Source organism: Sciurus carolinensis, chromosome 12, assembly GCF_902686445.1.
Source record: "Sciurus carolinensis chromosome 12, mSciCar1.2, whole genome shotgun sequence".
NCBI classification, from domain to species: Eukaryota; Metazoa; Chordata; class Mammalia; order Rodentia; family Sciuridae; genus Sciurus; species Sciurus carolinensis.
In genome coordinates, this window is record NC_062224.1 from 107,216,947 (window position 1) to 107,287,243 (window position 70,297).

The following is a 70,297-nucleotide window of genomic DNA, read 5'->3' on the forward strand; positions in this document are numbered from 1 at the left end:
CTAAAAGTCCCTAAGTTTTCTTTTTAAAATTTCTAATCCTGATACCCCTTTTTTGGTCAATTATTAACCTGCTGTTATGATTATTTAAAAAGTCAATACAATATTTACGTTCTTCTTGGAGTTTTCATTTAGGTACCCAAAGAGCTATTTGTGGTTTCTTTCTGTAATTTCAAGTAGTGTCCTCTTTAATTCAGACCTTCTCAATATGGTGGTCAGATCATGTTTCTAGCCTTGGGAGCTACATACTAAATCATTCCGTTGGGAAACTGTGGCTGAAGCAGAAAGGTTCTGTGTGGCTGACGTGGCATCACTACTTACAGTGTCTGCCAGCTGTGAGTAATAGCAGGCTGTCATGAGGGGATGTAGCAGAAGCAGCAGCAGCAACTCCTGATTTAGTGGCAAAAGATGTAAGTACTTATTTTCACCATTAACCAATTAACCCAGACCGAACCCAAATGAAGAATGCTAAGAGGGAATACAATTCCCACTAGAGACCCTTGTAACAGATTTCTTTGAGAAGCATTTGGTCTTAACCAGAGGAGAAAGGCATTAAGCCAGCACATGGCTTCAGCAAAACGAAGAATTTAACAGGGTCTTGTTTATAAAAACTAACTTCAGCCAGGCTCTTGCCGCCTTCAAACCCTAACCAACTTTGTATAGCATCCGCATACCCCGGCAGGGCTGTCCCCTGTGGGATGGAATGCATGGCTAATGTGCATAAAGTCACATAAAAATTTAGGCAAGTTTGATTATGGTAAGGCGAAAGGAAACTTAGCAATTACAGTGTTTGGGGAGAGGAGAGGGCCTGTTAAATATTTTAAGAAGGACTCAAACTGGTTAAAGCTGACTTAGAAGCAATGTGGAAACTTCTGTTCTGAAGCTATATAGATGACTAGGGGCCTGGTGCCTGCCAACTCCATGACAAATGAAACCCTGGCAGAGATCCCATTAGCCAGAGGTGGTTCTATGGCTGCCGTTCCCAAGACTTCCACTCTGGAAGTCATGTCCAGAGTTCCTGGTATTTTCAGAGTTCATAAACCACGTGTTTATGGGTTGGTGATTTTTTTTCTTTCTGGTGAAACTCTTTCATGTTTGGTGCTGTGTGAAATCTTACAAATGACCACCAGTGATCCACCCCAAGTACAGTTAACTTATTGACCAACAGATATTTCTGATTGTCACCTCGATGCTGGGCCTACCTAAGTGAATAAGATGAGGAGGTGGCTGCTCCTGGAGAGTTTGTGTCCCAGCAGGAAGAACAGGTGTTATGAGAGGAGGAATGAGTACAAGGCTGCTAGACTGCAGACCTGGATTCGGGTCCTGGCATCGATGCCATGAACCATATGGCATTCTGGCTTCAGTTGGTGTGCTGGAAGATGGATGCGTTGGGATGGATAACTTCTTCAGTATCGGTTCGTCCCCTCGTGTGAGTTTCCCCTTGAGGAACAACTTCCACACAGCATTGTATTTTCTCCACATCCAGTTTTGGAAGGGGTGATTTACTTTCTCAGTGGGTCTCACCTGTCACCAAACAGGCCTCATCAGATTGTGATATTCTGTGACAGAAACTGGAAGAATCCTCCTAGAAGGACCCACTTACAATAAGATATTCATAGGAGAAAGGATTGCTTTTGAGAAAGATCCTTAAAGGAGCTATCCACACCAAATCATCTTACATACCTGGCATCTATTTTCAACTGGTTAGTGATTGGAACAAGTATCTCTACTGCTGCTGAATTTTAAGAAGATAAGGAAGGCCGACACCAAGGAAAATGAAATTGCTTAAAATAGGCATGACGGACAGGCTTATGTTTGAAAGAAATTTAATTGAGTCAAAAAATAAGGCAGGCTGAGATTCAAATAGGATAGAATATACCCACCATGTGACTGTGTGGTGCAGCTTGGCTTTTTGAGACTCATCACCATCAGCTCAGTCATTTTTGATGTGGAGATTGTGGGAGTTTCATGTTTTAATAGAATGATAGATGAAATAGATTTCTTTAATATAGTTATTGTATGTACTGTTTCCCCATCACCCTTGCTTAGCCTAGCTCACAAAATTATCTACAAGGCCACTCTTAAACCTCTTGCTGCATTCCTCCCTTCTCAAAGGCAGACTTTGGGGTACTTCCTGACTTGGGTCACATCCCTTCTCTTGACCATCCAGCCCCATCAGCCCCTTAGGGAGCACCAAACTCATTGCTCAGTTCTCCCTCTTGCATCTCAGCCTCTCCTATATCTTGGTCTTCCACCTTGTGTAAAAACACATTCAGGAGTCTCCCATTTTATACCTGCCAACCAAGCAAGCAAGCAACCTGCAATCCTGTCAGTGAACAAACACAATTCCTTCTCACTGTTCTCTCCCTTTCCTGACCCTTCACCATCCCTCCGGATTCCTGTGGACGCTTTCACCTTCTCATGTGACTTGGTCTCTAACTAAATCTGTTCTTTTCCTCTTTCTCTTTCCTGACACTCCCTCCTCCTTGGCTGCCTGATGCAGTTCTGACTCCATTCTTGGTCTTTGTATATGTCTCTTTCTCTGCTTTTTACCTTAAGATGTTCTTTTCTTATTTTGAAGTCTGTGCTCATCCTGATAACCTAATTCATCGCCAGGATTTTAATTATGACATGTGCTGACGGTACCTCCATGAAGCACATACAGCTCTTCAGGACGGAGGCAACGGGTCAAGAGATGAACACCACCCACCCCAAGTGGGTCTCCTCGGACTTCTTCCTGGAGCTCCTGACTCCCTGTCACTGCCTCACCACCTGTTGTCCTGCAGGCAACTCAACTTACTGTGGCCCAACCTGAAATTACATCCACAGTCACCAGTCCAGAGCTGTATAAGTCCAATAACTTCTACATCCTTTTTATTCTTCCTGCTTGCTCTCTCTCCCACTGCCGGCTCCCCTTCCTCTCCACTGGATTTGAACAGCTCTAACACTTATCACAGTTTGTTAGAGACATTATTTTATTTGCCTCCCAGTTTAGGGTGAACTTATGAAACAGAATTGTTTTTCATTTCCGTATTCCTAATGCTTACAGTATGAGGCACATACTAGCCAATTATTTAACTGTCATTGAATGAACAAATAGGGGCGCCGGTGGCTGCCTGTAGCTCCAGGATGACATTCCGTTATCTCAGTTGATCAATGGCAAGCGTTCTTCTTCCCCAGTAGTTCAGGCTAAGTTCTGACTGTGAGTCTCTTGGACACATGCAGACTGCTGAACTAATCACAGGGCCAGGGAGATGCAAGAATCTTAGTCCTCCAGTCTGAATTTTTGTGCCTGTTCTTAGAGTAAAAAGTAGGGCTGATTCCACCATGATAGATAGAGAGCGGGCAGGAAAGTTCATCAAAGAGAAAATTGACGATTTATTGTCAGAAGCCAGAGGTCTGGATGCTGGGCAGGCAGAGGTAGCAGATATTCATAAGTGTGTGCAAACAACCCCGGTACTGGGGAGAGCTGGGCTGTGCTCCTCCCTTCCTGGCTGGGCGAGGCACTAGGAGGGGTTCTTTGGTCTCAAGGCTGCCCTTTGTGTTCTAAGCTCAAAGGGCAGCACAGAAAAGCTGCTGCTGACGCTGTGAACACTCGCGGCCTTCGCCGCCCCTGCGCCCTTACCGCTTCCATCCTGTACGGCGCTCACCTTCCCCTCTCGCCAGGACGGTGCACTCTGACCTTCAGGCTCAGTTGGCCCTCACTGTCCTTCTGCAGGGAAGCCTCCTCAGACTTGGCCTGACACTTTGTGATGCATCACAGCTGCTGCTTCCTGTCATCCTTTCCTGGCACATAGCGTTGGAATTGCCTGTTACCTTGTCTGTGTCCCTGTTAGGCCGTGAACTCCAGGAAGACAAGGAACAATTCACTTTATTCATTTCCCGGGGCTGCAACACCTAAAACAACGCTCAGCACATAGTAGGCACTTAATAAATGCACAGTGAATGAAGTACTCAGTTTCCCTCTCATTTCTTGGTTAGTAAATAGCTCATGAGCTGTTTGGGGCTGGTGGCCTTACTATAGGAGCTACGGAGAGTTGGTTCATATGGGAGAAAAATCATTTTATTATAATGAATAAATGAATACATATTTGTCTAAATATTATTTGTTGAATGAAGGAGGTATTGTTTTTTCATCTCCCAGGGTCGAGGTCATACCTCAGTTGGATTAGTTAGTGACATCGTTCATTCAATGACAGACATCTGGACCGACACTAGGTCATGATGCTGTGGTGTCATTAAGTCACAGGGCCGAGGAGGCGTCTTCTGAGTGTGAAAGGGAGAGGTGTAGCCAGCTTGTACAGAAACCACATCGCAGGAGCAGTGTCAGGCAGGGCGGTGGGTCCTCAGCACACCCAGAACCTGCAACATCCTTTAGCGATGCTCCCAGGAAACAGTGAGCTTTGGCAGTCTCCTCCGTGAAGACTGCAGACATGGATGCCTGGAAAAGAAACTTCTTCATCATCTTGTCGTGCCCTTAAATGTCCTCCAGAAACTGAAGTTTGAACTTTGTTTTTTGGCATCATAAATGGTTCCTATGGAAATTTCCCTGATGTGCTAAATTCAGCATTAGAACAGCACCCCGGGGGGCATTGCTCTATCTGCAGGCGCTGGTTCCAGACTGAGAGAACAAGAGATGCGAGTCCCACTGAAGCACGCGGATGCACTCACACTGCACACACGGGGCTATTTCTGTACGAGGAACGGTGGGCAGAGGAGTAGAACGCCACAAAGTGGGACGAAACTTTGTCGGCTGACAAATGAGGGGAGGAGAAAATGCAGAAATTAATCTTTGCGTTCTTATTTTTATCACTAAATATCTGTCTGCCCACCTATCCATCATCGGGTCGAATGAATCTATTTATATGGGCTGATAATTTTGAAGGTTGCAATCCTCGCATTCACATGGAATGGATTTTTAAATAATTGCATTTTTGTGTTAAATATATTGCTTGGTTATTACTAAGCAGTATGCCTTTTTTTTTTTTTTTTTTTTTAACAAAAGCATTAGACTAGAAGTCCTGTGATTGATTTTCCTCCATTTCTGGATGAATACTGAAGGTCTGTGTGTGTTTGGTGAAGTCCCTGACCCTTTCTGATCTTGCTTCTATTGCTCCTAAAAGGGACAAACTCTACTGACATTGCTGGGTAATGAAAATAATGAGTCAAGGATGCTCATCTCTGGGAAAGACAGCTCTGACTGCAGTAGATGAGGAGGAAAGAAAGGGCCGAATCAGTATTAGAACCAATAACCTCAGATTAGATTATGAACCAATAATGAAGCATAGTTAAGGTAGAAGTTCAACAAGAGCTGTTATGAGAAAAGCTAGCTAAGAACATGTACCCTGGACAGTCTAGAAAGCGACTCTTCTGCTACGTTCAAACTTCCGTTGAAACTTACTATTTGCAGGCATTTGCGGTGTGCTTTTTCCAGATTGTGCATTCACCTATCCATCAAATTTTAATTATGCATGATGCCATAAACAGTACTTTATCTTATTTGTTCTACAACAACCTTGTGAAGATATCTATTATTATACAGCTGTTTAACAAAGAGGGACACAGCCTGGGAGGTGAAGAGCTTCCTTGAAGTCTCAGTGGAGGAGATGGGCCTCAAGTCCACTTCTGACCGCAGAGCTGGAGCTCTTGACCACGGCACTGGAGCGTACTTGTGAGCTTTGTGTGTGGCTTAGCTGGACACATTAGCAGAAGGTAAGGATCCTGAACGAGAGGAAGGCAAAGATTTATTGAAAACCCTCTCCTGTGCTTAACAGGCACTTCGTTTGGTGATTTGCATCTATCATTTCATTTCATCTACAACACAGCCCTTTGAAGCACTTCGTAGATTTCATTTTGAGGATAAGGAATCTGAGACTCACAGAGCTGGGATGATTTTGCCAAAGGCACGTGCTGGGAAGTAGCATAGGAAAAACTAAATTTACCTTTCAACTCCTGTGTTCTTTCCTCTGGACCTTGGTTGCTCCCACAAATGATTAAGATAGGAAGTTATATAAGGAAACCACTCAGGGCTGTGTAACCTGGAGAGGAGAAGGCTTCCTGGTGGCATGGTGGCTGTTCCCTTCTTCATTTGTGCATTATCTATTATGAAGAGCATCTCCACACTACAATGTTTCTCTAAGGAGCTTGGAAACCTACCTTCCTTGAAGAAAAAACACTGCCTGTCCCAGGTCAAGTGAGCAGAGAAAGAGAGAGAGAGAGAGAGAGAGAGAGAGAGCCACTGAACCCCTGGGGACCCCATAGAATCTTGCATAACAGAATTTTTATCTGTTTACGAGCAGTGGAGAGCTGGCACTGCTGTGGGTGTGTAAATGAGAGTTGCCTGCCAGTGAGGGCCTTGGCCTGTGTCTTGCTGCCTTGGACACCGTTTACCTGCAGGGGTGGCTTGTTTCCAGCTCATTGCCTCTGTGTGTCCGAATGTCTGCTCTTGTTGAGAATGTGTCTCTCAAACTTTTCCACCAAACGGCCGGGAATGACCTCTGTGTGTGTGTGTGTGTGTGTGTGTGAATGTGCGCGTGTGCACCCGTCTCATTCCAATATGAAATTTCTTTGACGCCTTATGCTTAATCTTAAAAATTAAGATAAATTTGAGTTTTGCCCTGAAATGTGTGCTTAACATTAAAATACTATTTATAATTGCTTCAAAAGAAAATTGATGCTTATCCTGCGGCATCCTGTATTGTCTCTGGGGCTACAAGTACTTCTGTGCTGAAGCACTGGACTACACTTTCCTAAAGTCGCTAATGGTGCTATTTCCACCTTAACTCACTCTTTTTTTCCTGTGTCGTCAGGTGACACCGCTTCTCTACTTCCTGATCTCATGACTCCGTGTGAGTTGTGCACCTCATGGCAACAAAGGATATGAACTCTTCCCTCACCTGTGACTTGTGCAGAGCTCTTGCTAGGCACTCTGCAGTACTTGCAGGAAAATGATAGCTATTAATATTTATTGAGCATTTACTATATGCCAAATATTTTATAGGTTTTTAAATAACTTTCACCCTTGTACTAACTCTGTGAGGTAGGAGGCACTTAGGAGCCCAATTTTGCAGACGAGGAAAAGGAGATGTGAGTAACTTGCAGGGTCACATGGCCTGCAGTTAGTGAAGTGGGATTCACATCCAGATGGCCTTAGTTCAGGGTCACCTAGTTGTACTCCTCCTCTGTGGAGTCTCTACCCTATTTACCTGCAGCTGGGAGAAAACCCCGAGAGCACTGCGGTCATTTCATTGAGCTGGTATGTGAGTTCCTCTGCTTCTTGGAGCATCATGTGGGGTCAGAAGTTCCACTCATCCCAATTCAAGGGACACCGATAAAATGGGAGGGGTGGAGGCAGGAAGGCGGGGTCCTCCTGCCAGTCTGGCAGTAGCTTGGTGCTGTCCTTCGGGAACGCTGTGCTGCCTCTCTAGCTCCTGGCAGCAGAGGCGGATGCCTGCAGGGCTCCAGGTGTGTGTGGGTGGTCCTGGGGGGAGGCCCTTGCCAGGCCTCATCACAGGGTTCCTAGGCCAGCAGGGAATCTGCCTTGTGCCCGGATCTTCACTTCTAGGACTGCAGTAAGAGGAACAGTCCCAGGACTGGCGCTGTGGCTCGCAGAGCCTGGGCCAGGCTGACCGACTCCGGCGTAGCCTCCGCTCCCTCCTGGCACGCTCCTCCGGATGACTGGCTGCTCGGCATCTTGCTGCCACCCAGCTCCCCTGAAGGAAGCGTCAGAGTTTCGATGACCCTTCTCTAGTGGAGGCCACGAGGTCCCTATCTGGGAGTCTGGCTCCAGGAGTGGCTTTGCTGAAGGCACGAGGTGGCTCCACACTCACCCCTCACCCCTGGACTCATTCCTGGAGTCAGGGACATGAGACGCTCGCTCGCTCAGAACAGCCGTGGCGCGACAAGTGTGGAAAGTGTCCCCTCAGTCCCACGTTTTAAGATTGATTTTGTGATCTAATTTTTTTTTTTTTTTGAGTTAATTTTTACTGTGCCATTAGACTACATCTCTTCATTAGAGCTAGGGATCTCGGTTTAATGCTGATAACTTATGTCTGTTTCTGTCGCGTTCGAGTCCCACATGCTCCTAGTTGAAACCTACACATTTTTTACACTGGCCATACTAAACCTTCAGGATGCCTCTCAAGACCCTAACCAAGCTAGGCATGTGGTGCACGCCTGTAATTCTAGAGGCTCAGAAGGCTGAGGCAAGTAGATCGCAAGTTCAAAGCCATCCTCAGCAATTTAGTGAGGACCTAAGCAACTTGGTGAGAACTTGTCTCAAAATAAAAAGCAAAAAGGGCTTGGGATGTGGTTCAGTGGTTAAGTACCCCTGGGTTCCATCCTGGTGCCCCCCCAAAAAAAAATCTATAACCAAATGCCTGAGGTGGCCAGTGGACCTTGGCATTCTGATCCACAGAGAGCTCTTTCCAGTCCTCTTATGTACAAACTCGCCTCCACCTGTGCCTGTCTTTGCCTTATTATCCCGTTCTCAGAGGAACAGGTGCCCCGTCTTAGCATGGCTTAGTTTTCCTGCTATACCCCGGGTTCTGCGTGTCCATCTCTTCTGAGACTTGTCCCTCCAGTGCCTGTTCTTTGCTCTAATTCCAATCTTCCACTGAATCAGCATGTGATTTTGTTTTGTCCTCCTGAAGCAACACTTCAAGCCCGAGCTCCTCCTGGTGGCCCTGACTCCTTTCTTCACCTCCGTCCTCTGGAAAGAGTGATTTCTACTTCTTGCTGTTTCCTTTTCTGCGCTTGCTCTTTGCTTCATAACAATTCTAAGGCTGATCATCCCTCATTCCCTTGACCATAGTTGCACTGAAATTGTTCATGTTAAGACCACCTAAGTTCCTCATTGTCAAATCTGGTGGCACAGGGGACACTTGCCTTTATTTGTTGCCTTTCTTGACATTCACGTTTGACCTTGTTGACCACTCTCCTGTTCCTGAAGCCACACTCCTCTGACTTCTGGGACACTGTCCTCTGCTGACTCTCTGCCCATTTTTCTGGCGCCTCCTTGTCTTTCCCAGACTGCTCTCGCTGTGTGAATGTTGGCGCGCTTCAGGGTTCCTCCTTCAGACCCACTTCTAATCGTTTATTGGCAATGGCGTCCAATGTGTGGTTTCACCCACCACATCTCTCTTCTCTGGGTCTCTAGATCATTAAAACCCACTACTTACTGACCACACTTACCTCCGTGTCCCATAGGCCTCTTACACTTGGCATGTTGAAAGATGACTTTATCATCTTCCCCAACAAACTGACTCTTGCAAGATTACCACCCAAAAGAAGGCACAGTCCCCCAAGGGTGGGACTTCTCTCATCTTCTACAGTCAGATATCAATTCATGTGGATTCCAGTCTATATAACATACTCTCTCTATAGGTCTATCTATATATGTACATGTGTATGTATGTGTATGTGTGTGTGCGTACACCTGCCCGTATCTGTCCCTTCTCCCCCAGTTTCCATCAATTCTCTAGCTGCACTAGTTGGCGTTGGTCTGTCCTGATGGGTTTGTCAGCTCGCCTCACATAGCAGACCTCCCTCTTTCCCTGTGAGTCCCACTATTAGAAAAATCAGTGCTGCATCAACTAGAAAAATAATTGCATATTCCAATTTCTATTGCTCCACTGGACTGAGAGGTTCTTCAGAGGAAGGATCATATTTTATTTATCGTTGTATCCCCAATGCATGTCATAGAGCTGGTCATAGAGTAGATGTCTATTAAACCTTTGCTTGGTGAATGAATGATTCAAACTCAATGCAGAATACCAGACAGAACACAGTTAATCAATCTTGGATGTTTCAGGGTGTCACTGCCCAGCTTTAGTTACTTGGGTGTCTAATTAGTTACCGACGCGACAACACACTTGGATATGTTGATTTAAAAATATTAGTTGATTTGTCTTTTAAAGTAATATGCATTTATTGTAGAGAGTTATTAAATATAGACAAATAAGAAGAGGAAAGGACAATCATCCAAAATTCTATTACCCCAAAGTAGATAACTACTGGTAACATACAGAAATTCTCAAATTGTTTTCTAAATTTTTAATTTCAGTAAAACTAAATAGGTTCAAACCTGGAACAAAGTCTCATCTGCTGAGCTGTCCCTTGTGAGAGTAATCAATCATTAAATCACAGTGCTCAAGGATTCATGGAAACCTGACCTATGGGTTTTCACATCCGTTAGCACTAATCTGCTTTCTAGAGATTGTCAGCATCATTGGTAGTGATGACACTTTCTTAGATGTCAAACTAAGGTGGTGTCTTAGCTCAGGCCGCTGCACCAGAATAGCATAGACTTGGTGCCTTGAACAATAGAAATCTGTTTCTTGTGGTTCTGGAGGCTGGAAATTCAAAATCAAGGTGCTGGCAGATCCAGTGTCTGGAGAGGGCCAGCTTCTTGGTTTGCAGATGGCCATCTTCTGGTTGTATACATGGCAGAGCAGAAAGAGAGGAAGCAAGCTCTCTTGAGTTTCTTCATAAGGGCACTAATCCCATTCCAAGGATTCATTTCCTAATACCAAGGGGAGCTCAGGTTTCAACATAGGGATTTTGGGAGGAAAGATTGTCTTTAGCAGGGAGTTACCTCTCTTTGAAACAAGATCCTAGACAGCGGTCTAGCATTCAGAAAAGAGAACAGGAATTTATGGAAAGGGGAATCCACATAAATGAGCCAGCTTCCAGGGTTCCAATCTGGTGGCAAGTTGAGATGCAGAGCAGAGATCAGGTACAAGGAACAACCACTGGGACAGCGATAGTGAAGACTGTAGCTGTATGGACATGAGGGAGCCCATAGGATCCTGCAAGGGCACTGCTGCCAGAGCTCAGAGTGGCCAGGCTGGTTGGAGCCCACCTCCTGCTGGGGCGTTAGCTCCAATGTGCTTGTCAGGATGGGTAAATTTGGTTTAGAAACCAGGAAGAATTGAGCTTCCAGGTTGAAAGACTTAGTAACTGTAGATACATGGGGCTGGGGAAGGCAGGGACTGAGAAATCCCAAACCTTTGGAGTGGCAAGATCCCACCACAGTCTGCTTTACTCTGTGACCCACATAACTGTTGTAGGCCATATGTCTATGTAACATAATTAAAGCTAATTAAAATTAATTTTGGTTGTTGAATGTTTGAAGAGTTTCATAATAACTCTTGAGATAATTAGCGATGCTTTGGGATGTCACAAAAGGAGCATTTGGAATAAGTGCGCTAGATGTTTAAACCAGAAATGTGCAGTAAAGGGTAGCAACAGAGGATAATTCTGTAACTGAAGGACACTGAATAGGTAGTAAGAGTTTGGGAATGAACTCAGCATGCTGGTAAACTGGCTCTCTGAGAAACAAACAGCCTTACTTTGTAGAATTTGCCAATTTCTGGGGTGTGAATATTCCCAACATGGTGGATTTTACATTTCCCTTGGTTTAACAATTGGCTCACACAATTCCTGAGTATTTAATAATCAGCTTTGGTAAGCCCTGTGTAAGACCGCCGGATTATACCACTAGAACCCATACTGTGTTTCTCTTTAGCTTTGTGATCTTGGGTCAATCATTTCAATTCTATGAATTTTAGTTTTATCATCAAAAATGTGAAGTTGCTAAAAATAATCCCTAAGGTCCTTTCCTAGGTTAGCATTCCCACAGTGCAGTTGGTGTTATAGTGCCAGTCTGATGCCATGGTATAAGCCAAAGGAGTTGCATCAGAATTTTATGACTGTAATTGTGATATATACACATGTAATTTGATAAAGTCACAATCATATTATGTCATAATCAACCGTGTTCTGATTCCTGCTGTCAATGTTTTTTGTCCTTTTCTCTAGTACCTCTTCCCTGAGGGATCAAGAGAGCAGTGTAGCCATTGGGGAACCAAACTTCATGGACCAGCAGCGAGGTAAGAAACCATTACCCACAGGCTGCTAGGTCCTATGAGTCCAGGGAGGGTTGAGGGAAGATCTTAAGGCTTAGATCCCTCCCTTCTCTGACCATGAGACCCGGTAGTGGTGGTTTTCTCTGGATGAATAACTATGTGAGAGGCTAATTTTCTCTATACTTTCTGAAGGCAAGGACCGTGTTTTTCATATTTATGTGTGTCAAATTCTTGAAGTCAGTTAAGAGTTTGTGGAATAAACAATAGGACTTTTATAGAGCAAATTGTGAATTTAAAGATATGCACTCAAAAGAAGACACGAGTTTGTGTTTACCTTAATGCTGAAGAGATCTATTTTCCCAATGGGAGGAATTATTTTCTTGTTATAATAGAAAACTTCTCCCTGCTTTCAGTTCAGCTTTGGATCTTGAAATCCGCCTTCCAGCTCTGGGTAACAGAATTGGTTATACAACCAGAACCAAAGGGAGAGAAACATGAATGAGAAAAACCTACACCGGGCAATCCAGGTATTTACTCCCCACCTGTGAGGACCCCGACCCTGCCTCAACCAGTAAGATGAGCTCTTCTTTTTTAAAAAATCATACCATACTCATATTTAGAGAATACTTACTGGTATATCATATGCGACGTCACTGTCACTTAATCCTCGTGATAGCCCTCATAAGCTAAATACTGTCATTCCTATTTTAGAGAAAAAGAAACTGAGACTCAGGTTGAGTCAGCCCGTGGCAGAGGCACAGTCCACACCCCAAAGGTGGTGCTCTCTGGCACAGCCAGGCTGCCCCAGGGCGCCCTGGGTTTCCTCTTCCTGGCGTCTCTCTTTGTGTTTGCGGTGGGGGTTTTGATGCCTTCGCGAGTGAGTGAACCTGGCTCAGTCCACAGCCAGGCAAACGGAAGCACCAGCCTCTGGCAAGATTCTGAGCAAATACGCCGGCAGGACCCTCCTGGCTGAGGTGGCTGGGCTGTACTTTGCCCCATGAATCAGCTCCCTGGAGGCCGGGCTGTTGCACAGGTGACTAACTGGCTATAGATTTGAGGGCTAGGTAAGTTTGGTGGATGTGGCACCTGGACTTTGACAGGCTCCAGGGGCAGAGGAGAGGCCCTCCTGGGTAGGTCCCAGAGTGGCGCTGGAGGAAAGTGGGACGCCGGCCGAGCAGGTGTGTGGGAACCAGCCCCCTCCCTCCCCTTCTTTGGGTTGTGCTTGCTGGGCTGTCAGCCTAGGAGGGCACTGTTGCTCTGACAGGGTCTAGGGAAGGTCATTTGTGTGAATATGAGCGTGTGATTTGTCCTTCACTTTGAGAGTCTTAGGTGCTTTGAATTTGATATCCTTGATTACAACCCCGGGTCTAACTTACTGGTGTTTCTTGGCAACAGAACGATGTGATATCAGGGATGAGATTGAGTATTGTGCCTTTGCAGTTTGGGGACGGGCTTCTGGTGAAACATCGGGGACAAGGTGAAAGCAGCTTTCGTCTTGCCCACTTACTTGTGTCCAGAGAGTTTTGATCCACGCCTTTGGCCCCTCCTGGGATTTGCTGGCAGAGGCTCTCTGCACCTGGCTTTTTCAAGGAAGTGAGCTGACATGGAGAGGAAGACAGTTTCCCCGAGTTGTGACTGACCTTGAGGTGGCATGTACCCCGGGGCCCTGCGCTCCTTGTACATTCTACTGTCCCACGGCTCTTGACTCATAGCTCTGGACCCTGGCTCGGCGGCGTTCAGCTGAGTGACATCTTGGTTTCGACATGTACTCTTTTGACCTTTTGTTCTGATACGAATTTTTAGATGAGACTGGGAACTTCAGCAGTGGGAGAAAATGAACAGATTTGATCAGATTCTTGCAACCTAAAACAGTTCCCAGCGGGACAAGACAGGTGGGAAGTACCTGGCCTGTGTATGCTGGTGACCTAGGGGGCTCCCTGAGCTGGAGTGAGGGCTGAGCACATGCTCTTCTGTGATTGGGGCAGAGGAATTTGGATGGTCATTATCCCTGGAGCTATCTCCCACCTTGAGGAATTAAGTGGGGAAAATGGGTTGATGCCAAGGAGTCTTCTAGGTTTTAAAGTCTAGCTAGTGGGAAACGCAGACCTGAGAAGAATGGTTGTATTACAAGAACAAGAATGGCCGTCGCATAAGGTCTCAGTCTTCTACGAGGTTAATGTCAGGATTCAGAAAGGAGTCTCTTGGAGAGGTCAGTTTAAATTTCTTTTTGTTTAGGAAGTTGTTTTGGCTTCTCAGACACCCCTAATCTTTTTCTAATAACACTATTGTTTATTGAACAAGCACTGTCTACGGGGCAGTGTGTTGGGTGATTTCCAGACCCTGTCTCTGACTCTAACAGGAACCCCCCCACAGAGTGGTTATTCCTACCCATTTTATGGGTAGGAAATTGAGGCCTAAAAAAATCTAACCAGCTCGTAAGTGGCAGTCAGTATTTGAACTTGGATCTTGCTCCCTCCGAGGCGGACTCGTTTCCATGATGCCTCAGCACGTCCATCCTGAGTGTTGTATAAATATTTGCTGGGGTATAAATGAAGAAACACTAATTGGGATTCCTTGATAGCGTTCATCCTTACATCTATTACTGTTATCTGTCTCTCTTGCCTCCCACATCTGTTGTTCCATATGTACTTTTTAATTTTTTAAGCAACATCAATATAATTGTCTAGTCTGTTATTTATTTTGTGTATCTGTTCGAGATTGTTTTTTTCAGATTTCTCTATATCTGTTGCACATATGGTTTGTTTCAGACAAGGTTTTGAGGACTAGAGTTGCTCTTTTCATACATTCTAATCAAATGCCACATTAGGACATAGGCTTAAAATGAGGATTTCCCCCCTCTTTGTTTGGTTTGCAGGGAAATAAAACAACTGTATAACTGACTCAAAACCCAAGAGAAATCCAGGGATGGAACCTTGGGTTCCCCTGTGGCCATCTCAGTCATGGGGGAGGCCCATGGCACCTCCAAAGGACCCAGATCGTGGGCTTCGAAGTGGATATCATCGGCCTGTTCCTCACCCTTGGCACAATGGAGAGAGGTTCCACCAATGGCAAGATATCCATGGAAGCCCACAGCCACTCCAGGACCCCAGGGCAGACCACCTGCAGCCCCCTTATGCACCCAGGTCTGGGGAATGGCGGCAGCCAGCGTCTGGGGTGGATTACTACGATGGGGCCTATCCCAGCCAGGGCTACTCCAGGTATGGCTTTAGGGTTTGGAATGGACCCAGCTTTCCTAGGTGCGAATGAACAGTTTGTTCTTTTCCTTCTTCCTTTTCCTTTTGTCTCTCTTTCTTTTAGTTCCTTTTTTTTTCTTTCCCCACATTACTATATTGCCTTAGCTAAAACCTGTCCTCTCCCACGCTGGTTTTTGTTGATGGAGAATAATATTTCCCTCCTCTCTGTCCCCAAGTGGAGCTTTTTAAATGAAGCACCTGTCACCGTGCCATCAGAGGAGGGGTAACAAGGCAGTAGATGGGAGTCTCTTGCTCCTGGATCCCAGAAAGCAGCTTACGTAGACTATGGAAAAGTTTTTTTAGGACCCATAAGAAGGTCTTCACGGTCTTTGGACCCTTTTAACCTGGGGTTAGTCTGATACCTCCAGCACCAAGAAGAGTCCTAGTGCCGAGAACAGTAGCTGGAGTATGACCGGTACACAGAAGCAGTGTTGGATGGATGAGAAGTGTAGGAAAATTAACTTCTAGAGAAGCCAGATCTGGCCTTACGAGCTCTATGTTCAGAAGGAAGAGGCTGCAGTCAGGAGATTCTAGGTTGGAGAATCTGGAACACCTGCTCCCCCAAGTTCTGATTGATAGCATTGCATTCAAAATTTCATGGAATGTTAGAAGCCATCAATGTTCTGAAATGTTCCACTTTGCTTTTTCCAGTTAGGATGTTTATTCACCTACAGATTTAGGTTTGAAATTATGACAATAATTGTAAAGAATTTTGCATCTCTATAATACTAAAGCATTATTAATGGATAAATTAATTGATATGATGTTTCTTTTCCCTGTCTTTTTTGGATTATTAGATTCTCAAATGGAGGCATGTTAAGAACAGACACAATAAAAATAATCAGATTTAAGATAGCTCTGACTTTAAAAATCTCATTTCTCTCTGAAACATGCATAGAAATTCCAATGATATATTAAGTTCTTACAGTCTTCTAAGATAATATCAGAGTTATGGAATTGTCAGATAAATGTTTTTATAGGGAGTAAGAGTTTTACCACAAAAATAAAAGAGTTCTAAATAAAAACAGTTTAAAAAGATTTTTGAATATAAAAAAATAGTTTTCTATGTTACTACAAAAATCCAAATCTGGTCATATGACAAGGGCCCTCCTTCTGCTCTGACTCTGGATTTGTTTAGAGGGTCCAGAATGAATGGAGCGTTTGGGCAGGTTCTAGACTGGTGTGGCCACTCTGTCCTCTGAAGCCACTTAGTTTGTCCAGTCCTTCCTGTGCCATCATTCTCCACTGCGTGCGTCCTCAGATGACTGGACTTCTTTGTGATGCTTTAGGCCAGGCTATGAGGATCCCTATCAGAGATACCACTCTCCAACAATGAGGGAAGAACATGCCTATGGAAATTACTACTACCACGGCCACTCACAGCGACTGCAGGAAGAAGGAGGTATGGAGGACGCCCCTCAAGCCGTCGGGGAGGGGGTTCGGGCCTGACAGGCAGGGCGGAGGCCGTTGGTACCATGTACAGAGCCTCTCCTTGGACAGATGAGACCCCAGCAGAGTCCCTGCCCCTGGATCTCCTGAGCAGAAGAGAGCAGGGAACTTCTCTTTTCACGAGGTGAGGGTAGTGAAGCTGTCTCTATGTTACTTAAACTGAGGATAGTTTGTACTTCATCTACGTTTTCTTCTCCTACTCCTTCTTATAAAAAAATGAAGCCAAGGTGGTAGTTACTGATTGTGGGACAGTGAAGTCAGTTCTTCAGGACATTTGTTGGGTGCTGGGCTGGGCGGTAATGAGTCTGAGCATTGCTTCACTCTGAGGATGGTGGACGTGCACCCGTGGAAGTTTTAGGCCCTATACTCATAGGGGCAGGGTGAGTACCAGTGGTAGCTGCTCACCGCCTAGCCAGTGCAATCTGTTTTAGTGTTGGAAACACACACACACACACACACACACACACACACACACACACCCGTGCCCTGATCCCCACCATTGTGAAACCACAGAACCACCCTAACTGTTCAGAGAGGCATCTTGGGGACTTTCATGTTACTTTGCAATTTAACTCAATTTGGCCAGAAACCAAATCCGGGGTGTTGCACAAGCTAGGCAAGTGCTTGACCATGGAGCTCTATCCCCAGAACCAATCCGCTTTTATACCTCCTGTGCCCTAGTACCTCAGCTGGGCAGCTCCATAGCGACTTTCTGAAAAGAACTTTCAGAAACTGCAAGTGCCCTGTCTTCCTTTTGTATTTTTCTGAGGGAGCAGTGCCGAGGCAAGGGAGTCCTTACATCTGGCATGAAGACTACGGAGATCAAAAGTACCCCAACGATCATCCTCGTGAAAACCAGAACAGTCCATTTGGAATGAACAGTGAGACCCAGTTTCAGTAAGTGTGAAGGGAGAGGCCACTTCCATAGGACTGGGTCACACTCAGTCTGTATTTGACTGATTTTCTTTTTTACAGGACTATCATAGAGCATATTTTATTTTTATTTATTTAGTTACTTTTGAATTAGAGCATTATAATTAAACATAGTGTTTGGGTGTCAGTCTTATGGCATCTGGTGGTGGTCCCACATCTCTGGAAGCCCTGGGAGAAGAGACTTTATTTTTTTATTTTATTTTTTTCATTTTTTTGATACCAGGGATTGAACTCAGGGGCACTTGACCCCTGAGCCACATCCCTGGCACAGTTTTACTTTTTATTTTGAGACAGAGTCTAAGTTATTTAGGGCCTCACTGCATTGCTGAGGCTGGCTTTGAACATGTGATCTTCCTGCCTCAGCCTCCCAAGCCCCTGGGATTACAGGCATGTGCCCAGCAGGAGAAGAGCTTTTTTCTCTGAGAAGCCGTTCCCGCCACGGCCAGGCTGAGACCTGAGAGGTCACCGGAAGAAGGCCTCGATCCTTGGTTGGCCCAGAATGGGTGTGGTTTGCAGAAGTGCTTATGGCGGGGTCCTGCCTGGGGCCGCAGAGCTTCTCCTCTGCCCACCTGGACCGTGAGAGTGGCACACGCCTCTGGCGTCGGGCAGAGCAGGCAAGAGACTTTTACCCAAGCCTCTCTCCTGGTGCCCTCGGCCTTGGAATTCACCGGCCCAAGGCTCCGACCCAGGCCAGCCCAGGACCGCAGGCTGCAGAGCCGCCGTTTCCCGCGTCTGTGGGTGGAACCCCAGCATTCCTGTTTTTCCGGCATGAATGCATAGGAGGTGGGCATGGGAGGAAGACGCTCTTTTCCGTGGCACCCAGGCTGACCTGCCACCTGCCACACATGGATTCAGGACACTTCCAGAAGAAGTGTCCTCAGCCTGGCTGGCTTGTCCAGGACCCGCCTCACCACCGCTGTCATTTTGCTGCAGATCCACCAGCTGGACCCCTTATAACGACAGTCCTGCTTCCAGCTCTGGACAGGAGCGGCCTGGGGAGCTCTTTTCAGAGAGTCAGTTAACTGGTGCCCGAAAAAATAAGGTAACTTGAAGTGACATGGGACTGGAGGCCCACGGCCATGCACCACAAATGACCCCGTCCGCGGTGGCGGCAGGGCCCTTAGGGTGGGGGCCTTGGACAGCCAGACATCTGCAGGGGCCTGTTCCTCCCCGCGTGGCAGGGCCCCCACCACGCCTCCTCCTCTGCCTCCTTCCTGCTTTAGTCCGATGCGTCTGAGGGCCTGACCTGACCCTTTGTCTGTCACACTGGCAGGATCCAAGTCACTGTGAGGTACTGGGAAGAAAAGAAGCTGACACTTGCTCTTCAGTATTAGAGACCTCAGGGCACTAGCAATTTGGTTTACCCAAGAAAGGGGAAGTTGCTAGAATCTTTTAATTCAGGTTTGAAAAGCAGGGCTTGCAATCTTCCCTGACACTTCCATCTCTTTCCTTTAAAATCTTAAAAGTGTACTTCCTGGGCCACAAAACGGAGCTCTTAATTTTTCTTAAATAAACTTTTTTTTATTTTGGAATAATTTTAGATTTATAGAAGAGTTGTAAAGATACTGTAGAGATGAACTCTTAAGTTTTGATGGTCTTGTATTAAATTTTGTCTCCTGGATTAGCTTTGTATAAGTTTTGAGGATAGTTTCTCTGTATACCCAGTGCTTAACAGGGCAGGGCATGTGTTATTGTGACTAATCCTAACAACACAATAACCGCAGCTCCACACATGTGGACAGCATGTTACAGCATACGAAGAGCTTCTGAATCCATTATTTCACTCGTATTTGCCCAGAATGTAAGTTTCATGAATTCCTTGTACACCTGTATCTTCTTGTACCTGTAGTGAAGTAGGTGTTCATTAAATATCAGGTAAATAAATATGTGAGTAAGTAGTTAAAGTATACAGGGAAGATACATTTATCTTTATCACAGATGGAGGGTATCAATCTCAGAGAGCCAAAGTCACCTGTCCGAGGTCACAGCAGCGAGCATGAGAATCAAAACTGAGGCCTGACTTCAGGGCCTCCTGACCCCAGGACCGGCACTTCCCCTTGGGCCATAATGCATCCTTTAACAAACACCCGTTGATGGAGTGATCCCATCTCCTTTCAACACGTCCATGCTCTCTGTGTTTCTTGGAAAGTTTGAATTTTGCTTCTTTGAAGGAACATTCAGGAAGACCAGCTCCCTGAAACTCCTTCCCATGTGCTCTCCTTGTTGTTCACTTTCAGCCTTCATGGACCAGCAAGTCCAACCTTGTCCAGCAGCACGAGTCTGGTCTCAGCTCCAGTAGCTACGAGCTCAGTCAGTACATGGCAGATGCGCCTGAGCAGTATGATCCTACGGCTTCGGCAGCGTGGAGTCAAGGTCAGGTTGGTGGGGACTGGAGGGAATCACTGTTGGAAAAACTGGGAGCAAGCCTCTTGGAGAGTCACCCTTAGCCCGTGTTTCCAGAAACGAGTCACTGTCCACAGCCGCATTGGCTTCTGCAGGTCTCCTGGGCCGAGAAGCCAACCTTGGCTTCGTTTCCCACCTTTCCTCTTGAAATGGAGATTGCATCCTAGCTGACTCTTAGAAGGGAACACTGGGCCAGAAGGCACTCAGGAGAGCTTTCTAGAGAAGAGAGTGAAGACCAGAGAGAACCGGGTGAAGCAAAAGCAGGACACAAAGCATAATTGCTTTGTTGATGTGGGAGTCTTGCCATGGACGTAGAAGGCCTGAGAGCCAGAGACTCGGGCGCTCACCATCGCTGAGAATCTGGGTTGGGCGCCCTGTCACTGGGACCAAATGAACACGTTCTCACATTCTGACATGTTCTCAGAGCCTTCAGTTGGACTGGTGCAGGGAGTGTGGGCTTCTTCTCATTATGTAGCCCACCCAGAATCTGAGCTTGGGCCCAGGTGGAATTTGGACAGCATATTTCTAAACTAAAGAAAAGCTGTGAAAGTGGCGTTCACAGTGGCCGTCTGTCTTCTCTCGGTCAGGGGATGTCCCGGCAGCTGCTCCCAAGGCACCGATGAAGTTCTACATCCCTCATGTGTCTGTGAGCTTCGGGCCAGGAGGTCAGCTGGTGTGTGTGTGTCCCAACTCTCCCGCCGATGGGCAAACGGCCCTTGTGGTGCTGCACAGCATGGAGGTAGGCGGGGTCCTGTGTCCCTGATATGCGGCACGCACGCTGCACGCCCAGCTGCTCTTCACACGCTTTCCCTGCTTGCCTTTGCCTGAGCCTGGGCATCTCCAAGATGGGGTGCTTGTTTGGGGAACTGGGCTGTGCACCCCCTGGATCCGGAGGCACAGGAATGGCTGGGCTCCTCTCTGAAAGTGACGCTAGAGCCATGTTTTCCCTAAGATGCTAGTGGCTCATCTTAACAAGATTAACATGCTTCTTCTTCTTTCTCCCCAAGGCAATGAGCCATGCCCAAGGACTGCAGTCCCGGGGTCTGACACTGGACTTGACTGACGGGGGCACTGGGTGGAAGTCTCGAAGACCAAATCTGACTTTCTGTTCCAGGTTATTCTTAATGATTCTGAGGACCAAGAGGAGATGAGGAGTTTCTCAGGACCCCTGATCAGGTAAGTTACTCTAAGAAACTGAGTAAGGACTTTTTCATTTTGGGGCTTTGTTTTGGGGTCCTTGGAAGAAAATGTCTCTCTTATGCTACTAGATATAACCAGATGTGACCTGTGTCATTTTGATAAGCCAATCGATAACTGAGGGACAGACAGAAAAAATAACAATTTGGAAATCTGACAATCAGATTGCGTAGAGGTTCCGTGGTAGGACGTTTTAGCATCCTGTGTTCTTGACAGATGTTAGTAGAAAAGTGTAGCACAGCCTGGGAAATCACCCACAAGTGGATCACAACGGAAAAACTGCCAACGGTGACTTCTTTTCTGAGAGAATGTTCTCAGAGTTCCAGTTACTGGACAGTGTGCAGGTCTGCCCTCTGCAGGCCTGGACTGGAACTGCTTTAAAGACGCCAGTCATGCTGCTGACAAATAGTCGGGTACCTATGTTGTACAGAAAGACCCGGCTGGGTGTCGCGGGACCTGGCTTCCAGGTTCAGGCATCTTACTAACTAGTGGTACCATTGTGGGCAGGCCAATTAACCCTCTCTGCATCTTAGTTTTTCCTCTGAGAAATGATGTGACACCTGCTCTACCAATTCAGGGGTGACTGTGAGACTCATGGGAGATTATGCAGGTATAAGCCCTTTAAATAGCATTGCTACTATGCAAATGTATTCTTGTCCTGAAGCCACCTTGCCCAAGAAAATCCCCTTATTGTACTTGACAACTCCTTCGAGTGAAATGAGTCCTGTCTCTATGTCTTACACACAGGTCTGCTGAGGAGGGTAGAGAACCGAGTTGACTGTTAAACACTAGGTTTCCATCCTAACTTGGCTTTGATTCGTTGGATGAGCTTGAGCAAATCTTAATGCCCATTTATTGAGACCTTAGTATATGCCACAGAATCTGCTTATGCCTTTTTGTATGAATGTAGTTTCTTTTATTATCCCTATTTTAGGGAGGGGAAAAACAGGTTTGGAAGAGATAAGAAACTTGTCTAAACTAAGAGTGACAGACCATATTTAGACTCGGAACTCTGACTTGAAAGTCTGTGCTCTGAGCTGGTATTTTGTGTGGTCACTTCAGGCTTCTGGGCCACAGTTTTGTCATTTGTAAAATGGAAAGGGTGTAAAAGACAGTCTCCAAAATCCTCCTGTTCTACCAGGAAGTGACCATCCTGAGGCTGCAACCTTTTCCTCTGGCCTTGGGTCGTCAGGCTTCTGTCCAACCCCACCCCTGCCGGTGCCGACACTGTAGGCCGAGCAAGGACCCTGCCCGGGGGAGAAGTCTGCCTGCTCACTCTTTGCTTCCTGAACTCTCTCGTAGGGAAGATGTGCACAAGGTGGATATCATGACGTTTTGTCAGCAGAAAGCAGCTCAGAGCCTCAAGTCTGAGACTCCAGGAAGCAGAGACTCGGCTCTACTGTGGCAACTGTTAGTTCTCCTCTGTCGCCAGAATGGGGTAGGTGATGGCTTGGATGGGAGGGCAGGTGCGGGCCCGGCTGGAGTCTCGGTCTCTGTGGGAGAGAGAAGGTTTGGTGTGTGGTGTGATTATGAAAAGCAAAATTAAAGAAGCCCCCCATCACCCCGGGAAACACTGCTCAGACGTCAACACCCGTTTGCTAATGCAGACTTTCCCTCTGCTGCTCTTCTGCCCTGGTCGCGGAGGGTTGTACTCTTGTGGGGTCACGGCACCGGCCAGATTAAACACCTGTGAAGTTGTGAATGGCCCCAGTAAGCTGGCTCCTGATGACCAGAAAATACCCACGATGATGAAGTGGACGTGGGAAATACGGCCATCCAAGGGAGGACTGCCTCGCCTCTGCACGATCGGCCTCCTTCCTTCTGCAGCTTGGGCTGCCTGCCTGCGGACTAATGGGAGTCTCCCCAGGATGACCCTCTTTCCCTTGCAGTCCATGGTGGGGTCTGACATAGCTGAGCTGCTGATGCAAGACTGCAAGAAGCTGGAGAAGTACAAGAGGCAGCCCCCGGTGGCCGACCTCATCAGCCTGACTGACGAGGACTGGCCCCGGCCGAGCTCGGGGGCCCGCAACCTGCTCACGGGGGAGGTCCCCCCCACCGTGGAGACACCTGCGCAGATCGTGGAGAAGTTCACCAAGCTGCTGTACTACGGAAGGAAAAAGGCAAGTCTGCCCTGTCCCAGGCCAGCTTTAGAAGGGCGAGGCTGCCCACCCCCAAGCCCCTTCCTCCAATTACGTGAATGGCATACGCTCCTTTTAGAGCGAGTGAGAAGTTCAGAAAGGTACGGCAAGGAGAATAAAGACAGCTACCACTCTAAGTTTTTACCATTAACACCTGCAGTGTGAGTGTAGCCAAATTATTAAAAGGTAATACCTGTTGGTATCTAGACACCTTTCCTTCCAGCATTTTCCCATGTGTATATTAAAATCCAGTTAAATTACATATACAATTGTTTCTCTTATTTTCATTTAAGATCATTTGGTGAAATACCTCTATGGCATTAAATCAGTGGCACCATTTTATTTCATTTATTTATTTTTATGGTGCTGGAGACCAAACTCAGGGCCTCAGGCCAGTGCTCTGCCACTTGACCAATAGCACCATTAAATAAAGTCTTATTTAATTATTCAACTATTTTTGAATACCTAGGTTACTTATAGTTTTGTCACCTACTATAAATTATGGCATTTGCACCTTTTCTGACATGTCATTGGCTGATCCTTTTACTATTTTGCTGGACAGATTCCTAGAAGTGGGATTACTGGGTTAAAAAGTATATCCTTCCAAGAGGTTCTTCAGACATACGCCAAATTAGTTTTAGAAAGGTCATTTACAAATAACACTCCTGCTTATCAATATTGAATGCTGTAATTTAGCAGATGGAGGGAATGTCTTGTCTAATTTTGAAATTGTGTGCATGCTTTATAAAAGTCATGAAGTTAATTCAAATGTTTGAATATATGATTAAAATCAATTTAAATCAATGTAATGAAATTGAACAATAAGGAGTATAACGGAGAAGCGATGCCCCTCCCCAATCACCCAATTTCTCTCTCTGAAACATCCAGAGATACTTTTTGCATGTAATTATTTCCTCCCCCTTTTTTCTTATAGCATACTCTGTGTCAGTACTGTACTTTCTAAATATGTTAGAAAACAAACTTTGGAGTTGGCAGAGTTTTTCCATAAAGGCACAGACAGCAAATGTTTAGGCCTTCCAGCCCCTGGTCTTGCTGCAGTGTTCAATTTTGCCCATGTAGCTTGAGAGCAGCCACAGACCATGCAGATATGGACAAGTGACTACGTTTCATACTTTACTTACGGACATAGCAATTGGAATCGTATATTGTTTTGAATCATATATAATTTTCATGTGTAATGAAATATTATTTTTCTTTTGTTTTTTTTTCAAATAATTAAAAGAGAGGAAAAACTGTTTTGAACTTGTAGGCTATGCACTGGGCTGTGCCCAACACGCAGTGCACTGGATTTGGCTTTGTTGTATTTTGCTACCTTTTTCTCTTTATCATGTTTTCTTTCTCATAACACATATATCACCTTCCAGATCACAATTGCCTCATTATTTTTTTAAACACTGATACATTGCTTATTTTATTTAAAAATTTTTATTTTATTTGTTCTAATTAGTTGTACATGACAGTAGAATGCATTTATACATTTTGATAGATCATACATAGAGTGTAATCTCTCATTTTTCTAATTATACATATTGCAGGATCACATTGGTCATGTAATCATACATGTACATGAGGTAATAAGTCAAAGAAGCCAAACGCTCATTATTTTTTATGGCTACATAGTTTTCTATGGATTTTATAATTAATTTAGCCAAACTCCTATAGATTGACACTTAGGTGATTTCTTCTGCTGTTACAAACAATGCTAAAATGAATTGTCATTTTTGCCTAGTGTGAGAAGATATGTGTAAGAGAAATTTCTAGAAGTAGAAGCATTGGGTCAAAGGGTAAATGGCTTATAATATTGATAATGAAAACTTTCATTAGAGGTTGTGAATCAGCTCCCTCCCACCTCGACGTGGGAGAGTGTGCACCCCCACATCCCCACCACTGACACCAATCAAAGGTGTTTGCAAACTTTTGATATGTGCCAGCCTGAGGGGTGAAGAAGTACAGTTTACGCAGCTGCCTGCATTGCTGTGATTAGGAATGAAGCTGATTATCTTTTAATCTGTGAAGTTTCTGGTTGAGGGTTTTCCATGTCTTTCTCTTCAGTCTTTTATCATCACAAGTTGGTGTGTTGGATTTCTTTCTTGTTTCAGGATTGTGTGTCCCAAATACGATATTGAGGGATCATATTTAAGAGGCCGTTTCCTATTTCAAAATTAATTCATAAACGTGAAGTTGAAGTACTTTTGTGACTTCACTTTTACATTTACATATTTAATCTCCTGGGATTTTGGTACCTGAGGTTATAAGTAAGTGCTTGACCTGATGCTCAGTAAAAATCAAGTCATGGCCATTCCTGTCTTCCCCGTGTAGCAGGGAGCTGCAGTTCCCCAACGATTCATTTATTAGCAACTACTGCTTCTAAGGCACTGAACTCAGTGGAGCCCATGGAGACAAATCAGTTATGAACTCTTCCTTTAAGAAAGATGAGCAGCGAGCATAACAACTACAATAACATAAGCAGAGATTTAAACAATATTTTCTACCTTCCAGGCGCGTGCTTAACTTCCTACGTGCGTTGTCTCCTTTATCGCCATAGAAACACTGAATTAGGTTTTCTCCTTGCTTTATGTGTTTTGGATTAGAAGTGTTAGTAAGTGGTAGAGCGAGAGCTGAGCTCTCGGCAGCCGGGGACTGAACCTGGGCTTCTGACCCCTGCCTCATCACCTGTCACACCTGGACCTGAGAAGAGGCGAGGGGGAGATGTGGTGCTCATGGGGGTGTGGGCGATGGGCGAGGTGCCAGGTGGACAGCATCTTCAGAACTTTGTTCATGTTGGCATTGTGTGGGATGGATGACCTTGACATAAGTCCTCAGTTTCTTCACTTGTTCTTTTTTTTTTTGGTAGTGGGATTGAACCCAGGGGTGCTTAAACCACTGAGCCGCATCCCCAGCCCTTTTTATGTTTTATTTAGAGTTTTATGTTTTATTCAGAGTCTCACTGAGTTGCTTAGGGTCTTGCTAAGTTGCTGAGGCTGGCTTTGAACTCATGATCCTTCTGCCTCAGCCTCCTGAGCTGCTGGGATTACAGGCATGTGCTCTTCACTTGTTAAATTGCATTTTGGAGGGGCTCATTTTTGATTCCCAACCAAGCATTAGTGACTCCTTTTCTTAAAAAAAAAAAAAAAAAGATTACAAAATTGTCAAAATATACACAGAAAGTGACCTTCGATGTCATTTTTTACTTGTCCTTGTTGAGAGGCTGGATCCCCTAACTATGGCTGTTTAAATTTGCCCTCCTTTTCCCCTAAGAAGATCATGTTGGGGATGTTGGGTCAATGGAAGACCTTGTTACTTGGAGATGGAATTACCTCAGTAGTGAATTCCTGTCCCCAGATCACATCGTGGGGCAGTAAGGAAGCCACTAATACTGGTTCAAGACCTCCCATAAGCTAGTTCTTTACTAAATATTTCTGAAAATTGAATGTAAAGGCGAATGTGTGTTTGTGTGTGTGTGTGTGTGTGTGTGTGTGTGTGTGTGTTTTAAAATATTCAGCTCTAGCACATCTCACCCAATCAGTGGTGTTATCATTTGCCCTAAGAAGTTGTTGGATAGTTAACAAGCAATTGGTTTTAGCACTGGTCCATTAAGAGTGCTGTGCAGGTGGATGGGCCAGTGAGGTAGCCTTTCTCCCTGTGCTGGACTCAGGACGCAGGAGGCCCTTCCCTCAGCTGGGGGGTCCTCTCCATTCCAGGTGGGGTGGAGGATCCAGTGTGGGTGGTTTCATGGGCCAAAATACTTCCGTTTCCTTTACAGTGTGTAGACTTAGCCACACCCAGGTCCCAGGGAGGTGGGAATGTATAGTCCAGCTCTTCCCCCAGGAAGGGCAACATGGATCTTACTGAGTCTCTGCCTCAGCTGTTAATAAGGGCACTGTTCCTTAATAGGCTTGCATGTGAATACTGTTATGCTATTCATATGTTGAGACTTAGTTTTTGGGGTGAGTGACTTTTTCCATTTTTGCTACATAGATTCTTATAAGCATTTTGTAGGTTGCTAAAAAGATAAGGCTACCTGGTGACCATGATTGAGGGGAAGCCAAGGAAATGGCATAATGGGTGGCTGGAGAAGAGGACAACCTAGAGAAAATGCCAAGCCGATGGGAGTACCCCTCTTCTTCACGTTCATAGAGACATCCACAAGTCTCTCTGGAGGCCCAGCCTCTACTGCTCAGGGTGCAGCCGTGCCTACGCACGGGCTGTGTCATTTCCATGGGAGGAAGGTGGCCGAGGCACTGCTGAATGTGATGTTTTGGTTTTCAGGAGGCCTTGGAGTGGGCCATGAAGAACCACTTGTGGGGTCATGCTTTGTTCCTCTCCAGCAAGATGGACCCACGGACCTACAACTGGGTCATGAGTGGGTGAGTCCAGCTTACTAAGGAGACCAATGGCGCAGAGACGCCTCCCCTCCAGGGCTAGGTGGGGGTGGGGAGAAGTGTCAAATGCACTGAGAAGCCCCCCACTCCACGCAGCTCCCAGTTTCTCTCTTTCTGAGCATGTCTTTTCTCCAGAATCTTACAACCCAGACACGGAGACATTCTTTCTAATATTTTTAAGTTTCCAAAAATTAAGTAGTTTCTCCATTGCCATCGTCTTCTCTGGGAGGGACTGTCCTAGATAGTCCACTAGGGAGGAGTAGATGGTGACTTAAGCTTAACTGAGCAAACCTTAGGACTGAGGGTTTTGGGTAAGTAAGTGCTGAGTGGGGACGTGGGTGCCGAGAGGTAGGCCTGGCCCCAGGGCAGCAGGACCATGAGCCGTGGTGGGAAAAGATGGCAGGGGGACTGGGAGTCAGATCCACAAGGCTGCCTCTGCCGCGGTGGGATGCCGAGGCTTCAGAGGTGTGCTCAGTAGGAAGTCACCCCAGCAGCTAAGACCCACCCTGGTGCACCAGGAAGGACGGCCAAACCGGAAGGAGAGAGGGATTGAGGAGAAGGTGCACGGCCAGCCTTCTGGATCGAGGGTGACAAAAGAGAGCCAACGAGGATTGGTATCAGGAGGAGGTGGTGGCCTGCGGGGCGCGGGGAGGGCTCTCTGAATAAGTCCTGCAGGATCCAGCTGGCACGGGACGCAGGGGCGAGGGGACCTGTAAGGAGCAGGCGTGGGTCAGACTGTGAGGAGATGGCGCTCTTCTAAGGCTGTGAACTGGCCTCCAACCTAACTTGTGTTTGAGTTGGCCATAAATCCTGTTGGGCCAGGTTGGACAAGAAGACGGATCCCTCCACTTTAAGTTCAGTCTGTGTCCCTCGTGGCTGCCACTCTAGCGGGGAGTCCAGTCTTCACCACAGCCTTGTCTGTCCCTATTTCTCTACCCCTCAGCCTTCCCCGGGGACAGGTCACACAGCTGAGCTCTTCACTGTGCCCAGAGTCTGGCATGGCAAGGAGCACTGCGGTGGTTGTGAGGCGTGCCCTGCGCTCCGTTGGCGAGGGTGCCGACAGTAAAAGATGGTGTTCGAGGGACACTTTTCCTCTGCGTTTTGAAGATGGACCTCCCACAGCCCCACACTGTGGCATATATCTCTGCTACAGACTTTTGCCTTGGGCCATTGGTTTTTGATGGGGCCCAGTGAATTGTGGAAAATATCTTATCGAGTATGCTTAAATCTCAAATCAGCTGTAGAGCTTATTATATCCTTGTTAAGCAGATCCCATGGTTTGTCATAAGCAGGATCATTTCTGGTCCCCGTTCCACGCCTCTGTGGTTATTGAAAATGGCTATTTAGTGCTTGTGAGTAAAAGCTGTACAGACCCAGGCTTGTGGTGAGCCAGAAAAATGTCACGGAGCTATGGGCCTAGTGTGGAGAAGGGTGGCGGGGAGGAGGAGCCCATGAGAAGAGAAGAGCTTCCGGGAAGCTCTGCAGCTCCAGGGCCCTTGAGGTGGGTGGGTTATCTTGTTGATAGAAGGCCACAGAAGAGGTCACTCAAGAATTAGGGTGCTAGAGCCAAAGTGCAGAAAATATCCCTACACAATGAAGTCTACACGGGGTGTGGGCGGGAACGAAGATGCTACTGATCACCCCCAAAGGAGGATGGAAAGGCCCAGCAGAGCAGAGATGCTCACTTTTCAAAAGAAGCTGCTGAAACCCAGTGGAGATGCCTTGCACGTGGCCATGGGCCCAGACCTCTGGGCCTGGTCCCCCAACTGTCCTTTCTCTTTGCAGCTTCACCAGCACACTGGCGCTCAATGACCCTCTGCAGACCCTCTTCCAGCTCATGTCGGGGAGGATTCCACAAGCAGCCACGGTACCTTTCCACACCTCAGTTTCACTAGGGTTAGAGTGGGTGGGGACAGCTTGCTCAGGAGTGCCGCAATGGCTTTCTCCATGAAACGTGAGTAATGATGGTCTGTTAGTTGTTTACGGTGTTCCTGGCCCTGCGCTAGGCCCTTTGGTGTATATTATTTTATTCAATGCATGGGGACAGGAGTTATTATCTCTGTTTGGCAGATGTGGAAAAGGAGGAGCAAAGGTGTAAAGTGGATCAAGATCACAGAGATAGCGAGGAGTGGGGACCCTGTTGGCCCAGGTCTGTCTGACTCAAGACCTTGCCCTTCCCACATGTTACGACTGCCTGCTTTGCAGTGAATGGCCGCAGCTGCTGTTCTCCAGGCAGCCTCAGCCAACTGCGCTTCTCTACCCTGGGCACACACTTCCCCCGTGCGCTAGTCTAGTCCTGCAGAGCTGGACACACTGGACTTCACATCTCCTGGAGTAGAATGTGGCCGAGGAGTCCGAGGCCTGCCTGGGAGTTTTTCCGTAATAATAGACTTGATCTTCTTGCCCCCAAATATTCTTATCTTTGAAGTCCAATAACTACTAAGGATATAGTCTAGCATTGACTGTCTAGGTCAGTTTTTCCCCCTGAGGTCTGGCATGTCCTTGAAATATGTGCATTCATAAATTAGAGTTCAGGAAACTTTCCTTGAATTATTTTCTTCAATATTTGTCTCATTCCATTACTATGGTTCTCTTTTCAGGAATTCCATGCATACACATTTCAAATATATAAGCTATATAAATACATGATATATATAAATTTATATATAAATGTATATAATTTTCTCTTTAATTAAAAAACATCTTTCCCACCCTCCCTTCCTCCCTCCCTTCCTATTTCTACCCACTGTGCTTTCACCAATGTCTCTTGCTCTTGTGTTCTTTCCATTTTTGCCTTTATTTCTTGATGTTTACCTCCAATTCTTTCCTGAACTCTGCAGGTCAAACTTATCTCATTCTATTGCCACTGTTTCTCACCTGAGCTCTTGTAACTTGGCTTTATGCTCTTGTTTCATAGGAGCAACTGTTTCATGATTTCCCGCTCTTCCTCCCCAGAGTACCCACATTCGATGTCCATTACTTTTGCTGCCTTTCCTTGTATTTTGAAGCCTGGAGTTTTTTTTTTTTTTTTTTTTTTTTTTTTTTTCTAACAACAGTTTTAATGAAAATGGATATCACACTTTTACTTTTTGTCCTTATTGCTGTGGATAATTCTAAGAAAATAAAAGAGACACGATAACTTTCATGACCTATTGTTAAACTGACAGGCTGTTTTGGAACAGTGTGCCTCTCAGTTCGACTGACTAGCCTGTGCCCTGCAATGCAATTGCATCTGCCACCAGAGCACTAATGCAGAGCATGGTAGAATCAACTCATGGTCCACTGGGTCTCACTGAAGCGGTAGAGTTAACTAATTTCCCTACTTGTGGGTGAGAAAACTGAGGTGCCAGAGGTAATGGGTGGGTACAGTGTTTCCTCTGGGAGTGTGGGGGTTTCCCAGTATCCTCATGAAATGCCTGAATTGAGTGACATATGATGAGTGGCACGGGTGGTAGCATGGAAGTGCGACACACAAATGCAGGTTTCATCACAGGCTTAACCTTGACGTTGCTTTTACTGCTGAGCAAGCCTGGCCTTGTTACACAGTCCCACAGAGCCTCAGTTTTTCATCTCTGGAGATTTTGGTGCCTAACCAATAGAGTTATTGTGAAAATTAAAGAAGAGAGAATATGTGAATCTGTCATCCACCATGCCTGGCCCAGTGAAGTTAGTTAATAACATTGCTTATTCTCCCCTTTACCCCGTAGATCTGCTTTGCAGCGATGTTTTCAGATCACACAGAAAGAGACAGAAGAATGAATTCCAATTTTTCCCTTCCTTCCCCCCTCTTTTTTTAGTGTGAGATTTTCTTCTTTTCTGCTGGTTCCTTTACATCCAGCAGAAGAGGCCTGACTCTAGACAATAATAATTCCTATCACATATGATTGTTGGCAGGAAAATGCTTAGCACAGGATGTGATTGGTGATCTGAGCCAGGGTGGTAAATGAGAACTACTATTATTTGATTTTTCATCATCAGTATCGTTATCTTAATTTATATTGCATTGCCCAAATAAGCAGGGAGTAAGTTTAACATAGAGTTAGATAAAGCATCTTGTTCCTTGGGATAATTACAAACACCAAATAATTGTGAATAGTTTTGACCCTCTAGATCTTAGTTATTATTGTCAGTCTGCTCTGCTCATCTGTGTGACAGACTGGAGCTCGACTGGTCTGCAGATCTCCTCTTTGCTGAGCTCACCATCTTGTGTGTGTGTGTGTGTGTGTGTATGTTCACACCTATCATGGAATTGAAATCCAAAGTGGGGCACAGTGGTGCACACCTGTAATCCCAGCAACTCAGAAGGCCAAGGCGGGAGGATCACAAATTTGAAATCAGCCTCAGCAACTTAGTGAGATCTTGTCTCAAAATAGAAAAAAAGAAAATAAAAAGGGCTGGGGATGTAGCTCAGTGGTAAAGTGCTTCTGAGTTCACTCCCTGGTACAAACCCCAAAAATGAACCAAGGATGAAGCATTGTGCTCTACGCTTTGCATAGAGGGTACCTTATTTTTTTGTTTTTTTATCAACAGTAACCCAGTTAGGCAGAAATTATGATCTCTGTGTTAGAGATGAGGTAACAAAGGTTATAAGACATTAAAAATCGTGCTCGAGGTCACAGCTAGTATGAGGCAACACTCAAGTAAAATCCAGGGCCTGTGTTGTTTCTATGACCAGCATATTGTTTATTGACAGTTTCTTCCCTGAAATTCTCCCTCACTTAGGAGAAGAGTGGCCCTGGGGCCAGCTCACAGGGAAAGCACCCTTTCTGCCAGTTTCTCCACATTTCCACTTCTCTGCTGCCCCCTGGTGGAGGCTTCAGCCTCCCTGGGCAGGAGGGAATGAACCAGGACTGAGTCCTGGCTGGGTGGACTGACTTGATTTTCAACTTCTTATGCTAAAGGCTAAAGCGGTAGTAGGAGTCAGATTGCACAGGATTGTTGCAAAGGTTAGATACAGTGAAGTGTGTCAAGGGGCTTAGTAAACCCAGAAAACATTAGCATTGGTAAGACATCAGGTGGCCTAGTGTTCCCCTGACTTCAGTGACAGGCTAATGCGGTCTCTTTTACTCACAAGAAAAAGATGTTTGATCTTCCTTCTCCCACGGAAACATCAAAGTTTGTTTTTCTTTTCTGTTTTGTTTTGTTTTGTCTCTGCTATTTGGGGTGAAGGTGAGGCACTGGGAAGAATTTAAAAATGAGTGAATGACTAATGTCATCTTGTTTATCTCCTGGTGTTCTCAGGCACATGCGTATGCATGTATGTGTCTATATCTGTCTGCCTGTCTTTCTAGCAGTTTTGTCTTTTTATTTATTTTTAATGAGAACTCTAGATCAACACATGGCAGCGTTGCCATCAGTACCGTGAGTGTCCCTGAATTCCTCAGCAGATAAACGGCAGCCTTTTATTTTAACCTGCATTCCGGGCAGCCCTGGATGACTCTGTAGGCCTTCATTATTTTTCTGCTCTTTTTCAGTGTTGTGGGGACAAACAGTGGGGGGACTGGAGGCCCCACTTGGCTGTGATTCTGTCAAATCAGGCTGGGGACCCCGAGCTGCACCAACGGGCCATTGTCACCATGGGGGACACCCTGGGTAAGTGGAAGCCAGCGCTGCCCCTGCTCCTTATGGGTATCTCTCGGCCAGCCTCCTGCTTCTCTAGGGTCCCTCCAGGCCAGCTTTACACACCTGTCCTCAGATTCTGAGATTCCGTGTAGGGCCGGAGTCTCATGTCGCAGACCCAGGAGCTTCGCAGTGCTTCCCTGGGTCCCTGCTCCCCAGGATTTCCACGGCAAGCCAGAGAAGCCAGCCCGACGCTTGGTGTTTTGCTGCCACAACCTCCTGTCTGCAGCTTCTTCTCTACCCTGAGTGAGACTCAGGGACACAGAGGATAATGTTCCTGCTGCCATTAGTCTTCCAGTGACCCAGCTCAGTCAGATAGGAAATTCTGTTTTTGCCTGAACTACTTTTAAACATCAGAAAAATAATAGCCATCTTTAGTCTTTACTCTGTAGTCTTCCCTCCCATCGTCTCTCTGTAAACACAGCCTTGCAAGCGCTTAGAGGCGCGTGAATGTTCCAGATCAGTGGTTCTTTAATGTGGTCAAGGAGCAGAACATCTAGAAACCATGGTGTTCTGTGTGGACCTGTGTGACCGCTGCTCTGTCACACCTGAAGTAGTCCTGTGTCAGGTCCTGCCAAGGGATGGTGGCTTGTTCAGCACCTTGGACGAGAGGGACCAGTGTTTGTGGGGCCCTTCTCGGATGTCAGGCAACTTGCCAGGGACTTTACGTACTTGAATACCTTCCATTGGGTTTGAGAATTGCTGCATACATCGGTCCACTTCTTGGCTCAGGTGTAGGCATCTCTTCTCACTCCTCCTCACCAGGAAGGACTGAAATGTTTAGAAAATTCCTGTGGAAAATCCGTTAGGGAGAATGCGAAAGATAGCCTTCTTCTGGCTGAGGAGAAGTGAAGTGTAATGTCTGAGGTCATCAACCCGGGTCAGTGAAGGAGTGGGGTTGCGGGGTCCGTGACTCGGGCTAGGAGAAGGCTTCTCCCCTGGCCCCGAGGCCACTCTTCCATCTCTCTCCCGCCCACGTGCAGGGACCCCACATGGGTGTGCCCCATGACCGGTCCTGTTCTGCTCCTCCCACAGCTGGGAAAGGGCTTGTGGCGGCAGCTCACTTCTGCTATCTCATGGCTCACGAGCCCTTCGGCCACTATACCGTGAAGACAGACCATCTGGCCTTGCTGGGCAGCAGCCACAGGTATGTGACTTTCTGGGACAGGAAACCACAAAGGTGTTTTCCATGGGGCTGTTTTAGCCTTTGCTGGGTTTCGTGGCTTCACTTTTGATTTTTTGTGTGAACTTCAGCTCCTGTGGAGCTAGCTCTGCGCAGGTCTTGGCAAGATGACCGGTGGGCTCCACCTCACACCACCAGGGGGCCTCAGACCCCAGGTCCTGCTCTGGCAAAAGAGCGAGCTGGTGCCTGTGGGTCGTACCATGCTATTACGGACACTAGGTGGCACCCTAGCTCCACAACCAGAGATGGTCTCCCAAGAAACCCACCACAGCAAACCCAAACGCCCAAACCCACACCTGCCTGCGCTGGTTCTGGAAGCCCACCCCGAGAAAAATGGGGAAGTGGAAGAAGTTTATGTTTAGCCCCTCCTTGGGGCCCCGGGACCCCTACAATGACTTTGTACCCAAGTCCCTCAGAGCCCACTGGTCACTTATTCTCTGTTGGCTGTGACACCAGGTTGTTCACACAGGCGAACCTCAGTAACCCTTGAAGAATGAGTAGATGGACAGACAGACAAGCTTACTCCCTAGTAGTGCTCCCTGTTCTGGATATCTGTCCCCATAACGGTTAGGATTTCTGAAGCTCTTGGTGGCACCAGCCATTTCTTTGCACTATTTCCTGTGTTACGGATCTACCCTGAGAGGAGGGTATATTTTCAGTCTTCCCTTATGGAGGAGGGAAACCAAGGCACAGAGAAGCCACAAAGCTTGTCTCGGCCAGTGCGCCAGGCTGGTCGTGGAGTCCAGGCAGGCAACTGCAAAGCCTGCTCTTGTGACTCTTGTCCCCAGCGGCCGCCATCTTGCCTGTGCACCACCTCCATAGCCTGTTGTCTTGGATCCCGGTCTCCACGCACAGTTAGCCCATCAAAGGGCCAGATGTGACAATAAGGGTGTTTGAGCTGATATGTCCCCTTCTATGTTCATGATGAATGAGGACATTTCTGGAGGTAATGTCCTAACTCCCAGGAATAACCCCGGTGACAGTGATTTCAGCAAGCTGCTAAGGGAAGAGTGATCTGAGGGCATGTGGGACTCTGTGGCCCCTCAGATCACAGTCACCGAGTCCTCTGCCTCGTTGAGTGAGATCCAGTGCAGGGCTGGTCGTTTGCTCTCTGGCTCAGCCGTCCTCCGTTCTCAGCCAGGCCTTCTTTCCTGAGCGTCCCTTGAGGGGCCCACGGTTCTCTCTTCCGTGCTAGTGTGCTCAGGTTGGAGTGTCTTTCCTAGGACATGCCAGGCTTTGGGGCACAAAGGCCAGTACTCGGTGTGTTTAAGAGGAGGACCCAGTGCCTCACCCTCCAGCAAAGAAGGCCGAGGAGGACCACCTCCTGCAGCCTCCACCTCCAGCGTCAGGTGCCGAGCTCTGCTCCATTCCTTCCCCAGCTCTAGGAGGGGGAGAGGGAGGTGTGGCAGGTCCACTCTGGGACGCGGATCCGCAGCCTCCTGCCTGTCCTGGAGCCGCCCCGGGATGAGCCCAGGATGAGGCTCTGCCATGAGAGGACGCGCTGGTGTTTGGTGTCTACTAGGACGTGGCTCTGTCCCCGCTGCCCCATCTCGTTATCCTTCTTCTCTGGTTTTAGCCAGGAGTTTCTGAGATTCGCCACAACCGAGGCTATCCAGCGGACGGAGGTCTTCGAGTATTGCCAGATGCTGGGCCGCCCCAAGGCCTTCATCCCTTCTTTCCAGGTAACGGAACCGACCAGGGCACCAGCCTCACCGCCTCAGACGCCTGTGGGCCGCGGGGTTCTCAGCTTTACCGGTGGCACGTAGTTCCCGGGGCTGTCGTCCACTGCATTTCTCCTCATTAGTGTAAGAGTGGAAGGCTTAGGATTTCTTTTTATGTCCCCTGAAGGTCTACATTTTACAATATAAAAGCAAAACCTCGCAGACGCCTCTCTGCTGGAGGCTCCTGCCTCACTCCTGGCACAGGAAAATCATGCCGTGGTCCCGGCCCACATCAGCCCTGGCTCCTCTTCTCCTGCCCCCTCCCCCTCTTCCTCCCCCTCCCCCTCCCCTCCCCTCCCCTCCCCCTCCCCTCCCCTCCCCCTCCCCTCCCCTCCCCCTCCCCTCTCCCTCCCCCTCCCCTCCCCCTCCCCTCTCCCTCCCCCTCCCCTCTCCCTCCCCTCCCCTCCCCCTCCTTCTTGCCTCCATAGTATCCTGACCAGGGGGAAGGGCTGGGGAGTTTGATGCCCACCAGGGCGCTTGCCTCTCTCCTCCTTCTGACGCTGCGAATCTCAGCCCTCCTCTACCTCTGAGACCTCCCCACTTTGTCCTTGGCCCTCAACTTTCTCTCCCCTCTAAGGGCTCCAGCTGGGCAGGTGGGCTCCATGCTGCAGGTTCTGTCCTCTCTTCTCACCTTCTCTACTTGGTGTCCATGGTCACATAAGCTCATGATGACTGATGGTGATGATCGCCTCCTCCTCCTGTGCAGGCTCCCCTGTGTTCCTGGGTCCATGAAGCCTCCTGTCTTTACTCTTGCCGTGTTATAAAGAAAAGATGCATTGGGTCCTGTGCCTTCTTGCAGAGGTTTGCCCAAGACCCACCCTTCCCAGCAGCTGGTCCCCTGGCTCCCCTGCAGGCACTCTGGCCTCTGTTCTTTCCCTTGCTTCTTGGTCCAGCTCTGGGCTGTCAGGGAGGGTGACCTGCCTCCTGGCATTGTGCTGTGGCGCTACTGTAACACGCTGATCCTGAGGGGAGGGCAGGATTCACTGCTCCACTCCTTTTACGAAAGAGGAAACTGAGCCCCAGAGGGGTCGCACAGCACCGTTCTCTTCTCTCACGCACCGTGTGTTGAGAGGACTCTGTGGAGTATCTCATTTAATTGTCGCAATGACCGAGGGGGTAGGTGGTCTTACCAGTCATGCCGTAGTAAGGAAACTGAAGCACAGAGGTAGGGAACTAGGCCGCCCTGCAGGCCTCGGGCCGAGCTTGGATGTGATTGGTTCTTCTGACACCCAGCCCCCGGGCGTGGTCTCGCTGGTCACTCATGCTCCCGGGAGAGCTAACCTGTGTGCTGCACACCCCATGGGCTCTCAGCCCTTTGCACTGGGTCTGTTTTTGCCTCTTCACTGTGTCCTGGAGCTTGGTGTTGTGCTCCACATGGGGACATGGGCCGCCGGGGAAGAAGTATGTCCTCCAGTGTCTTTCCCAGTGACCAGGGCCTGGGCAGATAAGCTGATAAGGGCCATCGCTTTCTCCACAATATGGGAACTACCGACTGGATTTGGAGTCATGCCCGGGCACAGATAAAACGCCCCGAATGGCTCAGGGCCCTTGATGTCTGGATGCCAGAGTGGGCAGAAGCTGGCAGTCAGCTGACTTCCAAGAAGTCTTATCTGCATTTCGCTCTGTCCCTGCCTGGATGGCCTCGTCACCAGCCCCTTCCCTTTGCAGGTGTATAAGCTCCTTTACGCTTCCCGTCTGGCAGATTATGGCCTGGCATCGCAGGCGCTGCATTACTGTGAAGCCATCGGCGCGGCCGTCCTGAGCCAGGGAGGGAGTAGTCCCCCAGTGCTATTAGCGGAGCTCATCAAGGTGAGTGTCTCAAAGGGCTCTCTGCAGGTGTTTTATCTTCAGTGTTCAGAGAAAGCCATTGTACAGCAGCTTAGACTCCACATTTCATCTTCTTTGAGCATCTGTAAAATTGGAACCCACAGCTGCCTTTGACCTCGTATGCTTGCCCCGTGTGATAAGCAAGAGAAGGATGCGCTGGGTGGGGCAGGGCCCGGGGCTGGACACCCGGCACGTGCTCCTTGAGAAATTCATTCTGGCGTCCGCTTTTCTGGTACAGTAAAACCGTGCTATGGTGAGCTGTTCTAATTGCACAAGCCAGGAGTAGAAAATATATTTTAGTTGATTAAAACAGGAAATGATCCTTATTAAAATGCTTTTAAATGCATGGAGTATTTTATCACATGTGGGATACATTTAAAAAGAAAACAAAAAACATATCAACCCTTAGTTCCTGGGGAAGTAAACAACAATCAGGCAAATAGTTGTTCCAATTAATTGAAGAAAAATCCATTAGCTATAGAGCAAAAGGCAGCTTGTCCTTCAGGTTTCGCTTTGGCTTAGCGGAGGCCCACGTTTTGGATTCTGTAACCAATAACCTTTGTGGCACTGAGTCCCTGTTCCCTGAAATTTCTGGCAACAGGTTTATGATTGCAAGGGGCTTCGGGACCCAGGATGGATGATTGAGGTTTGGGGACATGATCTTGGAATGAAGCCTCACAATAACACCAGCCACCTAGGAGCTGTTAGGAGTGCAGATCTCAGGCTCCACCCGGCTGTGGAATCAGAATTAGCATTTTAACAAGGTCCTGGGCGATTCCTGTGTGCCCTGACATTTAGAAACGGCCTTACAGGGGAATAAAGCCAGACACTGTTTCTCATCATACTTTGTTTAGTGTCCAACACCAAAGTGGGCTAGTTGTTTAAGTCTGTTGCCGTTCGGGGAGGGCGCCCGCTGGACTTGCTGGTTCTTGTTCTTCATCACCTGCCTCACGCGTGAGTGACGGCTCTCTTTCCCTCTCACTTCCTTCCCCACCCTCTTTCCATGTCTTCCATTTTTTCCTCTCTTCTTGGCCCTTCTTACTTTCTGCCCCTGACCTGTCTGGAAACCCGGCACAGTTGGCGGAGAAACTGAAGCTGTCAGATCCTCTGGCTTTAGAAAGACGCCGTGGGGACAGGGACCTGGAGCCAGATTGGCTACAGCAACTACGGAGACGGCAAAGGGAGCTGGAGGTGAGGAGGAAGGAGCCAGGTCAGTGGGTGGGCCCTGCGTTTCCCTCTTCACCTCCCTAGAAATAGAATAAGCTTAGCAAGTGCCAGGCGGAGCCTCCCATCACCCCTGGGGCACAGGCTGCGTCCCGGGGGGGTGGGACTCCCAGGGCCAGTGCGGCTTCTCCTCCCTGTCTGAGCCATGTTTGCAAGTGACACAGGGGGGCGCTTTTCCAAACCACTCTTGCCACCCTCCTCTGAGGTCCCAAAGCATGTTTCGTGACCATCAAAGCGTCCCATCTCGGCTAGCAACAATGGATCACAGTGGAGCCGTGTCACTTTCATGTAATGTAGGGCAATTGCTTAAAAGACTTCCGGGCCTTTCCTTTTTGTTCTGACAGTTGCGAAAGCGGCTGGCCGTAATCAGAACGGTAATTGGAGCAGGGCCTTCCCCCATTTTCTTTCTTCCGCTTGCTCTGAAGAAAGGACAAAGTGGATTTTTAAAAGCACGCAGCCTTTTCTCCCTCCAGACTCTGAGGCCTACCGCTTAGTTCCTTTCCTCTGCCCCTCGCTCTGGGGGAGGATGGACGATGCTGGTCTGCAGCCATCTCTGCTGCTCTGGCAGAACCAGGAGACCTGCAGCGAGTGTCCCATCGCCAGGCCCTGGGCCCTGGGCACACAGAGGTCCCCTTTCTTCGTCACTTCCGCTGGAATTTTCTTATTGACTTATTTTCCAACTATCTTGTTCCCTGTCCTTGTTTTTCTTGTGCTGCTTAAAAGGATTTTCCTTTATTTTAAATAGCAAAAGATGGCAGGAGACATTGGAGATCCGCCTTCTGCTCGCTCAGATACTTCAGGAGCCAGAGGAAGAACAACAGGTATCCAGAATGATGCACTGACCCTGGATTGGACCGTGTTGGCCGAGATAATTCGGGAAGCACCGCCCTCCCCTCCCACTGCTCCAGCTGCTCCCCCACAGCTCTGTGGGCCTCACACTGGACCTTCCAAATCCCTGTCCTGGGACGGTTTCTGTTTCAGGGCTTTTTTTTTTTTTTTTTTTTTTTTTAAATTTTTAATGTACTGGGGATTGAACCCAGGGATGCTTAACCCCGAGCCACATCCCCAGGCCTTTTTATTTTTTATTTTGAGACAAGGCTTCCCTAGGTTTCTTAGGGCCTCACTAAGTTGCTGAGGCTGGCTTTGAACTTGCAGCCCTCCTGCCTCAGCCTCCCAAGCCTTTGGGATTACAGGCATGCACCACCGTGCCTGGCTCACAGGCTTTTAAACGCCTCTTTTGTGGGTTACTTCACCTATGTTCATGCCTTCTCCCCACCTGGATAAGTTTCTTGAGACCAGAAGTGATAGATTACCGGTGTCTTAGGTTAGTGTTGGGACACAGGAAGCTCTGAAGATTTTGGAGCTATCAGTTGCCATATAGCCATGAAATAAGTGTGTTTCAAAGGATGACATCCCTGTTCCTCCTTTAGGATGCTTCTGAGGGGCTGGTTGGCAGGTGTTATGCCCCCAGTTACCTCCACACCCGCAAGTTTCCACCCTGGTGGGGTCAGGCAGGGGTTCTCCTGGCTTCGCTCCAGCCACGTCCAGCCTCTTGCACTTCCTTCAGGGATGAGCAGAGGGAGGGGAGGGAGGAAGGCCTTGCTTTCTGCTTCTGGGATTTGCCACTGTGCAGCAGGGACGGGAAGGTGCAGGCTGGGGAGGGCCAGGCTGGCGTCTCTGGATGGCTGCTTCCTGGCAGCCCCGTCTGCTGGTGCCAGGTGGAGCAAGTGGGCTAGTTGCCCCCGCCCGGCCCTCGACCTTGGGCCAGTCTTCGCACTCATCTGCATCTTAGGTGACCGTGTCAGCAGGGTCCCTTCCAGGGCAGACGCACTCTGATTCTTTAAAAGCAAGGTTGTGATTTCTAAGGTCTGATTTGGGTTTTTAACTAGACGTTTAAAAGTTTCCTGGGTTTCCAACACCCGAGTCCATTAGGAACTCCTAGTGGAGAAAGTTTACTCAAAAGTTAAAAGGCCTGGCATTGGACGCCCTCCTGACCCTGGGTCAGGGCCTCAGGGATTGCTCAGGGAGTCAGGGGACAGTTCTTTAAGCCGCAGAGAGGAATCTCCGTCTTCCGTGCTTTGCTTGTCACCGCGGAAGCCAGTCCTGGTGACTGCGTTCAAAGAGGACAGGGCAGGACCGTTTCTGCTGTGATTAGTCTGCGGATGCCGCTCTTCAGCCTCACTTCTTTGCCTTTTGTCCTCAGACACTTCCTCCCAGGATCTTCCAGGACGTCAAGGCCACTCAGAAGCCCCTGGGCACCACTCAGCCCCGTGGCCCGAGCAGGCGGGGCCCCCCCAGCCCAGCCCTCAGCCGCCCTTCCCCCCGCAGTGGGGCCCCCTCCCCGTGGGAGGAGGTACAGGGCACATGCAGGCACCAGTGCCTCTCTACTCCGTCCCTGAGACCCATCTCCCAGGGCCCAGTGGGGACAGTGTCTGTGACAGCGTGGCGGTGACAGGGGCTCCTGGAGGAAGGGCCTGGGAGGAGACACTGCAGACACAGCCCACCTCTGGTAAGACCTGCCGGCCAGGCTGGGTGCCTTGGGGGCAGAGCCATGGTGGGCGGCGGCCTCGGAGGAGGTGGCTGGAACTGGGGACGGCAGTGGCCTGGGCCAGCTCCGGCTCCGTGGCAGCTCCCACGTGGTGCTCTGCACATCCAGGCCACTTCTCCCCTGGGACAAAAAGAGCAGGACGGACAGTCCCTCCTGCCCTCTCCTGGACCGCATGGTTCCAGGGGAGCCGCTGCAGGCAGAGAAATAAGGACAGGCCACCTGTGCACATTCGCACTGCGCGCAGCGCCCGCCAGACCCTCTTCCTGAGTCGTCCTACGCCCACCGACTTATTGTCAGGGACTATGGTGGGAGCCCACGTCTCTGTCCCCATCCCAGGTTTCCTCAGGTCCAGGAGACCTTGGACAGCAGGGCTGGGTGCGGGGGAGCCATGCTGAGTGATGCCCAGGACAGTGCTGGGAGCCACGTGGGAGGAGTAGATCTCAGGCCTTCTGAGATCAGACCTGGCCAAGATGGAGACTCCCTCGGAGGGGAGGGTTGCGGGATCCCAGAGCTCTGGCTCCACGTTGTTCCAATTTCCCAAATTCCCAAGGAATGACCTTGGAATTCAGGGGGTAGAGCTGGGTTGGCCAGCGCGTCCTGGGGTGGCTGGAATTGGGAGGAGCCACGCAAGTGAGCTTTGCATTTCCTGTCGCCTCCTTGTAGTTAAGGGCTCCTTCCTGCTTTGTTGGGAAAACCGGCATCCTTCTCCAGGACGGGGACACCGCACAAATGCAGAGTCCTCTCTTTGTTTCTCTTTGGTGCTACAGGAGCGAGCGCAGCATCCCAAGACACCGCTCAGCACCCCGGGGGTCCACAGGACATATCCAAACCTCAGGTGAAGGACAAGACCTGAGCGAGGCGTCTCAGCCACTCCCCAGCTCCTGCTGGCCGAGCCTTCTCCTCCCCGTCACACCTGGTCTCTCCTATTCCTTTCCTCACCGAGTCCTGGCAGTCGGAGGGAGGCCAGGTTCTTGCTTACGCTCAGTCTCCACCTGTGTGCGGGGGAGAAGGGCGTGCGGAGCTGGCTTAGTTTTGACCCCAGGGACCTCTGTCCCTCTGCAGCCTCTTCTGACCACTGCACCAGAAGCTCTCAGAACCCTGTAGGGGACTTTGATATCGATTTCCTTATTTTAATTCTTACCCTGCTTTATATCAAAGCAAGACCGATGGCAGCTGTGACGGTGCCCGCCATGTCTTTTCTTGGTGGGCCTGTGAGGTGTGGGAGGCGACCACGTCTCATTAATCCTCCCATCCAGCTGCTGATTGGATGTGCCCCTTCCCACAAGAGCGGGCAGCTTTGATACCAAACTGAAGATGTTCTGTTAGGAAAGGTCTAAGAGGAGTTAGGTCCACAGGTTGCTACATTTCTTGGGTTTGGGGGTCTCTGTGGGTTGTTTCCAGGTCCTCTTCAGCAGTAGCTTCTCTGGCTTCTGCCCCAGGCCTTGGTGTGATTCTAGAGCAGAAGCAGAGCAGCCCAAACTCTCTAGGGTCGGGGAGAACACGAGGGCTGGTTTTGACACTGGTCTTGCCCCAGACCTTTTGCAGATCATTTCTCATGGCTAAGCCTTACTTCCTCCTCAGTGAGCTATGACCCCCTAAGACCACCCCTTGGATTGACTGAGTAGGTCTGGTGAGAGTATGTGTGGAACTATGGTAACTTGTCAAGTGCTATATGAATGCTGGTTCTTTATCAAAATTCCAGGTACCACTGGCCCTCAGAGCACGGAATTTCTCTGAGAGTTCCACCATCTTGGGCCAGGAAGATGAAGAGTCTTCTGATGAAGCAGATAAGAAATCTTCCCCAAATGCTGCACAGAGAGAGAAGCCAGGAGATGTGAAGGAGGGCACAAAGGTGCGGGAACTTGTTCTTCTCTTGCCATCCTTCCTTCCTCTTCTGCTCTCTTCCTACACAGTGGGGCAGAATAGGAATCTGGCCTTGGGTGGCGTCCCCTCCCTTCCATTCTTTGTCTCACACTGGGGGGAGTTAATCTCACAGTCACTGGGGAGAAATGGGCCATAAACATTCCTCTTTATCTTCCAGGGCTCAGGATTTGGCTGGTTCAGCTGGTTTCGGTCGAAGCCCACGAGCAATGTGTCTCCCTCTGGAGAGGAAGACTCGGGGGACAGCACTGACTCAGAGGTAACCTCCCTGGGCGGGAGGGAGCTCCCTCCTGTGGGCCTTCCAGTGGACATCTCCCCAGCACTGTGGAGCTGTGGGCTGGTATCCGACTCCACCCTAGTCTGAATGGAGCAGAGGCTTTGTGTTGGGAGGTTGTGGGGAAGAGATTCTGGGAGGGCAAGGGCAGATTTTGAAGAGTCTTAAAAATGAGGACAAAGGATTTTAACTTCAGGAGGCCAACAGTAGGGAGCTGATCAGGATTACTGAGCAGAGTTGCAAGAGAAGATGGCCCTCTGGGGAGAGCACCCTAGTGGCAGGTGCTGGTGGAGGCCACTGTTCCTGGCACAGGATGCATGCATGAATTTGTTAACCACCTATGTCCCCAACGCTGCCGTTCTCCACATAGCAGGAGCCCCCCAGAGCATCCTCTCCCCCCGAGGGACTCCCACCGATGCCTCTTCTTGAGTCCCCGCCTCTGCCTGGCGCTGGCGCCTCCTCCAGGGGCACAGGTACCTATAAGCTCTGGGCTGCCTGTGGTCCTCAGGGTGCTCTTGGGGGCAGAGGTGCCTTCTTGCTGTGGGGACTCCTCAGTCCTGAGCAGAGGGACAACTCTTTTCCTTCTAGGTGGGGGAGACCTTGGAAGATCCTCGCCCAGTGGGGGAACGGCTGAAGGTGCTGGAATTGGCGGGTTCTCAGGGTGCGAGGTGAGCAGCCTGCTGGAGCCGAGGCCTCTGCAGATGCCTGCGTGTGTGAGCGCTGGCTTTTCCATGTGGGCCGGAGGCGCCACCCCATGTGGCTCGTGGGGAATGTGGAGAAAGCTTCTCATTAGTTTGCTTGGGCCGATATGACAAAGCCCCACGGACAGAATAGCTTCAACAACAACATCGATTTTCTCACAGTTCCAAAGACCAGAAGTGCAAGATCAAGGTGTCGGCAGGTCTGGTTCTCGGGCAGCCTTGCTGCTTGGCTTGGTGGAGGCTGATTTCTCCTCGTGTTTTCTCATGATCTTTCCTGGGGGTGCCTGTGTTCCAAATCCCTCCCTTATGAGGACACAGGTCATGTTGGACTAGGTAGCCACGTGGCCCCTTTAAAGATACCATCTCCAAGCACAGTCACATTCTGAGACATCAGGGGATAGGGCTTTGCCATGATTTTTTGGAGGGACACAATTCGGCTCATACAAGTTTCCTGAGGTGAGTTCTAGAGGATGCCTCTCTCCCTGTCTCTGTGGGAGCTGGAGTCCGCTGGTGCCCTTGGCTAGGCCTGCGACCAGTTCTTCCCGAGGTTGGCCACATCACCAGGGATTTCCCACCTGTTGCTCGGAAAGCCTGGTTAGAACACCCTCAGAGAGTTCTAGATCCTGAACGATGTGCTTTCGATGACGGCAATTGAATAGACGGTGGCTCTGCCTTCTTTCTTGCTGCAGGTACAGCAGCACCTGAGCCTCTGCATTGCTGGCCAGATCTGGGTGTGGGTTGTGCCCACTTGAGCCATGTTTGTTTGCTGGCAGTTTCTTGAATTTCAAGAGAAAGCTTCCTCCCCAGTGTCTAGTGCAAAGTCAATGCTGAGGGACGGCTTTGGCTTTCTTGACTTCGGCCGCTCACTGGGTTTCCATTATTTTCCTTCTCAGGGTGTTTCTTCTGAGGTCTACTCCACACCTGGGGTTCTTCCTCCACCTGCCTTGAAAGGGGCTGTTCCTCTCTACAACCCGTCTCAGGTTCCTCAGGTACGGACACCCTCAGCGGGAGGGTCAGGAGCACAGGTTTTGAGTGAAGGAGACCCGAGTTGATAATCCCACTTTACCACTCACTGTGTGTGAGTTCTTGAGCAACTACTTAACCTCAGTCTCAGCTTCTGCTTCTGAAGAATGGGATGATTATTAGCTACCTCACAGATGTGTGTGTGAAGTGCTTTGAACCTAGAAGGTGTTCAGTAAGTGAGGGCTTTAGAAATACTGCTCTTGACCTTTAATGGTCTTGGTTTGTGAGAGCCACAGTTGGTGTTGGTGTCAGGGATTGGTTTCCTTCTGTCTTGGGGTGAGGATCACGGTAAACTTGGAGAGAAGCCAAGCTCCCTGCTCCTTAGGGACCTGGGGCAGACTCAACTCTGCTCATGTCACATTTGACCTCTCCCTTTATACAATCAAACTTCTTTTCACTGTATTTAGGAGGTGAGGGTAGATCATGAGACTACGACCTTGGGAAGCCACCTGCAGCCAGAACATTCTAGATAGACACAGGGGCTCTCCTCAGTCCAGCCTGTGCTCCAGCCTAACGTGTGTTCTTCTTTTTCAGCTCCCCGTGGCCACTAGCCTGAATCGGCCGAGCCGCCTAGCTCAGCGCCGCTACCCAACCCAGCCCTGCTGAGAATGGCCACCTGTTCCAGGCTGTTCTCCTGGGAGCACAGCTTTTCTGTTGCTCTGCTTTTTGCAGTCCCCACCCCTCTGCCATGTTCAGGCCCTCAAGACAGTAGTGCCACTACTCACTGGGCACTTAGAAGGCAAGGGCATGGGATCCCCAAGGCACCACTCACTCCAGGCTGAAGTCTAGCTTCAGCTCGGCGGAAATTCTTTCATCAGCTGGAAAATCTGGGTCTGAGAGTAGCCTGGAAATGAACAGAGTGTCATGGCGGCTGCACTTGAGATGGCAACTTGAGAACCTCTGGAAAGTTAGTCCCCTGAGAATCCTATGGCTAACATCAGTGGTGACCCCGCTGGGCCCTGCAGCAGGGACTTGGAGCAACATTCCAAGATCACATTGATTCCTTCCTCAGTCTTAGTTATAGACCAGTACGTCGTTCTAGTTAGCAAAGTTTTTATACAGAAACTTGATCATTGCTGCCCTTCAATGATTCCCTCTTCAATGACATTTTAGCAATTTTCCTCCTGGTCCTGGTTTTCTGCATATTTTCTATGTGGTTCAGATTAATTATATTTCCTCTCACTTTCTTAGCTGGTCCTATTTTTTCTCATTCTGGCATCTGGCTATCAAGTTAGATTGCTGTAGGCATCATATTGTCATGGTAACTACTGAACCTAATGATGCAGATGGATGGAACATCAGGATAATAAATGGTGGAAAACGTTTCCTAAAAATTCATCCTTTCCATAAGAGGGGTGGAATGAGTGCCTGATATTGTTAATTTCTGGCTTCCTACCTCAGCCTTTTGCAAATTGATGTTCGGAGGGTCAATGGGGCCAGAGGCAGGAGGGGGGGGATATCTTGGAAATTTCCATTTCTCCTTTCAGACCCAAAATAGGAATGATTCTTGCTGTTTGTCAGATTTGTTGAAAATTACTCCTGACAAAGAACAGTTTTTGTATGTGTAATTGTACATACAGGTTTTGTACTTTAATGTACTACAGTTCTGATGTTGATAGTGATTAAACCCAGATAATTTTATAGCAAGTGCTTGTCTGTAGCTGATTTTTGCAGAGGGAGAAAATACATTGATGGGCTCTTCCTTGAGTCTTTCTGATAATGGTTTCATTGTGAGGCCAGGTGTGAATAGCTGGAAAGAGTCTTTTGTTCACAAATAACTCAGGGACTGGTCCTCTTAAACTTCCAAATCTACTCTAGAGTTATCATTTTTTTTTTTTTTTTCAATTCGAAAAATATGAACAAAAGCTCCTCTGACACAAAACAAGTCACTTCACTAACGAAATGTGGCATATTCTGCCCCCTAAAAATTTTTTGTCACCTCATAAATTAGAAAATGCATGCACAAGTGTTTTGCACCTAGAAGGCTCTCAGTAAATGCTGGTCCCTTCTTCCTTAAAAGGCTGCAGCTGCTTCAGTTTGGTGTGCTGACACCTAGTGGCAGTGCTGTGGCAGTGGAGTGGAGTTTCATGGGAGCCAAACTGCCTAGACTGGATCCTGTCACAGGCGGTTAACTTGTGACCTTGGACAAGGTCACCTCACTGTCCTGTGCTTTAGTTTTGTCACTTGTAAAAGAGGATGATAATAGTAACAGTACCTATCCTACGGGGACATTGCAAGGATAACTAAATCAAGTCCTACCCAATAGAAAGAGCTCTTACTTCAGAGGAGGGGAGTGAAGGCCAATGAGGCAAAGCCCTCGGAGGCCCCTGCGCCCACTTGCTGCCCCGCAGGGTCACTCATGCGGAGTGCTCAACAGAGCAGGTGCGGAGCTTGCTCACTTCCCAGGCCAAGGAATACCTGGCAGTGAACACATTTTCCAAGGGAAAGGTAGGCTGCTTTCTGCTGGAGAGGGAGCAGGTTCATGGTGTTTCTGCTAATCTGTGATTGAGAGTTTTCACTTTGGCAAAGTCAGAATGTGTCCATTAGTTTGTATGTGGTTGGTTAAAACAAATCCCCTTGCTCATTGGTCAGGAAAGTTAGGTCCAGCAAGGGTCTGATGAGCTAGGGTCACTCAAAGTTCTTAGCAGTTTATCAGCTTTGGCTGGGTAGTGGTGGCTGCATTGCTAAAGGTCACGGTCATTTTACAGCTTCAGCTGGTAAAAACCAGTCATGCTGAAATGCAGCAGGTGCAGCTGTAAGAGAAAAGTGTTTTTTCCTCCTCTTGCGAGGTGGGAGCCCGGGCACAGAGCGGGAATGGGAACGTGCTGGGGTTAGAGGCCCCGTTCCTCTTGCACAGCCTGGGAGAGGCACAGGACTTGGGGAGAAGTTGGTGTTGGCTTGGTGACCTGTCCCATGTGTCCTGAGAGCCACAGCGCTTGGTCTTGGGAGATGGTGTGGACTCACTCCAGAAGGGAGTAATTGCACACAGTGTCCCCAAAGGCCTAATGGGGTGAGCAGAGGCCCAGAGATGACAGGTGAGGTTGGGGCCAGACCAGCTCCCAGCAAGGAACAGGGCACTCTTGGACAGAGCCCCTCCTTCCCATCACCAGGAGCTGTTGTAGGAGGGGCGACCCAAAACAGTGTTTCCAGGGGAAGATGAGATGTTACTAGTTGGCAAGTGTGTCTTTTCCTGTGCTGCTCAGAGGGGCATGAGCTGGAGAACCGACCAGTGATGGGAAATACAGAAGCCACGTTTTTCTTGCAAAACGGGGCACTAGTGTGCAAATTTGCAATTCTGCTATATACATATAACGTAATATTTATATGGAAACATTTAAACTTAATGTTCAATAATTTGAAAGAGAACAAACCGTTAAATTCCATTTAAGTGTCTTTATCACATACCACCATTCCGGCCCTGTCTGATCCCTGTGAATGGCTGTAAAACTGTGAATAAGCCTCGATTCCTCAGGCCCCTGCACATGCGCCCCTCCCAGGCCTGACTTGGGCTTCAGGTTGCCCAGCATGGACGCCTCTGCTGGCCATCCACCACCCCAGCAGGCAGGGCCAGTCCATTTGGTCCTTCCTCTGAGTGACCAAGAAGAAGAGCAAGAGACTACATCCACCTCTTTACTAAATCAGATTATTTTCTCCCCAAGAGGGAATACGTATAATGCTGTTCTGTTTGAAAAGAAGAATAAATGTGTAATTTGGCTGTCTCCAGTCTCGTGAGTTTTTCTGACTCCCCATCACCCATCCCCATAGAGCAGTGGAAGTGACTTTTTCCCTTTTCTGCTTTTCGTGTGAGGTTGGAAATTGCACGTCTGGTGTTGTGATCTGTGAGCGACAGCAAAAGAGAATGTAGGTCCTCAGCCGAGGTTGTCCCTAAACGTGGCCTCGAAGCCTGTCTGCTTCATAACACACCGGCCGTCACTCACACAGGCCCTTCAGACATAGCTTCTTAACGAGACGTACAGTTATTTTCGGCGAAGATTAATAGCATGTTAAAATGCTCTCCCTGTGTGGAATCTGCTTCCTGCTCTTTCCTCTGCTCGTGTATTTGTGTCTCCAGGTAATAGTGCTTCTCTGGAACAAGGTCAGCGAGCGTTCAGCTCAATTTGACCTGCGAGAACGGCTTGCTACTTTAATGGGAGATGCTTTCCTGGCCCCTGCTCATCTTATGAAGAGCCTATTCAATTTTAACTCTTAAAATTTTCAAAGACTCTCGAGAGGGGGGTCCCATGGCTCTCCTGGAGCTTCAGCCCCTGGGGGCCACACCTTCAGATGTGAGGGAGCTGTGCCACGTACTCTGTGCCCAGATGGCTCCCGTGGCTCTTTAAGATGCTCAGCTGGTCCTCCGTAGACTTACCACCACCTGCATCTGGAACTCTGTCACATTCTGGGAGACCACTGTCTCGGGCTCAGCTTTTAAAGTGGAGCCTTGCCAAGTGGAATTTTCACCAGGAGAACTGGGGGTTGACCTGAGTGTGTTCTTTTACTCTTCTGGAAGCTGTGGTGGGCAGCTGTTCTGAATTCCAGTGAATGGTGGTGTTGGTCCATGGCGGGCATTCTGCTGCGAAGTGCACAGACACCGTGAGAAATCAGGATGAAGAGAGAGGGTGAGCGTCCTGTCCAAGTTGGCTCAGTTGGTGAGGATGAGCTGGAACTGTCATCCAGGTAGGCTGGCCGTGGACGCTGGGCTTTAGCCACATGGTACCTGGACATATGTTCATTTGTTCATTTATTCATCAAATAGCTGAATGGTATGTCATGCAGGACACTTTTCCTGGACGATCTGATTTAGACTTGCCAGCTGCCATCAGAGAATTCTGTCCTGCTTCTCCCTGTCCTTTGTAGGGTTTGGAGGCAGGAGAAGACCATGAACATTGCAGTGGGGCTCCTTTGAAGGGAGGAGGCCAAGGTGGAGAGTGATTTTTTTTTCCACATTATGTGGTGCTATCCCATAAGGTGCCCTTCAGATTGTATCTCTTTTCACCTCATCTCCACCACTGACCCCTTTATTTCCCCTTCCTTGCAATCATGTTTTACTCCCAAGAGAGGATCATCCAGAGGACAGCCTCTCCATGAAACACCTTCCAATTGGCTATTGCTATGAAGACATCTGTATTAGTTTGTCTTCCATTGCTATAACAAAATAACTGAGGCTGGATAAAGTATAAAGAAAAGTGGTTTATTTATTCACACTTATGGAGGCTGAAAATCCAAGATCAGGTGCCCCTATTTGGCTTTTGGTGAAGACCCATATGGTGGATGTATTAACTATAGTGATGCAACAGGAAGAGATCACATGGCACTGTGGGGAATCAGAGAGGGAGGAGGGGCCGCCCTTGCTCTTTGTCCACAAGAACCACCATAATCTCTCCAAAGGCAGCACCTCTAATGACCTCCTACTAGGCTCTATCTTCTACAGATTTCACCAATTTCCTCCTTGCCATATGGGGAACCAAGCTTTCAATACCTGAACCCTTGGGGACACCCTTAAACCACATGCAAATGACAGCAACACACATGAAGTCCCACTGTGCAGAATAGGATGGATCAGATCCTATGTCCATAAATCCAACTTTTGGCTGATTTTCTTTTTTATGTTTTCCCAAACTGAGTTCTTAGAAACCAAAGGCCTTGGCTTTTTTTTTGGAGGGGGGGATGGGGGGTTGGTACCAGGGATTGAACTCAGGTGCACTTAACCACTGAGTCACATCCCCAGTCCTATTTTCTATTTTAGAGACAGGGTCTCACTGAGTTTCTGAGTGCCTCACTTTTGCTGAGGCTGACTTTGAACTCATGATCCTCCTGCCTCAGCCTCCTAGCAGCTGGGATTACAGGCCTGCACCACCACACCTGACTAAGGCCTTGACTTTTAAAACTGGTATCTGAATTTTAAGAGCCATTTTGCAATGCAAGCGATAATCATGGCTTCTCTCTTGTTGCTTTTACAATCATGGTTTGGGATCATGAGGAAACGTTATTGTCCTGGAGGACAAATTACTTGAGTTTGTGACCTCAAGATTTTATTCTTACATCTTTGGGTATTTTGGATAAATACCCATGACTTAAAAACCATCTGGAGCCTCACAGTCATGACCTCATAAATTTTCAACTGCTTTTTGCAAACAAGAACAACAACAAACCCAGCCCACGGATGGCATTAGTCATCCTCTCGACGAACATCAATTAAACCCTTGGGTCAGAATCCAGCTCCGTGTGGCAGATCTATTACTGATGAGTTGCAGATATGTTGAGATTTGCTAAGTCAAATTAATTTTTGAATGCACCGGAATAGCTTGCAATTTAAAGGTAATTGATGTAAAGCCCTTAAAATAAAGAATTATTTGCACAGAAAACAACCACTCCCAATTTATCACTCTCTAGAAGCTGACTTTGTAGTCTGGGGGAAGACGTAGTAAGAAGAGAAGACCTTCAGCACCAGACTCAGCTCCTGCTGGTGACTCTAAGTTAACTGACCCTCTTAGTGCCCCTAAACTTCTCAGTAAATACTGGGGAATCCATCATGCAAACTTTTTTTTTTTTTTCCCCTAAGGATCTCGCAGAGGGTAGACAGGTGAGAACAAAGTCCTAGTTCTCAAAGAGCTCACAGATGAACTGGGAGACTAGTTAGTGACAGAGCTCAAACCAAGTCTGCTGTTCCAGGTGCTATTGGTGTGTGTATCCTGTGCCTGACTCTGCTTAGCCAGGAGGGAAGCTCCCTGGAGGATTCTGCACCAGGTAAGTTTATCAATGAAAAAACAAAAATGGCCTAGAGAGGTTAATAAATTTTCCTGAATCCCCTTAAAATTTTGATTTCCAGGCTGATAGTTTCCTTCTGAATATGAGAACATGATTTAAAATTTAAAGCTTTTTTTATTATTATAAAAAAGAGAGTGTGTTTGTGGTAATAAAAACATCAACGATAGCCCCTAAGATTTTGCATCAGAGTTCACACGTGTACTTGCTCAGTTCTGTTAATGACCCAGTGAAGTGCTTTCAAGATGCGCAGACGTGGAGTCCCAATACCTCGCCCAGCGCTGCGCGCTAACGGTGCAGCCCGGAGAGCATCGCGCGAGGGTTAGAACAACTTGAAGCACTGTAGCCTCATTTGACAGGTGGGCACACGGAGGCACAGAGATTTAGGGACTCCCCAAGCTTGCACAGGAACTGGAGGACCGGCTTTGACCTGCGCAGTTTGACCTCTGAGGCCGAACCTTTGCCTCTTCAGGTAGGTGAACCTGGTCTGCAGGGGGAGCGTCCCCCGCCCTGTCCCCGTCTCAGCGAGGGTCATTCTCTGTGCCTCCTCTTCTGCTACCAAGGGATGTTGTTCATCATCTCGGGTTTGTGTGCAGACTTAATATTTCCCCAGAGTCCTGACTTCCGGGCGATTATATGGCAACTCGCTCATCTGCTTCCAGGGCCTCGCACAGGGCCTGGGCCTCTGGAAGGCTCAGCGCTCAAGAGACCTGAGTGAGTGATTTTGCCAAATGAGAGCTTACAACTACTTGCAAGAAAATGTCTACAGATGACATCTGGTCTAGAGATGGTCACAGGGCGCCATGGCCTTGTAAGTTGATCCCTCTCCGTGTCTTTAGAAGCTGATGTAGGACTTGGCATATAATAAGTGCTCAAACAAAATCTGTGAATGAATGAATGACTTAGGAAGGGAGGCCAGGGAGAGGGAGAGGGTTGAGAAGATCGCAGAAGCTTCTGAGAAAATATCCACAGGAGAATGAGAGAGGTCTTGTGGAGCGGGAGCCCTGTGCTCACTGCGGAGGTCCCCAGGCCAGTGGCCTCGTGACAGGTGCTCCACGCGCCCTGTTTAAGGTCAAGGCAAACGATGTCCTGCATTTACAACTCCTCATTTGACCCTCCAGGGGGCTTATTTCTGGCAGAGGCATTTCTTGGTTTTAAAAGGTACTTCACCCCTTTACAACCTGTGTAATTGCTGTTGGAATGCTTTGCCCCATAGTGTCTTAATTAGGTCAAATTTTATACCGGTGCCTTTAACTGAATGCTATATTTGCAATTCTAAGGCCCCCCTACTATCATGCTGCCAGGAAACTTTCATATTTCTAGAGGCGGAGACATTCAGACCCAGAGCGTGTTTGGACACCCTTCTAGGGGATGGGGTGGGGATGGGGTTCAGGAGAACTGGGCCAAGGGAGATGAGGGTATCAGAGGAGTCATCGAAAAGCTTCTAGAAAGAAAATCCTACCCTGTTCCAAGCATTGCTTGGATAATTGCAGGATCCTAGTCTCTTCACATTTAAATTATATAGTCTTGCTCTCTCTGTGTTAAAAAATAAGCCACCTTTCTTTTATCTGACTTTCATCTAGCAGAACATCCCCCTAGAGCTGCACCCTTCCCTCCCCACCATGCCACCCCAGTAATGAGAAATGAGCCATCTGCCAAGAAAACAAGCATAATATAAAAATTACACAACTGCATAATCCCCAGCCCAGAAGGAAGGTAGCAGCTGCCACCTGGTACCAAATAGAAAACAGTGGGATATTTGTCTAGCCGAGAAGTTTCCCCAAGAGGCGGCAGTTCCTCTGCAGGGGGCTGGTCAAGGGAAGGTCAGGGGTGGAACCTCCTCCCCAGGCCCAGTCTAACTGGGGACCTGGGGAAAGCAATTCAGCCCGTTCAATGTTGCTGTCCCCTGTTGCTGGTGCACTCGGGAGGCACCTGTGGAAGCCATCAATCTGTTGCCAGAAAGGGGAGAGAGGCAGGGGACAAAGGAGGTAACTGGATTGAGCTTCGCGGGGCTGCTCCTCTGGTTGGGTGTAGCTGGAGCAGCGGGAAGCAGAGCCATCCTTGAGGTGAGGCAAGCCGGGACTTCTGTCTGGGTGTCGCCGAGCAGGCCTGGCAGACCTGAAAACCTGCTCTGGCTGCAACATCCTGACAAAGCTGGGTTCCGACTCCAGCTTGGCCTTGGGTTAGGACAGCACTGACTCCCCTCACCTAAGACGTGCACTTGGCGTTGCCCCGCCACGTCGGGGCTGTGCGCGGATCTGTACATAGCTCGTATCTAATTTCTTAATCAAATGCTCTCTGAGTGAGTGGAAATTCAGTTACCGGGAACTGTGCAAGGCATGGGAACCAGTCAATCTGTTTTATTGATGAATTGGAATGTTAGGATGTCGGCAGGACAGTGCTTTCTGAGAGAGGCCGTTTACAGAGCTGTGTAAATCAGAAGTGTCCTTAAACTGTGGTTGGGGAGACATGATATGGCAAAATGTCTACCAATAAAGTGGAGCATTACAGCAAATTACCCAGCTCATACATGCAGGCGAAGCTCCGTTTCGCATGCCACGTTGGAGAGCCAATAAAGCTCGCAAATGCGACGGGAGCCACTCTTTCCGCCTCTGTGCAGCTGTTTATCAGCAGCTTTTTAACACATTTTCCCATATTAATGAGGTGGCATCGCAGTTCCAGAATTAGAACAGTGGGATGCGTCATTGTCTGCCTTATCTGAAGACATGCCTGCTGTCACATCGTTACCCGGAGACGTTCAACGGAGGAAGAGCCCTTGGTGGGTGCAGCATGTGTGCCCAGCTTCCCCGGCCCCAGACCCTCACTTTCTGGTGACAGCCCGACCCACCCTGGTGCTGCTTCGTTCTTGCTGCTCCGTTTGCTCCTACAGTCCCTGGTGTTCGGGAGGCACTTGACGCCGTGGGAGGGAATGAGTGGATAGGAAGACGAGTGAAAGTCTTCCCTCAGGACGGTCCTCTGCAGGCACAGTCTACCTGGCATGGGGACAGCAAGGAACAAAACAGGTGTGTGGCCTGGCTTTCCCCGCACTGCATACAAAGTAAAATGGCAGGTGGGCTTGTCTATCAAGAGCCATTAGGGACGGTATGAAGCGGGTGGCTGGTAGCTTCTAAATGCAGGTCTGCAGCTGGTGCCAAAACATTGTAGTTTTCATGAAGCTGCGATGACATGGGACAGTAAGGACCGTTGGTGAGGTTTTCACCGAGCTCCCGTGCTCTCGGTTAGGTGATTTCACTTCACTTGGTACTAGAACACACTGCTTCATAAAAGGTGGTAATAGTAAATGAGACTTTTTCTTCACTTCAACTGTCTTTAGTTGGCAAAACGACAAATTCCTGAAGTTTTCTTGATTCTGGGATTTTGAGGATGGGGGGAGGAGGGACATTTAATTGGTTTGCAAAATCCCAAAGTTCAGAGCCACTGATTTAATTCATATCTGGCTTCAAAATAATCCACTGAAATCACTGTTGGCCTCAGCTGAGACACGGGCTGCTTAAAAGAACTGATTGCAGTAAATAAGATGCTTTGGGTCTTACAAGTCCCTCCGTGTTGGCTCTTTGGAGCAGGGATCCAGGCTGCATCCCAGGTTTATAGTAATGACTTAACTAAGACACAGGAGAGTCCTGAATCCAGGTCAGTCGAGTAGATAGGAGCCTGAGGTGTAGACTTTCCATGTCTAATGTGCTCTCCTTGGCAAAGCATGTAGTTGCTTTGTCTGTACTGGATCATACATGTGCTCTGACTACGTGCAAGGTTCTCCTCATGTCCCTTCTTCCAATCACATGTCCTTTCTGGGTCCCTGCAGCTCTCCATGTCTGTGCTACACAGCACAGCACTTGACTTTCACATCCACATTCTGTTTTCTGCTTATTATTTTCAAATCTTATTTTTCTTAAAGAGCAGAAACCCTCCCCCTGTATTCTGTTATTAATTGATAATTTCTTTCATATATTCAATCTTTCCCAGAGGCCTGTGCTGGTTCTACCTTTGTTGAAAAGATCGAGACTCTGTCCATCCAGTTCCCAGCTTTGTCTGTGTGACTGACGGATGACAATTCGGAGTGAGGGCTGCCTCCCGCAGCACCTGGATCCCGTTGCTAAGCGAGAACAGCAGCACTGACCTGCCTCACCAAGAGAAGTCGCCTGTATTAACTGTCTAATGATGCTAATGCTTTGTGAGAATATAAATGTGAAGCATTATCATCATGGTTAATACTAGTCTTCGGTTTAAGATTTTTTTTTCTCCAAGGGGAGAGGCAGAAAGATTATTTAAAGAAATAATGAATAGAGGGCCATGGTTTGTTCTTAATTCATGGCTGACTTTGATCAGAATGGCACAAGTGGTGGGAATGTGGACTTAGAGTCCTGAGGGTAATTATTTCTACTTCAGGGCATGAAGTCTTCTCTTTCTCCTCCTCCCGTTGGGGGAAAAAGAGAAAGAAAGGAAAAGCTAGGAAAGTTAATGCTCTTAAAAAAATAAGATGATCTCTATATGTCAGGTCTGAAAATAGTATTTCCTAAAGCTACTGCTACAAAAGAGGCCACACTGAATAGCAGAGAACTGGCCCAGGGCTGGCCTCAGCCTTTGGCATCTTGCCATAGAAGAAGACAGAAGCGGGGTGGGGGTAGGACCTGCAAAGATGTTTGTGTGTGTGTGTGTGTGTGTGTGTGTGTGTGTGTGTGTGTGTGTGTAATTTTTTTTCCTTCTTTTTAAATCAAAGTCCCTCTCTTTTTTTGGAATTTTAGGAGTCCAAGGTTTCCTGAAGGTCCGTCTATTAATCCTCCCTATGCATCGTCTCTACCTGTGCCACGTAGTGCTGTTTTTGCGGCTGTATGAGTATCCCCTTGCTGCTGTAACAATCTACTACAACTTGGCGGCTTCAAAAGAGCACACACCTCTCATCTTACAGTTCTGGAGGCCAGAAGCCTGAAAGCAGTCTCAGGGGGCTAAGATCAAAGTGTCAGAAGAGCTGGTTCCTCTGGAGGCTCCAGAGGAGAATCTACTGCTTACCGGGTCTACCTTCTGGTGGTTGGTGCCCTTAGCATGCCAGTCTCTGCTTCTGTTGTCACAGAACTCTTTCTTTCTTTTTAAATTTCAATTTATTTTTATTGTAAACAAATGGGATGCATGTTGTTCCTGTTTGTACATGGAGTAACAGTATACCATTTGCGTAATCATACATTTACATAGGGTAATGATGTTTGATTCATTCTGTTATTTTTTCCTCCCTCCCACCCCTCCTATCGTTCTATACAGTCCCTCCTTCCTCCATTCTTGCCCCCCTCCCACCCCCCCCATTATGTGTCATTATCTGCTTATCAGTGAGATCATTTGTCCTTTGGTTTTTTGAGATTGGCTTATCTCACTTAGCATGATATTCTCCAATTTCATCCATTTGCCTGCAAATGCCATAATTTTATTATTCTTTATAGCTGAGTAATATTCCATTGTATATATATACCACAGTTTCTTTATCCATTCATCAATTGAAGGACATCTAGGTTGGTTCCACAGTCTGGCTATTGTGAATGGAGCACAACTATGAGCATTGATGTGGCTGTATCTCTGTAGTATGCTGATTTTAAGTCCTTTGGGTATAGACTGAGGAGTGGGATAGCTGGGTCAAATGGTGGTTCCATTCCAACTTTCCTAAGAAATCTCCACACTGCTTTCCAGAGTGGCTGCATTAATTTGCATCCCCACCAGCAATGTATGAGTGTACCTTTTTCCCCACATCCTCGCCAACACCTGTCGTTGCTTGTATTCTTGATAATCGTCATTCTAATTGGGGTGAGATGGAATATTAGTGTAGTTTTGATTTGCATTTCTCTTATTACTAAAGATGGTGAACATTTTTTCATATGTTTGTTGATTGCTTGTAGATCTTCTTCTGTGAAGCGTCTGTTCATATCCTTAGCCCATTTGTTGATTGGGTTATTTGTATTCTTCGTGTAGAGTTTTTTGAGTTCTTTATATATTCTGGAAATTAGTGCTGTATCTGAAGTATAAGTGGCAAAGATATTCTCCCACTCTGTAGGCTATCTCTTCACATTGCTGATAATTTCCTTTGCTGAGAGAAAGCTATTTAGTTTGAATCTATACCAGTTATTGATTCTTGCTTTTATTTCTTGTGCTATGGGAGTCCTGTTAAGGAAGTCTGATCCTAAGCCAACAAGTTGAAGATTTGGACCTACTTTTTCTTCTATAAGATGCAGGGTCTCTGGTCTGATTCCGAGGTCCTTGATCCATTGTGAGTTGGTTTTTGTGCAGGGTGAGAGATAGGGGTTTAGTTTCATTCTATTGCATATGGATTTCCAGTTTTCCCAGTACCATTTGTTGAAGAGGCTATCTTTTGTCCATTGCATATTTTTGGCCCCTTTGTCTAGTATGAGAAAATTGTATTTATTTGGGTTTGTGTCCGTGTCCTCTATTCTGTACCATTGATCTACCTGTCTATTTTGGTGCCAATTCCATGCCGTTTTTGTTACTATTGCTTTGTAGTATAGTTGAAGTTCTGGTATTGCGATACCCCCTGCTTCATTCTTCCTGCTAAGGATTGCTTTAGCTATTCTGGATTTCTTATTGTTCCAGATGAATTTCATGATTGCTTGCTCTATTTCTGTAAGGTACATCATTGGGATTTTAATTGGAATTGCATTGAATCTGTATAGCACTTTTGGTAGTATGGCCATTTTCATAATATTAATTCTGCCTATCCAAGAACATGGGAGATCTTTCCATCTTCTAAGGTCTTCCTCAATTTCTTTCTTCAAAGTTTTGTAGTTTTCATTGTAGAGATCTTTTACCTCTTTGGTTAGATTGATTCCCAAGTATTTTATTTTTTTTGAGGCTATTGCAAATGGAGTTGTTTTCCTCATTTCCCTTTCAGCTGTTTTGTTGCTTGTGTATAAAAATGCTTTAGATTTATGCGTGTTGATTTTATAGCCTGCTATTTTGCTGAATTCATTGATGAGGTCTAGAAGTTTTCTGGAGGAGTTTTTTGGATCCTCTAACTATAGAATCATGCCATCTGCAAATAGTGACAGCTTAAGTTCCTCTTTTCCTATTCGTATGCCTTTAATTTCTTTGGTCTGCCTAATTGCTCTGGCTAGAGTTTCGAGGACAATGTTGAATAGAAGTGGTGAAAGAGGACATCCCTGTCTTGTTCCCGTTTTTAAAGGGAATGGTTTTAGTTTTTCTCCATTAAGAATGATGTTGGCCATGGGCTTAGCATAAATAGCCTTTACAATGTTCAGGTATGTTCCTACTATCCCTCTTTTTTCCTGGTGTTTTGAGCATGAAGGGGTGTTGTATTTTGTTGAACACTTTTTCTGCGTCAATTGAAATAACCATATGATTCTTATCCTTAAGTCTATTGACATGATGGATTACGTTTATTGACTTACAGATGTTAAACCATCCTTGCATTCCAGGGATGAACCCCACTTGATTGTGTGGTGCACGATTTTCTTATTATGCTTTTGGATACAGTTTGCCAATATTTTGTTAAGGATCTTTGTATCTATATTCATCAAGGATATTGGTCTAAAGTTTTCTTTCCTTGATGTGTCTTTGTCTGGTTTGGGTATGAGGGTGATATTAGCTTCATAGAATGAGTTTGGGAGGGTACCCTCTTTTTCTATTTCCTGGAATACTTTGAGAAGTATTGGAATGAGTTCTTCTTTGAAGGTCTTGTAGAACTCGGCTGAGAATCCATCTGGTCCTGGGATGTTATTGGATGATAGGTTTTTAATGGCTTCTATTTCATTGCTTGATATTGATCTGTTTAAATTGTGTATGTCCTCCTGGTTCAGTTTGGGAGGAGCATACGTCTCTAGAAATTTGTCAATGTCTTCGGTAGATTCTATTTTGTTGGAATACAGATTTTCAAAGTAGCTTCTCATAATGTTATGTATCTTAGTGGTGTCTGTCGTGATATTTCCTTTTTCATCACGAATTTTAGTAATTTGAATTTTCTCTCTTCTTCTCTTTGTTAGTGTGGCTAAGGGTTTGTCTATTTTGTTTACTTTCTCAAAGAACCAACTTTTTGTTTTGTCAATTTTTTGAATTGTTTCTTTTGTTTCAATTTCAGTGATTTCAGCTCTGATTTTAATTATTTCCTCTCTTCTACTACTTTTGCTGTTATACTGTTCTTCTTTTTCTAGGGCTTTGAGCTGTAATGTTAGGTCATTTAGTTGTTGACTTTTCATTCTTTTCTGGAACATGCTCCATGCAATGAATTTTCCTCTTAGTACTGCTTTCATAGTGTCCCAGAGATTTTGATATGTTGTATCGTCGTTCTCATTGACCTCTAAGAATTTTTTTAATCTCCTCTCTGATGTTTTCTGTTATCCATGTTTCATTCAATAGCATATTATTTAGTCTCCAGGTGTTGGAGTAATTTCTGTATTTTATTTTGTCATTGATTTCTACTCTCAGTCCATTATGATCTGATAGAACAAAGGCAGTATCTCTATTTTTTTTTCATTTCCTAAAGGCTGCTTTGTGGCATAACATATGGTCTATTTTCGAGAAGGTTCCTTGTGCTGCTGAGAAGAAAGTGAATCTGCTCGTTGATGGATGCAATATTCTATATATGTCTATTAAGTCTAGGTTATTGATTGTGTTATTGGTTTCTTTGGTTGGTTTTTGTTTGGAAGATCTATCTAGTGGTGACAGCAGTGTGTTAAAGTCACCCAGAATTTTTGTGTTGTGGTCTATGTGATTCCTGAAATTGAGAAGGATATATTTGATGTACAGGGATGCACCATTGTTTGGGGCATAAATATTTACTATTGTTATGTCTTCCTGATTTATGTCCTTCTTTATCCCTTCTGACTAACTTTGGCTTGAAGTCCACTTTATCTGAAATAAGGATGGAAACCCCTGCTTTTTTACTGAGTCCATGTGCATAGTAGGTTTTTTCCCATCCTTTCACCTTTAGTCTGTGGATGTCTTTTTCTATGAGATGAGTCTCTTGCACGCAGCATATTGTTGGGTCTTTCTTTTTAATCCATTCTGCCAGTCTATGTCTTTTGATTGATGAGTTTAGGCCATTAATGTTCAGGGTTATTATTGAGATATGATTTGTATTCCCAGTCATTTGGCTTATTTTTGGTTTTTAAGTTGGCTTGGTTTCTCCTTTGAGTGGTTTTTCTGTAGGTAGTTCCTCCCTTTGCTGACCTACATTGTTGTTTTTCATTTCCTCCTCATGGAATATTTTGTTGAGAACATTCTGTAGTGCAGGCTCTCTATTTGTAAATTCTTTTAACTTTTGTTTATCATGGAAGGATTTTATTTCATCTTCAAATCTGAAGGTTAGTTTTGCTGGGTATAGGATTCTTGGTTGTCAACCATGTTTTTCAGAGCTTGAAATATGTTGTTCCAGGCCCTTCTAGCTTTTAGAGTCTGGGTTGAGAAGTTGGCTGCTATCCGTATTGGTCTCCCCCTATATGTAATCTGATGCTTTTCTCTGGTGGCCTTCAAAATCCTATCTTTATTTTGAATGTTAGGTATTTTCATTATAATGTGCCTTGGTGTGGATCTGTTGTGATTTTGTGCATTTGGTGTTCTGTAAGCCTCTTGTATCTGATTTTCCATTTCATTCTTCAGGCTTGGGAAATTTTCTGATATTATTTCATTGAATAGGCTGTTCATTCCTTTGGTTTGTATCTCTGTGCCTTCCTCAATCCCAATAATTCTTAAATTCGGTCTTTTCATGATGTTCCATAGTTCTTGGAGATTCTGTTCATGATTTCTTATCATCTTCTCTGTTTGGGCAACTTTATTTTCAAGATTAAATATTTTGTCTTCATCGTCTGAGGTTCTGTCTTCCAAGTGTTCTAGTCTTTTTGTGATGCTTTCCATTGAGTTTTTTATTTGGTTTATTGTTTCCCTCATTTCAAGGATTTCCATTTGTTTTTTTTTGAGAATCTCTATCTCTTTGTTGAAATGATCTTTTGCTTCCTGCAGGTGCTCTTTCAGCTTATTGGTATTATCATGCATTGCCTGCAATTGCTCTCTCATCTCATCTTTTGCTTCACAAATCATCTTAATCATGTATAATCTGAAGTCCTTTTCTGACATTTCTTCTAACATACTGTCATTGGATTCTATTACTATAGAATCTAGATTTGTTTGGATTTTCTTCCCTTGTTTTTTCAAGTTGTTCATGTATCTTCCCCTCTAGCAGTGCAGATATGGGCTATTGCAGATTTCCCCCTATAGGCTTATAGTGGCCCTATAGGTTTCCAAAACCCTTTCTTTAAGGGGAGATCAATATTAGCAGTGCCCGATTATGACACTATGTAATCCTAGACCAAATAGCCCCTATGAGGACAATAACAAAATTGTCATAATAAACAGAATGAGTTCAAATATTATCTTCAGTATAATAAACAGATTTGCAATAAGGCCTGCAGTTTCTAATGGAGGACAAAGAGGATGCAGAGGGATGTAGAATGTGGCTGTTAATGGGATAAGAAAATAATATACGGAAGTTCTAGATAATAGAAAGGGTGAGAGTGTAATCAAAAGAAATTGGATGTTAGCATGCAAAAATGGGAGAAAGAGACTCTGAGGGAACAGGTAAGCAAAAGGAAAAGAGAGCAAGAAAGTAAAGAAATAAAAACTTAAATTTTTTCAATAAGGAGAAAAAAAAATCTACACTAAAACAGTCATATGGTAATGAAACCTCCCAGAGTTCAGTAGCCTGATGCATGAGAGGTACCTGACAATGAGCTTCAAGTCTCCAAGCAGGCATCTCAAGATGGGATTTGTCTCACCTAAAGATTGGAGCTTCGGCTTCCAGGATTATCCAAGATGGCAGCTCTGGCTTCGAAATGTGTTGGCAAATGGGGAGCTGCAGCTCAAGGTGTGGACATGGTCAGCTGGAGGTCCTGGAGGCGGGATTCGGTTGGTCAGGCAGGGGCCCTGGAGGTCGGGTGTGTTTGGTGTGGTCGTGGGATCCTGGAGGCCGGGTGCAATCAGTCGGGCTAGGGTCCCGGTGATAGGGTGCAGTCAGTTGTTCTGGGGGTCCTGGCGGCAGGGAGCAGTCAGTCGATGGGAGGGCCCCAGAGGTAGGGAGCGATCAGTCGAGTTGAGGGATCCTGGAGACGGGACTCGGTCAGTCTGGCCAGGGGTCCTGTGGGGCCTGGCTGTTGTCTCAAAATGGCGGCAGCCACGTGTAATCAATCCTGCAGGTACTGTCACAGTGAACTTCCAGGCAACAGCAGGCAGCTGGTGCTCCACTGGCGGTCGGCGATCAGTTTGCTGACTGTTGTCAGATGATCGGGAGGTGATCCTCGTGCATTGGGTGATGGATAGGTGTAAGGCAGGCGATGGACAGGCCAGAGGCAGGCAAATGGCAGATGACAGGCACCTGACAGTGAGTAATCAAGAAACAGATATCCTCTGCTTGAAACCGGAGTTACCGAGCAACAAGGAACGCAGCCTCCCTCTGGTCCGCCATCTTGGATCTCTCCTCTTTCTTTCTTTTTAAAGATACTTTTCTTTTAAGTTGTAGATGAGCAGAACACAGTACCTTTATTTTCTTTATTTGTTTTTATGTGGACTGAGGCTTGAACCCAGTGCCTTACATGTGTGAGGCAAGCGCTCCACCACCAAGCCACAACCCTAGTCCCAGAACTATTGTTTTCTCTCACAAATGTTTCTCTAACTCTCTCATTTAAGGAGCTTTTGTTAAAATTATAGTGGACCACCTGGATGCTTCAGAATGATCTTCCCCTCTCAAGACCCTTACTTAATATACTTGCACCTGGAAGTCCCCTGTGCCATGTGAGGCAACATCCATGGTTTCCAGGGATCAGGGACTGGATACCTCTCAAGGCTTTTACTGAGCCCTTCACAAGAGGCAATGGTCCCTTCCCCCTCTTCCCTTGGTTTTGTCCTGGTGTCCCAAGTCCCTGGCTTCGGGACAGGACCTCCTCCCAGCCCTGGAGAGAGTCTTGATTAAGCTGTGCTGTCACAGCGGGTCACTTCCTCTTGCAGGCATGGGTTAGGAGTGCCACAGAGAGCTGGGGAAGACTGGGGACAGAGCAGATCTGGGGAGAATCAGGGGGTTTGTTTGGACACATGTGGCAGGAATGTGGCAGTATCCAGTGGAGATAGGCCAAGTCTGTGCAGCTGGAGCTGGAGTCCAGAATTCAAGGCAGCGGTAAGGGACAGTCCTCAGAAATAAATGCTGAGAACCTGGGAAATATGTGCTTGCTTGTTTAAAGGATGGAGGCCAAACCACTCATTGTGGCACTTAAGGTTTGCTATAGGCTGGTTTCAGACTCGTCTCTCACTGAGCCGCTCCTATACCTGGCCATTCAATCCCCTGTATTCTTCATCGTCTCTACTTTCACTCTCTTGACCTGAGATTTCTCCCTCCCTTGCTTTCAAAGCCCTGGGAAAGGTTCGTGAAACCCTGTGAATTCTTTTCTGATTTCTCTAGCTGAGAGCCATCATGATCTCTGTCCCCAGAGCCCGGACTCTGCTACCTTATACCTGACTGTGTTGTCAGTCTGTGTCCCCATGATTGTAAGTTTCCTGAAGCAAGAGGAAACCAAATTTCACCCATTCAAGGTGGAGACGCACATGGTGGGTCCTAAAAATCAGAGTCCCCACTTAGTCTCAGTCCCACACTCCTGGTTTTGAGTTAGAAATACCTAGGGGATGAGGCACAGTACTTCTTATGACAGGGTGCTGGTCAGACCCCCCACATGGAACCCCAAGTCCAAGTGAGCTGACTTCACCTCGGGAATCACAGCAACTCTTTGTGTCCAGAGGAGATCAAGGATGGGACTAAACGCTGGCTCCCTTGGTCCTTGTCTTTGAGGCCCATATGTGATCACTCTGATGGTAAGAAAGGCGAGGATGGTGACTCTCGCAGGGAGGTGGCCTGGGGAAATAGGGCTGAGGGCGGAGATGACCTGAGTCACGCTTCCCAGACTCTGGAGGTGGGTTGGTTAGGAGCCCAGAGCTGACTTCCTCACACTAACACGGGCGAGGGCACAGTCTAGAAGTACAGCCGGGGCCACAGGAGGCGAGGAGAGCAGGGAGGGATGCCAGAGGACCCGACTTCCTGCTCACTGCTGTCACCCCAGCCAGCTCTGTGCCCAGTGGCCTGTCAGGGCACCTCGTCCTGGGGTGACCCGCAGTGAGGACAGCCCAACTCTGGCCCTAGGGTGGAGCTGCTCCTGCAACTAGTCCTGATTTTCACCTGGCGGTTGCTGAATAAGGGTCCAGTGGATTAACTGAATTGGATAAATCCTCAGAACACACATGTCTTTCCGGTGGAAAGTCTGAGTGGAACTCTGTGCACTGGCAGCACATGAGATTGAAAAACAAAAAGAAAAAAATTGAGAGGGGTTCCTGGAGGTCTGAATACAAGACATGGTAGAATAGAGCGTGAAAGGATGGGGGTTCCAGAGCCGCGTGATCCTCCATCCTGGATGAGTTAAGCTCCCAGGACCCCAGTTTCCTCGTCGATGGGATTAGTAGTATTTCTGTACCTTCTGGAATGTTTTGGAGTTGATTAAATGAGTTAGCACTTGTGAATGCCTCTAACAGTGCTGGGTGCGTGGTGCATGTTGGATAAAGTTCAGCTATTTTATAAGAGCGAGCTGGCTTTGGAGCGGCAGAGGGCAGCTCTGTCAGAGGACACCTCTGGGCCTTTGTGTCCAACAAGGTGTGAGTCTGAGGAAGACACAGAGATTTTAAAACATTCTCAGCTTCTTGTACTGAATATTCCTTCCTGCCTGGCAGACGGAATCCTGGCAGTATAAATGACCCTTCTCATGCAGAGGGGAAATCTTACTGAGCTGGTTATGGGGCTGCTATTTAGGCAGCTGCTTTCCCTTAGGAAATGTCTGAGCTGGCTCATTCTTCAGGCTCAGAAGCCACCTGGTGGGTGTGAACTTCTGTGGTCCTGGGATGCTCAGCTGGTATTTCTGGCTTGTGTCACCCCAAGCAGGAGGTTTGGGACTAAAGGGCATAGCTGTTGGCAATAATGGTTGTTGGAAGTTCACCACAGTCTAGAACATTCTCATTAGTTGTGTGCGTGTGTGTGCGCGCGTGTGTGCATTCTCTCCAGATGGGTAAAGTTCTTCCTGGGAATCTTTGAAGCAGTATTTCCTTCCCAGCTTGCCTGCCTTTCCTTCTCTGGAATTTCCTTTCTGTGTTGGCAGTTGAGGGTCTTTGTCACGCAGCCTTCTGCTCTCTCCTCAATCCTGTTTCGCCTGGCCCATTAGAGCTGTGACCCCGGAGTCCTGCGTGCCTTTCTGATGGTGTTAACTCCCGTGTTTGTCTTTTCAACTGCATTTCCCCATGTTTATGAGGATCATCCCTGAGCAGTGAAAACGCTTCCCCCTAATCGGCATCTGGCGGAGGCCGAGGGACTCTTGGGTAAATAAAGATTCTTGTTTTAACACCTGATTAATTCAGCTTCCTCTTCCCCCGTATTCCAGTGTCAACAACTCCTGTCACTTTCTGAATTCCAAGAGGGGGATTTACTTTTGGAATTAGAAAAAAAAAAAAAATCAATGCTTAAATCTTTCTCTTCTTTGAACCCTATTTGGTTGGATCAGTTATAATCTTTTATCTCCCATGATGGATTTCACATAAGAATATTCATCCAACAAATAATTTACTAAGTCTGTGTTGGGGACAAGGCCCAGTTCTAGGTGTTGAAGGAGAATGTAAAATACACAACGCACCTCTAGCTCTAATTACACGTAAAATAATCTAGTAAGGGAAGCAGGGCATATGCAGAAGGCCATGCAGCGTGAGAAGGATACAGAAAATCAGTGTCACAGAAGTGATTTAGCCTGAATGTCTCGTGAGGAGGGAGAGTTTGCTTCCAACTGAATGGGGGTGACATTTCAATGGGGGCTTGAAGGATAAGACTTATTGTAGTTTCTCAGGCATATATATGTGTGTGTGTGTGTGTATATATATATATATTTTTTTTTTCCCCCCCTGAGAATCTAAAAAATCTGCCTCAGATATCAATATTCTGAGTAGCACCTCAGACTACTGGGGGTACTTCTTGCTTTTTTTGAAGCAACACTGAGTATTAGTTTCCAGAATGGAATAAAGCACCGTGGAATGAAGTACCCAACTATCTGCACAGTTGGGTCTCTGCCTGGCTCCCTCTGGGCCCAGGCATCTTGGGCACCACTACTCCACGCCCCTTGGTGGTTGCCACAGGTGTGCAGATTCCTGCAAGCTACCTGTGTTACCGATGGGCTTCGGCACCTGGTGAGCAGGATACTGGGCGTGGACTTCATCTTGATCAGCGCCTTTTGCTAAGGTACACCAGGGTTTGATTCTACCCAATACCCTAGAAAGGGTATTAGGAAACTTGGCTTCTTGTCCTTCTGCCACTAATGAGGCCACTGTGACTCAGGGTGAGTGGCTTCCCTCTGCTTCTCAGCTTCCTATCTGTAAAATGAGAAGGTTAGCTAGAGGAGATCAAAGGCCTCCCTTGTCCTAAATCCTGGGGTTCTTTGACGTGAGCATGGCCAGGCCTCGGCATGCTCTTGTGGATGGACACACTGGGCCAGGCTTGCGGGGGCTCCTGTGCTGCAGGGCAGAAGTGTTGTCCACAGGATGTCCAGGTGGGGGACCTGCTGGCTTGCGTGGGTTCTGATCCAGTTCCAGCTGGATCTTACCCTCAGCCTCCAGATGACCCATCTCTCCTCTCCCTCTCTCCTAGTTTCCTGTGGTTCTCAACTTCATTAGCTTCTCTTCTTCAAAGTGACGATGTAAAATAAGTTCCATTCTCTTCAGGAGAGAAAGGGAGTGGGAGATGCTCCGGTCTGGGGCTCATTTACAGAGCCTGCAATAGATGTTGTCGGGTGAACAAGAGTGGCTGGCTCCGACTTACTCTCGGAAGCGCACTGAATGTCTGGAAAGCCTGCCTCTGGGGGAAACTGCTCCAGGCCACATGAGTGTCGCTCAGTTTGTCACAGAGGTCCTTTTTCTTCTTCTTGGAGGAGGTGATTCTCATGCCCCTGAAATGCTGGTGGGCTCCTCCTGCACAGCTGAGCTCTCCTCAAGGCACTGTTCTCAGCACCTACGCATCTTTAGGGATGGAGTCCATGGCTGCCCGCAGGGTGCCAGGCTGTCTTTGGAGAGGAGGCAGCAAGTAGGAGACAGACCAAAGTTCCAATTCTACCTCCTCTGATTGCTGTGAGCTTTGTCCAGTTTCTTTGCCCCTCAGTTTTATCAGCTGTAAACAGGCGTCAGAGATATTGGCACTCACCTCTCGATTCAAGATTGGCAGGACCCCCACCCACACCATGCATGCAGAAGGTGTGCAGAGCAAGCTCCTTGTTCTCGACCCAAGAGTCACCTTCTCCTCTTCCCTCCTCTTCCCTCTTGCAGTGGGGCGAACGCTCGGATTGTTTCCGCTCGCTCTCGTGGGTTCCACGCACATCTGAGATCAATGTCAGCCAGACGGGCGCATTGTTGCCAAGTCCTAAGCTCCTTGTCCTGACACACGGGCCACATGAAGGGACTTTCTCCGTGCTAGGTGCTGCTAATTACCATCTGATCTGAAGCCAGAGCTGCCTTCCTTTGTTTAATAATTTATATCTTCTCTGAGAACACTGAGCTACAGTTTAAAATTACAGAAGGAGATGATTGATCTAAATGGCAACAGAGCTAACCTGCAGGAAGATCACCAAAACCCCCTTTGTGGGCTGCCACTCACTGGAGCCCAGGTACTCCAGGTGGCATGAGGGAGTGTGCGCTGGAGACAGTGGGAGAGGTATATTCCTGAGACGTTAGGTCTGTGTTAGGCCCGGCGCAGTGGGTGTCCCCAGCTCCTGCTGGCTGAGAAGCGTGGCAGGCCTCATGGAAATGAGACAGTAGAGCACAGGCCCGGCATACGGAAGTGCGCTCCGTTTTCCATTTACCCTCTCATCAAGCATTTATTGAATAGCTACTATGAGTCCGGTGCTCTGCTGGGCAGTGTGCAGAGTCATGAGGTTGGAAATCACTACAACCCTGCTGCTCACAGCCTGGTGCAGAAAATAGGCATTAATGATCAATTGTCTCCTTCCTCCCCCACAAGAAGCGAGAAGGCAGCAAGTCCCTCCAGTGTTTTTCCACTTGTCTAGCATTTTGGAAAGGTGGGAGGGAGGGAGGGTGAGAATTATGGGTTGGCTCTGAAGCGTCTGGCAAAGACTCATGGGTGGAAGGCTTGGTTTCCCGAGGCTGCAATGTCCAGAGGTAGGAAACCGTTGGATCAGGAGGACTCTCATATCTTCAGTGGAATCAGCCATTTGATGGATTAATAACTCGGATGAATTATTGGAGGTGATGGAAGCTGTAGCAGGTGGGGCCTAGTAATAGGAAGTGAGGTGCTAGAGGTGCCCTGGAAGACTATTTGTTATTTTATAAAAATGTCTTGTTTATTTTCGTCCTGGGGATTGAACCCAAGAGCACTCTACCGCTGGGCCACATCCCCAGCCCTTTTTATTTTTTATCTTAAGACAGGGTCTTAGCCAGGCGTGGTGGTACACACCCCTAATCACAGCTTGGGAGGCTGAGGCAGGAGGATTGCAAGTTCAAGCTGTCCTCAGCAACAGTGAGACCTTGTCTCAAAAAAAAAAGACAGGGTCTCACTAAGCAGCTCTCCCTGAACTTGTGATCCTCCTGTCTCAGCCTCCCGAGGGGTGTGCCACTGTGCCTGGCTGCAAGGGTATTTCCTGTGCCTGGACCCCCACTCTCTCTCTCTCTCTGCTTTCTGTCTGCCATGAGCACAGCAGCCTCCTCCCACTCCCCCTTCTGTCATCGTCCTGCCTTGCCTCAGGCCAAGCAAGGAGCCTGCTGACCGTGGACTGGAACTTCTGAAACCGCG

General features: G+C 47.5%; 1 protein-coding gene and 1 long non-coding RNA gene across 7 annotated transcripts; one reads left to right on the forward strand and one right to left on the reverse strand.

Annotated features, from left to right (window-relative positions):
- Positions 1–379: 379 nt before the first annotated feature.
- On the forward strand, positions 380–49,353 carry Sec16b (SEC16 homolog B, endoplasmic reticulum export factor). Of its 6 annotated transcripts, XM_047521728.1 has the most exons (29): positions 380–407; positions 5,540–5,709; positions 11,818–11,888; positions 12,278–12,391; positions 14,740–15,082; positions 16,408–16,520; positions 17,344–17,464; positions 18,434–18,542; positions 19,738–19,873; positions 20,491–20,642; positions 21,018–21,079; positions 22,403–22,538; positions 22,990–23,220; positions 27,529–27,626; positions 29,427–29,508; positions 33,116–33,233; positions 34,296–34,407; positions 36,020–36,125; positions 37,833–37,973; positions 39,069–39,182; positions 39,961–40,036; positions 41,419–41,724; positions 42,531–42,598; positions 43,466–43,615; positions 43,805–43,903; positions 44,289–44,391; positions 44,507–44,586; positions 45,513–45,608; positions 46,177–49,353. In XM_047521728.1, the coding sequence occupies exons 5-29, from the start codon at positions 14,790–14,792 to the stop codon at positions 46,246–46,248; spliced, it is 3,174 nt and encodes a 1,057-aa protein (XP_047377684.1). In that variant the 5' UTR covers positions 380–407; positions 5,540–5,709; positions 11,818–11,888; positions 12,278–12,391; positions 14,740–14,789; the 3' UTR covers positions 46,249–49,353. The 6 variants fall into 6 exon arrangements, with proteins under 6 accessions (XP_047377684.1, XP_047377685.1, XP_047377683.1 ...); XM_047521729.1 differs by lacking the exon at positions 5,540–5,709 and having other exon boundaries at positions 389–407; XM_047521727.1 differs by lacking the exons at positions 380–407; positions 5,540–5,709; positions 11,818–11,888; positions 12,278–12,391 and adding an exon at positions 12,904–13,042.
- Positions 10,008–12,567, reverse strand: LOC124962403 (uncharacterized). The gene is made up of 3 exons (XR_007104470.1): positions 12,496–12,567; positions 12,199–12,311; positions 10,008–10,427 (listed from the first exon to the last, which is right to left on the reverse strand). It is a non-coding gene; the product is annotated as an uncharacterized LOC124962403 (long non-coding RNA).
- Positions 49,354–70,297: the final 20,944 nt, after the last annotated feature.

Coding starts and splice junctions, on each gene's coding strand:
- Sec16b (XM_047521728.1), top strand. CDS start 14,790: ATGGAACCTTGGGTTCCCCTGTGGCCATCTCAGTCATGGGGGAGGCCC. Junction 41,725..42,530: donor GCAGACACAGCCCACCTCTG/GTAAGACCTGCC, acceptor TTGGTGCTACAG/GAGCGAGCGCAGCATCCCAA. Junction 44,587..45,512: donor GCGGGTTCTCAGGGTGCGAG/GTGAGCAGCCTG, acceptor TTTCCTTCTCAG/GGTGTTTCTTCTGAGGTCTA.